Genomic DNA, 54,196 nt, shown 5'->3' on the forward strand with positions numbered 1-54,196 from the left:
ATATTTATTTATGTTCCAAGGAATCCATTTTCCTTTGGTGGAGAAGGTCTTAGAAACCAAAGTCTCAGCACTGGGGTGCCCGCTGAGACTTGGGGGTGGCAGACCAGAGGCTACTGTGGCTTTTGGGTCACTCTTGTCAGAGACAAGGCTGGAAATACTTTTTACTTTTGAGATCTTAAGTTGACAGTCAATTCTTTCAGCTTGTTGTTTTGTGAACAAAGGTTAAGGATGCTGTTGTTAATCCTGTCTTGATGGGACTAGGCCACAAGCAGGAGACAAGCTAGGGGGATCGGGGAGGGCAGGATCAGAAACAGCACGTGGAGATGACTCTTTGGACAAACCTGGTTGGAGGCGGCAGAGAACTGGAGGTAATGGGTGGATTTGGCTTTTTGTTTTCTTGTCCTTTTTATTAAAATGGGAGAGGCTCCGGGTGGAGCAGAAAGTGCTGCCATGAGAGCTATATCAATTAGGACTCTTCTGTGTTCAAGGGGAAAAGAATCCAGACCATCTGGTTAAACCAAGCTGTATAAAGGGGAAGCCAAGGGCCAATCAGACCGAGCCCTGAAGGACACAGAGGCTCCAGGGATGTTCCCCAGCCTGTGTCTAGCCTCCCTGGGGACGGGCTCTGTTCTGAGATGGGCCCTCCCTTCTTGTGGTGGCCAGGCAGCAATACAGCTCTGGTCTCTACACTCCTCCTCCAGAAGAAAGAGAGTACACCCCACACCCACACAGAAGAAAGGATACCCTTCTCTCCCCGACTTCCACAAAAATCCCGGGGGGGCCAGGCTATGCTTCTCAGGCATCACTTTATAGATGGGTAAACTGTGGCCAGCCCCCTCAAACTCCCCCAACAACTGCCCCAGCAGCCAGGCCAGCTCCGATGAGAGGAGACTTGGCCTCAGAGACCACTGAGGACCTGGGATCTGGCAAACGGAAATTCCAGTCTCTGCCCACGTTAATGTGCTCTGTGAGCTTGGGCGGGCTTCCACCTCGGCCTCAGCATTCTCATCTGTAAGATGGGGGGGTGATGATGGCATGATCTCAGAGGGCTGTTGTTCAATTAGTCAAGCTGCAAGGCGGTAGATTCCCTGGGGACATCTGAGCACAGCGCTGGAGATGGCTTCCAGGAGAAAGCCAATGCCCTCTCGATTCCGGATTTCATTTTTTTTTTAAAGTTCTCTGCTAAGGTCCAGGTCCAGAGTTGGTCTCTACTAGGTGCTGGCCTGCCTTCACCACCTTTCTATACCTTGTGAATCTCACTTTTTCACAGGAAGAGGGCAGGAAGTGGCTCAGCCCTTAGACAGGCAATGGGACCCCCAAAGCCTTAGAACAGTTTTATTCTCATCTCTACTGTTTTATTCTAGGCTAGTGATAGTGGTGCTCCACCTAGGGCAGTAATATAAAGTTTCCTTTTAAAATAAGTTTATTAGAATCAAATAGCCAACATAAGGGGCTTCCCAGGTGGCGCTAGTGGTAAAGAACTCACCTGCCAATGCAGGAGACATAACAGATGCAGCAGGTTCTGTCCCTGGTTCAGGAAGATCCCCTGGAGGAGGGCATGGCCACCCACTCCAGTATTCTTGCTTGGAGAATTACATGGACGAGGAGCCTGGCGGCTACAGTTCATAGGATTGCAGAGAGTCGGACAGGACTGAAGCGACGCAGCACACACACACACCGTCAACATAAAGGAAAAGTATTGTAATATCAGCCGCGGTGAAGGGGTACAAGCTGATCCATTCCACACACAGTTGCTGAGTTGCCCAGTTACTGGTCCAGGCACCGTTTCAGGAGGAGATCACAGCAGGGAACAAGTATAATAAATCAGCAGGACCCCCTGCTCTGTGAACACATTCTAGGGCAGGGGGTTGGCAATAAAATGAGTGGAGAGAAACATGAAACAAGTGAGACGGTGGCAATGCTGATAAGCGTGTGGGGGGGAGTGGGGAAAGGAATGCCGTGGGGAGTGCAAGATAGGTGTGTCTGGAGGTCAAGGAAGTCTCACAGAGGAGCTGAACCTGGAAGCTTGAACCTGGAGAGAAGTAGCTGCAAGGATATGTAGTCAAGGCTGTTCCAGGCAGAGAAGTGGCAATAGCAAAGGCCCTGGAGGGGGTGAGAGCCAGCAGGGAGGCAAGTATGGCTAACCCAGCCCTTGGAGAGGAAGAGGATGTGGCTAGAGGGCAGGGGTGAGGTTTTTTTCTGAGTTCAGTGGGGAGCCTGTGGTGGGCTGAGTTCAGTGGAGGGGGTGGGGCAGAGGAGGGCTGTGAGCTGGCTCTAGTTCTGCCATCATCCGTCGGCTGCTGTTTGGACAGGGGGCTGGGGGAGGCAGGGCTAAGAGTGAGAAGAGGCCCCTGCACTCGGCCTGGGGAGGGGCTGGGGGCTTGGACAAGAGGGTGGGGTGAGAAATGTCAGATTCGGGGGTGTTTTCAAGGTGGAGCCCGTGGAATTCACTGTTGGACTGGGTGTGGGGTGTGTGGTGGTGGGCAGAGCGAGGAAGCCAGGGGTTTTTTGCTGGTTGTTTTTGTTGTTCAGTTGCTCAGTCATGTCCGATTGTTCGCGACCCCATGGACTGCGTGCATCCCTATCCTTCACCATCTCCCGGAGCCGGAGTACCTAGAAAATGGGCTTCCCAGGTGGCTCAGGAGTAAAGAATCCTCCTGCCAATGCTGGAGATGTGGGTTCAATCCCTGGGTTGGGAAGATACTCTGGAGAGGGAAATGGCAACCCACTCCAGGATTCTTGCCTGGAGAATCCCATAGACGGAGGAGCCTGGCGGGCTCCAGTCCACTGGGTCACCCAAGAGTTGGACAGAACTTAGCGACTAGACAACAAACACCTAGAAAATGGAGTTTTCAGTAACTGAGAGGAAGATGCAGGATGACAACTCTGGGGAAAGAAGATAGGGACGTTGGATGGAGCGAGATAAGGGAGGTCTCCAGCACACAGATATATGAGCTTCGGAAGAGGGCCAGACTCCCGGGTGTCCTCAGCAGATAGAAGCTGCAGGCTGGGGTGACATTTAGAAGCTGGGGGCTGCTACAAAGGAGAATGGGGGTCACCGAGGAGGAGAAGGAGAACCAGGCAAGTGTGGTGTTAGGGCAGCCAAGAGAGGAGGGTGCATCGGAGAAGAGGGAGTGGGCAGCAGGGACAAATCTGGCTGGAGAGACCAGGAGGACAGAACGGAGACCTTGCACTGTATCCAGTGACTGTACATCACTGGAGCCCCAGCAGGACGGTTCTGGGGGGTCAGTGGGAAGAGGGACAAGAGCCCGATTAGGGGGGTTTTAAGAAGAATGGAAGGAGGGAGACTGAAGACAGCCTGGAGAAACAGCTCTTGGAGGGCTTTTGCGTAAAGGGAAGAGGAAATGAGACAGCAGTAGCTGGAGGAGGCAGAGGGATCCTAAGACAGTTTTTGGTGGTTTTTATCCCCCCGTCTGGTTTCGGTTTTAGGATAGGAGAAGTAACAGTGTGTGAACAGATGGGAATGATTGGACAGAAGGGAAAGAGAGCAGAATCACTTGATCGGCATCGGCTTGAAGGGTGGGATCTTGTGGACAAGTGGACAAGTGGGCTTCCCCTGGTCATCCTGAGTGAGAGGATGGGTGAGGAGAAAGTGAGGACAGCGCGGCACCTGTGCAGTGGACCAGCGAGTGAGAGGGAAAAGATCAGGGCAGGAAGGTTGTGCAGCACTGGATGGATGCAGGCAAAACGCTTAGCACCGGTCACCTGGTGATGGAGGGAGGAGGGACAGAGGCAACAGGCAGGCCTGAGTTCAAATGCCGCTACTGCTCTTGCCCAGCTGCTTGACGTGGAAGTCACTTAACCGCTCTGAGCCTCGTTCGGCCCCTCTGTTAAATGGGGGTGGGGAAGGGATCGTAAACCCAAAGACGACGCGGCAGGGAGGCACAGGGAGTGCTCCGTACCTGTGGGCCCGCGGGCTGATGGGGGACCAGCCCCGGGCGCCGCGAGCCGCGAGGACTCGCAGGACCCCCTCGGGGCGGGGCGGGGCGGGGCGGCGCTGACCCCGCCCCGGGACTTGAGGAGCCGCGCTCCGTCTGCAGGTCTCCCGGCCCTGCCCGCCCGCCGCCTGCCGCCCGCCTGCCGCCCGCCCGGCTCGCGGGGCCGCGCTGTCCGCCGCCTGGAATCGCAGGAGCCAGAGGTACGAGTGGCCGGGCTCCGGGGTACAGACCGGGGGGCGCCCCGGGCCGGGGCGAGGAGGCGCGCTCCGAGAGAAGGAAGGGGCATGGGCTGCGGAGGGCTCGGCCGCCTCCCGTCCAGACCACCTGTTCCGGAGGGTCGCTCGCGTGCGCACCGATTTTGCGCTCTGGTTCCCCGACCGCCGCCTCCGCCCCAGAGGCACCCGAAGTTGAGCGCGGCGGCTGGGCTGGGAGCCCAGCCCGAGAAGGGAGGGCGCGCCCCGCCCGGGAGCCCTCCGGGCAGCGCCGCCCGGGCGGGGGTCCCCGCGGCAGTAGCAGAGCGGCCATGGGGGCGAGAAGCCCGGGTCTGAGGGCCGGCTCCCCCGGCCCACGCTGCGCCCTTGGGCGAGCCGCGCGGCTCTGCCTGGGGGAGCGCGTAAGTCCCGGAGGCCTCGCCGCCGGCCGCGATCGCCGCTGGTGGGAGGGGTCGGGGGGAGCAGCCGTCTGCGGGAAGACTGCAGGGGGTGGGAGGCGTCCCCCTGGGTCTTTGAGGATGCTGAATCTTTGGACGGCGAAGGGGGGAAGGGTCTCTCCGGGAGAGACCGCCCGGGTCGGAACTGGGAAGTGGGGAGGGCAGGGTCTAAGCGCTGCGTCTCGGGGATCGGGATCCGCAGACCACCCCCTCTTTCCGGCATGCTTCTCTCCTCCAGATGGGAAACGTCGAGTCCCAGCGGGAGCTGTGGTGCGCTGGCAGAGGCTCTTTCCGGGGATGTCCAGCCTCAGTCCACGCCCCTTGGCGCTAGCCGAGTCCCCTGGCCTCAGTTTCCGCTTCTGACACATGGGAGGTAGAGGTTCCCACCTCCCGGCCAGACGCAGCCGACCCCCCCAGCTGTGAGAGGGTTAGGAGCCACCTCCCCTGACCTCCCGGCCCTCTCCCTGGAGTACACCCTTTTGCTCTCCGCCAAATACGGAGTGATCGGCGGCTCCGTGGTGGCCCTTTGGGGGTCTCTGGAATCGCTTTGTGCCCTCCTCCTTCAAACTCCCCGGGGCACCTGGTGTGCTACCCCTCTGGCGCCCCCTCCACCCCCACCCCAGCTGCCCAAGGAGTCCTCCTTTGTTACCACCTCCCCAAGATGGAGGAATCACCCTGCCCAGAGCGACAAAGCAGGGCCCAGGCTGGCCGCGACTGTCCCCTCCTGCTCACACCCCTGTTCCCACTGCCAGAGAGCCCGGTAGCCAAACCAGGCCCAAATAAAAAATAAAAAAGGAGAGTCAAGATGGAACTTTCTCAGGTGCTCCTTTTCCTTCCAAACCTGTTTCCTGTCCCTGCTTGTCCACTGTGGCCGCTCCATGTTAGAGGACAAACGCCGAAGTGGAAATTCTTTGACATTTTGTTTTGCTTCCCTGTACCCGTTGAAGCCCTATAGCTGCCTGGGCTAGTGGACTTGCTCCTGGTGTGTGCGGGGGTTGGCAGGATCTTTCAATGTGACTTGTACTTAGTCGCTCCGTCGTGTCCGACTCTTTGCGACCCCCATGGACTGTAGCCCGCCAGGCTCCTCTGCTCATGGGGATTCTCCAGACGAGAATACTGGAGTGGGTAGCCTGTCCCTTCTCCAGGGGAACTTCCCGACCCAGGAATTGAACCAGGGTCTCCTGCATTGCAGGCTGATTCTTTAGCAGCTGAGCTGCCCCGGGGAAGGTGATTTACTTGGAACTTAAGGAAGTGGTGACGCACCACATCATCAAGTCGGCCCCCGTCAGCCCCTTCCACAGGGCCATGGAGGGCCGTCCGGCTCTTCAGGGACCCAGGGCAGCGGAGAATGCTGTTCCCGGTGGGTCAGAGTTGGTACCAGGGCAGAGTGAGACAAGGTGGCTGCTCGGGGCGTTTGTAACCAGATGGGAGGAGGGGTGGATGAGAAAAGGGGAGCTTAATCTGTGAAAACAGCTCTTCCCCACCCCGTCCCCCCACCCTCATCCCACCAGCTGCCCCACGTCCTGGTGGGGATGGTCCCACCTTCAATCCGGCCACCCAAGCTGTACTCATTACTGCGCTGTCTGGAATGCACTTTCTCCCGGCCAGGTACCTCCAGTTGACTGATCTGCCCTGCATCCCATTGCCTTCCTCCTCCTCTCCAGATTGGAAGCTCCTGGAGGGAGGAACCTTGCCAGAAGCCTAGAGCCCAGTCTGACATAGTAGATGTTTACTGCCTTTTGCTTGAATGAATGAACTGAAAGTAGGGGATAAAACTCCATATTCACATCACTTGGAGCTATGCTGTGCTTAGTCACTCAGTCATGTCTGACTCTGTGACCCCATGGACCGGACACCCCAAGCGCCTCTGTCCATGGGGATTCTCCAGGCAAGAATACTGGAGTGGGTTGCCATGCTCTCCTCCAGGAGATCTTCCAACCCAGAGATCAAACGACCGTCTGAGCCACCAGTTATCACTTGGAGATAACTGTTGTTAAAATTTGCCAGACTTTTTAAAAAACACATTGATACATATTTGAATGGGCTTCCCTGGTAGCTCAGTGATAAAGAACCTGCCTGACAATGCAGGGGACTCAGCCTCCATCCCTAGGTTGGGAAGATCCCCTGGAGAAGGAAATGGCAACCCACTCCAGTACTTTTGCCTGGGAAATCCCATGGACAGAGGAACCTGGTGGGCTCCAGTCCACAGGGTTGCAAAGAATCAGACATAACTGCGCAACTAAACAACAACAACATATTTGGATATCTTGTTTATACAAATGTTGCAAATTCCTCATCTTTCTCAAATTCTTTTTTTATATTTTTCAATGCTTATTGTGACATCATATTTAGTTAATGAATTTCATTTGACATTTAGGTTTTGTTTGGGTTTTTTTTTTAAATATTTGGCTCTTTTAGATAGTATTACATTGAGTTCATAGATAAATTTATGCATTGCCAGATATTTTCTGCTGGAGAGGGAATTACCTGATAGTCAGTGTAGCATCAGCTGGCTCTCCAGAGGAACAAGTACCGTTGTGTACTTACTTAGGCTGTGAATGTACATTTCCTGTTATTGAAATTACTGGGGTCAAAGAGTATGAACATCTAGTATCTTTGGGTGTTTCTTATTCACTTGTTTGAGTTCATCAGTGAGACACTTGCCCCTTGTCTGGTCTCTTGGTGGCAAAGATCTTCTCCCCGGTTATGACTAGGCTATTACTACTTTTGCTGCTGACGGTGTGTGTATTTGAGCGGCACGTTTTAAATCTTTATTTTACTGTATCTGCTTTTGGATGAGGGAGGCTTGGCTGCATTTATAAGCTGATGGGAAAGAGCCAGGCAAGGGAGTGGCTGAAGTCCCTGAAGAGGGAGGGGCAGGCCGGTAGATGAAGTCCCAGAGGATGCTGGAGGCGGGAGAGGGCTGGAACTGGTCCAGAGGGGGCCTTCTGAGCTGGCGAGGACAGGAGGTGTGAGGGAGGGGCTGGGAGGGCATCTTATGAATCGGCTTTGATCTTCCCAGAGGAGAAAGTAAAAAAAGCATCATCAGCGGGTTCTGGACCTGAGGCCCCCAGCGCCCTGCGCTGTTTGCCAGCCTCATTTCCCTTGAGTCCTCCTGGTTTCCCTGGGAGGTAGGAGGTGTTATCATCCCCATCGACAGACTCCAGAGGGGAGGGAAGTGCCTTGCCCCCTGCACTCACCGCCTGCCCTTGAGAGTCCTCTCCGAGCCTCCACCTCTAGTAGCTAGCGGGAAACAGTACCCATGTTCCTGTGTCTAGCGCTTGGTGAGCGAGCATCCCTTCCTCTCCTGCCTGCCTCTGTTTGTCTTCCCTCTGGACAGACCCCAGTGTGGCCAGGGGCTTCCAGCTCCGCAGAGCTGGCCCCAGGGACTGGGAGGGCCCCTCCCTCTCAGGGCAGTGCCCACACCTTCTGTCACCCAGTGCTGCAGGGGCACACGGCCTTCTGGGTGTCACACTTGTGTGAAGTCTGAGTTGCTGGGTAGATGTGAAAGTAAAACAGAAAAGTAGTCCTTACATCCCATGAACGGCTTGATTTGAAAGTGCAGATACAGATATGGGGCCCAGAGACACCCGCCCCAACGCCTCCCCAAGTGTCTATAGTCATCAGTTGCTTTTTTCCAGCAGCTTCCAAGGCAATCTCCTGATTTGAGGGCGGGCTTCTGGCTGAGACAGGAAAGAATCCACCTTCAGTGCAGGAGACCCGGGTTTGATCTCTGTGTCCGGAAGATCCCCTGGAAAAGGGAAGGGCAACCCACTCCAGTATCCTTGCCTGACGAATTCCATGGACAGAGGATCCTGGTGGGCTACAGTCTATGGGGTCGCAAGGAGTCGGACTTGACTAACACTTTTACTTTTCTTTCCATTGATCAAGCCCCCACCTGATTCCAGAGCTTTTGTTAACCCGATCTTTTTTTAAACCCCCTCAGCCCTCCTGAGCTGTCAGCCCCACCTTACAGATGAGGAACTCAGAGTCAGCTGCCTCCTCTGGACCACAGCAAGCTCTGAGCCCCTGGCCACAGCGCAGGCCCAGTTGAATGGGACTGAGTTACAGACAGAGTTATTTCACCTGGGAGAGGGTGTTTGAATCCCAGCTGGGCCTCGGTTTCCAATTCTTAAACTGTAATTGATAATAAGAGGACCTGCTTCACGCAGCTATTGGGAAGATTAAACAAGTTACTGAAGGAAAAACCACTCCAACCAGTGGCTCTGCATGGTAAGCCCTCAGGAAATATACACCGTTGTTAGTATTAAACCACATAGCTCCATTCCTGACGGGGAGCTTTTAATAAATGCTAACTCGGCCACACCCATCTCTCTTCCGGATGAGAGGATGGAAAGGAGGACAAGCCCTGACCCTGGAGAGAACTTGGACTTTTTAAGTTCTTGAGACCAGCGATGACCTGTATGGAGAACAGATTTGTATTTCCTTTGACCTAAGCAGCTCATTTCTAGAAACAGTCCTACAGAAGTAATTAAGGATGCGTTGAGAGATGTAAGTGCTAACCACAGTGTTGTCTATAAAAGCAAAAAGATGGAAGCTACCTTTTCAGCAGTCAAAGTGAAAAGTGAAAGTCGCTTGGTTGAGTCTGACTCTGTGCAACCTCATGGACTATACAGTCCGTGGAATTCTCCAGGCAGATTACTGGAGTGGGTAGCATTTCTCTTCCCCAGGGGATCTTCCCAACCCAAAGATTGAATCCAGGTCTGTGCATTGCAGGCGGATTCTTGACCGGCTGAGCTACAAGGGTATGCCTCTCCAGCAGTCAAGGAGGGTTACCCTGGAGAGGTAGGGTGTGGAGCTGTGTCTGCTGACATAACAGAGGCACGGCATGTATTTCCAGAGTTTAATTCAGGTAGAATTTACACCGCATTGCATGCGTCCAGTTTGATGAGTTTTAGGAAATGCATCTGGTTATGTAACTACCACCGCCTGGTTTTAGGAGACAGGGGCCCCGCATATTTTTAGGTGAAAAATAAAACAAGGTGTAGAACAGTGTGGGTAAGGATCACTTTCTGTGCTCCTCCTGGACACAGCCTGTGTAAACATGCTCCGTGTGAGTGGAGGCGGCTGAAGGACTGGAAAGCATATGCCAAAATGCTGACGTGTCACATACCCTCACCTCAAACCTTCACGATAAAGAGCAAAGCAAGAACTGTTCCCTGAGGGTGGTGACTGGATGTCCCCTCCCCTGCCCCCCAGGCACGCACGCACGCACACACACACACACACACACATACACACACATCCCGCTAGAAGAACTGGGAGCCCCACCAGCCGTGATCCCACTGTTGGCTAAGTGTCTGTGTATTCGCACTGTGGAAACACAGAGGCAATACTGAAAGGAATGAAGAAAACCATGACAGTCTTTTGATGGATTCTTGGCAAATAGCAGCTCATCTTCCCCACCATGATTGAGAGGTTGCCGGGTCGGGAAGGTGGAGGGACATTTTGGGACGAAGAAAGAGTTTGTTTCAGAAACTTGGTGTTCCCAGAGCCTGGTGCCTTGAGCAACAGAGAAGAGCTGTTTTTTCTTGCAAGTTTTTAACCATCATTTTCAAAGGCATTGAGGATATATCGGGATGGCTGTCCTGTATCCCTCACCACTGTCAGTCATCACGCACTTAACGTGCACCTGCTGTATGCCAGGCCCTCCCTGATTCAATATCAGGCTGAGTGGGCAGCGTCTGGCTTGGTGCCCACTTTCCTGCTATCCCAGTTCACTCCAAGACCACATTCAACCCGGCGGTTCCCCACAGGACTTGCTCAGGGGCTCTGAAGGTCTGCCAGGGGTCTGGGCCATGGGGGAAGCACAGGGTTTGGGGTGAGTGCTGTTTGTACTCCTTTGAAAGGTAGCCACGTGCTCCTCCTGGTGTGAATGTGTACAGAAATGGGGACCCAGCCCATGGGCCACAGTAAGAGTCAATATCTGGGCAGATTCCTAGGTCAGGAGAGATGCAGGAAGGAGAGTCTGAGACTGGGGAACACATACCTGGGTGGTACCCATCCTGCCTCCCACCTTCACTAGCCCAGCAGCCCCTTTGCTCTGCACCTTAGTTTTTCATTCGTAAGAGGGGCCACCGCAGTGGACATGGAGACCCAGGATGCGTGGTGTTCAGTGGAGTGCCTGGTAGGCGGTGTATTCTGGACAGATAGTAAACTTCCTTCGTACCTTTTCTGCTCAGGAGGTTCCAGGGGAGCATGGAGAGATGTTTTTTGGGAAGAGGAAAGAGTAGGTTGCAGAAACCTGGAACTTCCAGAGCCTGGTGGCTTCAGCAATAGGGCAGACATCAGCTTGCTAGTCTGGAGGTCATGCGCCCTGAGCGGGCAAGGCTAGGGGGGCAGAGCCTGCAGGACCTCATCACTGTGGGGTCTGCGGGCTTGTGTGGGACTGCAGCGGGAGGAGGCTGGGGTGGCGCATCCCAGGCATCCCAGGACAGGGACCGAGAGATGGAGAGAGCTGCGCTGCGCTGGGGGGAGCGAAGGAGTGGTAGAGGGGAAATCTGTTTAGCGGAGCTCTCCCCCTACTTCCCTGTCTCCACTTCCCTCTCCCCAGATCATCACAATAGCCCTGTAACACATTCCTGTTGCTCCACATCCCCTGTGATTTAGACTCAAAAAGCAGCCAGGTCGTAAAGATTTCTTTAAGACATAAGTCACACTAGGGAATTCCCTGGCAGTCCCAGTGGTTAGGATTTGGGGCTCTCACTGCCAAGGTGGGGAACTAGGATTCCACAAGCCATACAGGGTGACCACCCCAAAAAAAAAGTCACGCTATAACCCTTTCCTCCTCAAAAGTGCCCAATGGCAGCCCCTGCCAATCAGCTGTCAAGTCCTCCCAGTGGCCCGCAAGCCCCCTGCCCACCCCAGCCCAGTCTCCCGTTTATCTCTCTGGCCTCTCCTGGTACTTTGGTTACTCCACGGTCAGCTCCTCAGGCACACATGCCCCAGGGCCTTTGCACTCACTGACTTTCTTCCCTGGGCACCCTTTCCCCGGAAATCCATCCAGCTGCTGCCTCACTTCCTTCTGGTGTCTGCACACGTGTCAGCTTTTCAAGAGAAGCCATCCGTAACCATTCCGCAACCCTGCCCCTGGTCCTCCCAGTCCAGGGACGCTAAGAGCAGATGTCTGGGTGTCCAGGTCCATGGTGAGTTATCACTCCCCGTGCTGAGCAGAAGGTGACTTCACCCTGATCCTGAGAGCGGAGCCCAGGCTCTACTGCAGAGTGACCTTGGGGGGCCGGGATGGCCTCAGGGAAGAAAAAAGCCTCTGAGACTTTCAGATGCAGACATACATGACAGTAGATCCTGGCACCATCCCCCCCTCGACCTCTCCCCCCCACCAGGTACTAGCTATGTAGTGTTGGGAAGGTCCCCTTTCTCTCCTGGGACAGGTGCATACTCAGGTACTTGAATATAAGGGACCATATTTTGTGCCCTTAGCTGGTGAGGCGGGACACATCAGTTACACATTCTGACAGTTGTCCTCTGCACGGGCTCAGGGTTTACCAGGTTGCAGATGCCACTCCCTTAGATTAGTTGCTCATTTGGTCCTGGCTTTCTGGACAGTTTAGGGATCATTCATTCATTCTTTCAGAAAATATGTATTAAGCACCTATGATGGGCGAGGGTCTGTGCTGTCCATGCGAGACCAGGCGATGAGTCAGAGTGACCTTGTTTCTGGCCCCCTGGGAGCAGACATTGTTTTCCAAGATATCGGTGTCACTGTGTGTTTCACCAGTCCCTTCAAGGAAGACCTTGGGTTGTTTCTAATCATTTGCGGTTGCAAACAAACCTGTGACCGGTACAGATGTCACTTATCTGTAGGATAAATTCACAGAGTGGGACGCGAGGTGAAAGGGCATGTGAATGTGTAATTCTGATAGATGTTGGTCACGCGCCCTCCACCCTGACCAGCACTGTATAGGTGCCCGTGTCCTTAGAGCCTTGCCTGAAGGATGTGTTGTTCAAAGTTTTAGATTCTTGCACATCTGATGGGTGAGAGATGCTATCTGACTGTTTTGACTTGCATTTTTCTTACTTACAAAAAGCTCCCTCATCTTGGCTTACCTGTTTAAGCATCAGTGTGTGTGTGTGTGTGTGTGTGTGTGTGTGAGATGTGACCTTGGCTCGTTTTCCTTTGGATTGTTCATTTTTTCTCCTTGATTTGTGGGATTGCTTTCTAAGTTAGAAAAATGAGACATCTGGTATCTGAGAGGAACAAAAGCCATCCCAAGATGTCACTTGTATTTTTTACTTTCTCTGTATTTGGCGAAAGGTTGCAGGGAAATTTTTCCTTTTCGTGACTTCTGGATTTCATGCATAATTAAGAAAACCTTCCCAATTCTAAGTTTATTAAGGAATTCACCCATGTTTTGTCTGAAACATTTATTATTTTACATTTGGGATTTATCCTGGGCATATTGAGATACCAGCTCATCTGGTTCTTTTTCCCCTTTCCCTGCTTGCCCAACAGTTGTATCAAAAAATCCATTTTTACTCGAGCATTTGGAGATGCTGCCTGTGTTGGATATGCAAATACCATACTCTTTCTGTGATTTGTTTCAATGCCCTGTTTATATGCAAAAACTAGGTTCTTTTAATTATTAGTGCTTCATGTGTCAATCTCTAAAAGACCAGTCCTTCTTCTTGTGTTCCTTTCCCCAGAGTTTTCCTGTAGGTTCTTGCTTATTATTATTTTTTTCATTTATTTTTATTAGTTGGAGGCTAATTACTTTACAATATTGTAGTGGTTTTTGTCATACATTGACATGAATCAGCCATGGATTTACATGTATTCCCCATCCCGATCCCCTCTCCCACCTCCCTCTCTACCCGATCCCTCTGGGTCCTCTCAGTGCACCAGGCCCGAGCACTTGTCTCATGCATCCAACCTGGGCTGGTGATCTGTTTCACGCTAGATAATATACATGTTTCGATGCTGTTCTCTCGAAACATCCCACCCTCGCTTTCTCCCACAGAGTCCAAAAGTCTGTACTGTTCTGTGTCTCTTTTTCTGTTTTGCATATAGGGTTATCATTACCATCTTTCTAAATTCCATATATATGCATTAGTATACTGTAATGGTCTTTATCTTTCTGGCTTACTTCACTCTGTATAATGGGCTCCAGTTTCATCCATCTCATTAGAACTGATTCAAATGAATTCTTTTTAATGGCTGAGTAATATTCCATGGTGTATATGTACCACAGCTTCCTTATCCATTCGTCTGCTGGTGGGCATCTAGGTTGCTTCCATGTCCTGGCAATTATAAACAGTACTGCGATGAACATTGAGGTGCACGTGTCTCTTTCAGATCTGGTTTCCTCGGTGTGTATGCCCAGCAGCGGGATTGCTGGGTCATATGGCAGTTCTATTTCCAGTTTTTTAAGGAATCTCCACACTGTTCTCCATAGTGGCTGTACTAGTTTGCATTCCCACCAACAGTGTAAGAGGGTTCCTTTTTCTCCACACCCTCTCCAGCATTTATTGCTTGTAGACTTTCTTTTTTAAATTCTATTTTATTTTATTTCTGTATTTGGCTGTGCTGAGTCCTCGTTTCTCTAGTTGCAGCGAGTGGGGGTTACTCTCTAGTTGTGGGGCTCAGACTTATTGCAGTGGCTTCTCTCGTTGCAGAGCACAGGCTCTATCTAGGTGCATGGGCTTCAGGAGTGGTGGCTCATGGGCTTAGTTGCCCTGTGGTGTGTGGAATCTTCCCTGACCGGGGATTGAACCCATGTCCCCTACATGAGCAAGCAGATCCTTTACCACTGTACCACCAGGGAAGTCCCTTGCTTATTTTTCTAGATAAACTTTAGAATCCATTTGTTGAACTGCAGAACCGAGTGCAGTTTATACATTGGCTAAGAGAAAATGGACATCTTTAAAAAGCTGAATCTTCTATCCAAAAACATAGTGCAAGTTTCCACTTGTTCAAGTGTACTTACTTTTTATTGTTGGCAGCTTTAAATTGTTGTTCACATGAATGTTGAACGTCTTTTGTTAAGTTTAACCCTAAGTATTGTGGTGGTGGTTGTAAGTAGGAGTCTTTTCATTATATCTTCTGCTTCTAGCTGCTTTTTTATATTTGTGTGTCTGTCTGTTTCCTATCACCTTATGGTATTTTTTAATTATTAGGAGTTTTTCAACAGTTTCTCATGACTTTTCTAGGTATATAGTAGTATCGTAAAAAAATAGCAGTAATTTTAGCTTTTTCTATTTGGGGGTTGGGTTGGTTTCCCCCCCGCCCCCCGCCCCTGTTTGTATCATAGCTTTGCTGGTAGCTCAGACAATAAAGAATCTGCCTGCAGTGTTGGAGACCCAGGTTCAATCCCTGGGTCAGGAAGATCTCCTAGAGAAGGGAATGGCAACCCACTCTAGTATTCTTGCCTGGAGTATTCCATGGACAGAGGAGCCTGGCAGGCTACAGTCCATGGGGTGGCAAAGAGTCAGACATGACTGAGCAATTTTCACTTTCATTCGGTTTTTATAGCTCTAATTTCTTTCTCTTGTCGAGTTGCCTTGATGAATACCTCCAGTGCCCATGAGGGTGCTGGACACTTTGTCCTTTTCCTATCTTCAGCAAGAGTTCCCTCATGTATGAAGCTGAGTGTTCATACTCCTGTATGAAGCTGGCTCTTGACTTTGATGTTGATATACATAATTTTGTTAAGGAAGTTTCCATTGATTACTAATTTATCCAGAAAGAGTGTTGGAAATCTTGTCAAATTACTTTAGCCTTTCTGGGGATAATAGTATGGTTTTTTCTCCTTAGTTCTATGAATATGGTTAATTATATTAAAGACATCCTAATATTGAACCATCCTTGCATTCCAAGAATAAACCCACTTGGTTTTGTTTTGATTTGTTGTGACATGTGGGATCTAGTTCCCTGACCAGGGATTGACCCAGGGCCCCCTGCGTTGGGAGTGTGGAGTCTTAGCCACTGGACCACCAGGGAAGTGCCAACCCACATGGTTTTGATTTTTCATTCTTTGATGTGCCGTTGAATTCTATTTGCTTTTTTTATTTAGGATTTTTACAGTAGTATTCGTAAGTGATAGTGGTCAGTAGAGTGTCTTGTGCAGTCTTTGTCAGGTTTTGATGTCCATATTATACTAATTTAAATTCTTTATACTTAACTTAGACTTCTCTGGTGGCTCAGTTAGTAAAGAATCCATCCACCTGCAATGCAGGAGACCGGGATTTGATCCCTGGGTCAGGAAGGTACCCTGGAGAAGGAAATGACAATCGACTCCAGTATTCTTGCCTGGAAAATCACGTGGATGGAGGAGCCTGGTGGGCTACAGTCCATGTGATTGCAAGAGTCCGATATGACTTAGTGACTAAACCACCATACTTAATTTTTTTTAAAGTGTTCCTTCTTATATTTTGCTATTTAACACCTTTAAAAGCATTGAGATCTTTTATATAAATTCATAAAATTCCTCTCTAAAAATATCTTGTCCTGTTGCTTTTGCTTCTTAATGATCTTGTATAATTCTATTTCTTATGTAAAAGTTTGCCTGTCTAGACTGACTGTTCTGGGAGCAGTCTTGATTTATTACATTTGTCTAGAAATTATTTTTTTCAGGTTTCAAATGTTATTTGCAAAGTACTATCTTATGATTAAAAAAAAAGTTTTCCTCTGCTTCTTTGTTTCCTTTCCCGTTTGGCATGACTTAGTTTGCACTGGATGCTCACCCCTCATCTCCTCACTCTCTTGTTTTCTTAATTAGGTTAATGGTGATTTATATATTTCATTGAATTTTTTCCAAGGAGCCAGTTTTTTGGCCTTATGTCTTAGTTCTGCTGCTTATCTGCTTCCTGACTTTTTTCTACTGTAATTTTTCTTTCCTTAGTCTTCTTGTTTATTTTCTAACATTTTAAGAAAATGTTTAGGTTCTTTTTCTACCATTTTTTGCCTGCTGCTTGCTTTCTTCTTATCGGTCCTATTTTACTTGTCACATGTATTGGAGGCTATAAATATTCTTCTGATAAATCTGCAACTGTGTCTTATAGATTCAGGTTATTGGTATTTTGAGATGGCTGTTTTCTAGAAATGCCACAAATCCCGTTTGTACTTCCCTTTTGACTTAGGAATTGTCCAAGAGAGAGGTTTTGTTTTTAAAAAAATTTCCTAACTTTTACGTTAATTTCTCCTCATACTGCTTTGTATTTATAAAATGTATTTTTTATGTTTATGGGTTTTGTTGAGGTTTTCAATTTTCATAAATGTTCCATCTGCTCTTGAAAAGAAAGTGAATTATCTATTATTAAGATCAAGAATTTGATATAGAATGGTACTTTTTGATATATTTGGTAGATCTTCTGAATTACTTTGTGTTTGATCTACTTGCTTCTTGGGCTCAGAAAGGTGAATTAAAGTCTGTTATTAGTGTGTTGCTATCTGTTTATCCTGACATCCCTGTAATTTCTTCTTCCTGAAAATTGCTGCAGTGTTTTTGATGCCTTGTGAATTATACCACTTAGCATTATAAGTGGCTTTTCTTTGGCTCATTTAGTGATGCCTGGCTTCAATTCCCATTGTCAGATACTAAGATTATGGCTTCAGCTTTGTTTTTGCTTGTATGTGTCTTTAAACCTTTGCTCATTCTTTTACTTTTAACCTTCTAGATCACTTTTTTGATGTATGTCTCTCAAATACAAGATAGAATTGGAATTTGCTTGTGATCTAAACTAAAAAAAACTTTTCCTTTGTATAGATAAGTTAAATCTGTTTATATTTATTGATATGGCTGATGTCTATGATCTTTCCAGTCATGCTGTGTGCATACTTGTGCATGCCTTTGTGCTTGTAGGGGAGCTACATTCTTTTTTATATATAATATATACACATGTGTATTTACTTGTTTGGTTGTACCGGGCCTTAGTTGCAAACATGAGAGATCCATAGTTGCAGCAGGTGGGATCTTTTGTTGTGACATGTGGGATCTAGTTCCCTAACCAGGGACTGAACCCAGTCCCCCTGCCTTGGGAGCACGGAGTCTTAGCCACTGGACCACTGGGGAAGCCCCTGGGAGGGCTATATTCTGATGAAAACAAACAAACAACCCAAAACAAAAAATAACAATCTTTCTGATGTTTGGGAAAGCTTGTATTTTTGTTCTAGTGGCTACATTTTGGTTTTTTTTATCCTTCATATAATACTCTTTTTTTTTTATTATTTTTTTTTCATATAATACTCTTAGTTCCTTCTTTCTTTAGATAGTGTCTATTGTTTCTCTTCTATGAACAACAATACATTTAACTTGTTTCTTCTCCATCCTCCCCTTTCTCTAGTCACTACTCATTTCAACTGATTCTGTACTGAGCAAGGTGTATATTGTTTCCATCCAGTGCTTCTGGAAGCTCTCAGTCAGGCGGTGTTCCTGACAGTTGCCACTTCCTGCTCATGCAGTGACATGATAACCTGAAGAGATGTCCACAGCTCAGAAAAATCCTCCCGAGGCAAGAGCGAAGCACCCTTTGAAGAGTACTGCACCATCCACAGTTGATGGAAAGTGTGAGCCAAATATTAATATGTGGTTGTCCCTTAGTATCCACACAGGGAATCCCCCACAGCTACCAAAATCCTCCCACACTCAAGTTCATGATGTAAACTGGGCTTGATGTTACCACGTAGGAAAACACAGACATCAGTGACACTGAGGTGAGCTCATTCAGAAGAATTAGGTTTTACGTGTGGTGAAATTTCAGGAACACCTTACTAAAACTTTATTTATTTCACTTATATTCTTTCCTATAAGTACACAGATGTGATAGGTGATTTAAAAATCTAACTTAAAAAAAACTCTTGCAAAAGAAAAATCCTACATAATAAGAAAGCAGAGTAGCTTTGCTTAATTGGCAGCGTTTTTATTCTTTTAGTGGTATATAACATAATGATGCATTTTAGTAAATGCACTAACATTGGGGAGTATTATCCTTCTTCGTATCACCTTTGCACTTTAAACACGCTCACACTTTTACCGCTTTAGTTTTTACCCCTGACAATTAGAGATGAGGCAACCAGTGAGTTTGTTCTACTTTCCACCTTTTTGCCCACCCTACCAAATTTTTGTTTACATTTTCACATTGTCTGACTAGATACCATTGTCATTCCACCCTGTCATCCTTATTCCTACCTTTTTGATGTGTGGAGAGGAACTGAAGTTAAATATACTCAGTCCTGTTACTAAAGCTAGTCCAGTCACCATTTGGTTTGCTGTGTTTATTCCTTATAATACATTAGTGCCCAAGTCCTTATATTTTGAAACTTGGTGTATAACCTTTATATTTAAAGAACAACTTGGCTATACACTCAACCCTCCAAATCTCTGGGTTCCACATCCACAGATTCAACAAACTGTGGGTCTAAAATATTAAAAGGAAAAAAATTCCAGAACATTCCAAAAAGGAAAACCTGAATGTGCTGCACGCTTGCAGCTATTAATGTAGCGTTTACATTGCTGAGCGGCGAACACTTTCACTTTTCACTTATATTGGGTATTGTAAATATCTAGAGATGATTTAGAGAATTTGGGAAATGTGTCTCGCTTATATGCAAATACTACACCATTTTATGTCACGGACTTGAGTATCTGGATTTTGGTGGCTGTGGGAGTCCTGGAACCACTTCCCTGCATGGATACCAAGGGATGGCGTATATTAATACTTGGCTCACACTTTCTTTCCTTGAGGATCCTGTAGGTGTTGCTCTGCTATCTGTCATTTAATGTCTGCTGAGAAATCTGATACAAGCTGACTCTGTTTCCTTCAAAGATCTTTCTGTGTGCGTGCTCAGTCACTCAATCATGTCTGACTCTTTGTGACCCTATGGACTGTAGCCCGCTAGGCTCCTCTGTCCCTGGGATTCTCCAGGCAAGAATACTGGAGTGGGTAGCCATTCCCTCCTCCAGGGGATCTTCCCAACCCAGGGATCGAACCTGGGTCTCCTGTATTGCAGGCAGATTCTTTACCATCTGAGCCACCAGTAGCTGCCCAAAGATTTATTTTTGTGTCTATAAAGTTCATTCATTTTACTAGAAAATGTCTTGGGACTTACCGTTCTGGGTCACTGATCTCCAGTACTACATGGGGTACCTTTTTGATTCATGAAATGAAATCTTCCCTTATTTCAGAAAAGTTTTTCTGAATTATAATTTTAAATATTTATTCTGGTCCACTGTTTTCATCTTTAGAAACCCTAGTTATGCATTTGTTGGATCTCCTTTACATCTTCTCTCCATCTTCTTGAATTCTTTCATCTCTTTATTTCTATTTGGTTTTGTTCCCTTTTCTCATTTTAATCTCTGTACCTCTTACTGTACTTCATATGAAGTCTACTCTCTTTGTGTTTCTTGTAGTTTGGTCTTCATTTCTGAAATGTTTTTGTCTTTTTCTTCTAGTTCTTTCCTGAGGTCTATCAGTTCTCACCTGTTGTCCTCATATCTTTTTCAAGAACTTCTCCAGTCGTTGTATTTCTGCTTTCTGGTCTTCCTTCAAGTGGGAATTACTTTTTTCTCAGCATTTTTTTTATTTTAATTGTTTTCAATTCATGATGCCATTTTGGATTAGAATTTCTGTTTGTTTTGTGGCGATATTTTTATAGTGACTCATCTTTTTACATAAGAGAACACCAGTGTTCCTTTCCCTCTTCATTCATGTAGCATCTTTGGATGGATGTTGTGTTTATGCCTTTAACAAATTTTTTTTTCCCTCTATTTGAATTAGCAGAATTTTCCTGGACCAGCAACTAACAGGAGGTTTTGATGGAAATTGGGAGAGAGGCCAGCATCTTTCGCTAGATTTCTCTACTGAAAGACTCCCTCTGTTTTTACAGGAATAGATTGTTCCTTTAATATACGGTCTTCCTCTGCAACTTCTCTTCTGTTGCCTCTCAGAACCCAACCTGATTGAAGAGGCCACCATCTCCAACCTTGAATCCTCCTGGTTCATTAAGCTGTTGACTCCTGTCTTATTCGTCTTCATTTTTTTAATTTATTTATTTTTTGGCCGCACCGCATGGTATGTGGGATCTTAGTTCTCCCCAACAGAGATCATACCCATGCCTCCTGCATTGGAAGCAGAGTCTTAACTACTGGACCAACAAGGCATCCCTCGTCTTCCTTTTAGAAGTGGTGATTGCTGTGATCTTGCACTAGTGGGTACCCCTGGTACCACACTCTTCCCCGCCCCCACTGCCTTATCTGCTGGTCTCAGGTGCCTTGTGCAACACTTAACATGTGACTTGGAGTTTATGAGTTTTTCCTGCTCCTGGTTTCTCTCCCTAATGCTGTAGCTTGTGGTTTATTTTTTTCCTTTCCCTCATTGCTCAGTCTGACATCAGTAGAAGAGGGAAGACTCAGAACTAAGAATATGCCTTATTCCTCTTGGAAACAGAGGTTTCCTCCTCCTATTTTTCTGTCTGTCATAACCCCCCGAAAGCAAGCCGCTGCCTGCTAGATTCCTGGCTTCAGGAATTTCTGTCCTCGGAACAACTTACAGGCTTTGGAGGGGGAACATTTTGTAACCTCAGCTCTGGAAACAGCCACTTATACAAGGATCATTGCCTTCTAGTATCCGTCAGTCTTACTTCTTGAGTAGAAATCATTTATGCCCTGAAAGAGTGGGGGTGGGGTCCATGGGAGGACCATACAGCAGATCCTCCAAGTGGGGTTTGGAAGCTGGAGATACTGATTTTTCACACTGAGGAGGGTCTGAATTCTAAGACCAAAAGCCCACCCCCCTCAATTTTATGAATGTGAAGGGCATGGGGGCAGGCACAGGCCCAAGGTCACAGAGCCAATCAGTGGCAGAACAGAAGCTGTCAGCAGGGACCTGCGTTTGAATTCTGTACTCCATTTCCTGGCTGGGTGACCTGCCCCGGGATCCCTCGGTGTAGAGCCTCCATATCTGCTCAGCCATTAACTTATCAAGGAGGTAGATCAGCACGGGCCCTGCGTTCCCACAGTTAGAACTTTGGGTTAGTCCGGCTCTGGCTTCCCCGCGGTGCAGAAGGAAATCTGAGGCCCAACAAAGGAAAGGGAGTTGCCTAAAGTCACAGAGCAAATCTAGCGGGGCTGGGCAGACCGGCAGGCACCCTCCAGCCCCACTGCCACTAGCACGGCCCCTTGGACAAGTCACTTACGTTTCCTGTAGGTTAAACAGGGGAGCGGGTGCTGGGGTGAGCCGGAGTAATCCTGCAGCCCTCACTGGGGATCAGGCTGAAATGAGAAACACACTGACCCCAGCCGGGGCCGGTCAGGGCCTCCTGAGCCCCATGAGATGCATCCTCCTCAAGCAGAAGGATGCAGTTGACTCTCTGATCTCTTCTTTTTTTAATTAACCATTTTATTTTATTTACTTGTGTTTTGGCCGTGCCTTTTTGTCATGTGGGATCTTGTTCCCCGACCAGAGATGGAACCCCAGCACCCTGTGATGGAAGGGCAGTCTTGAGCCCTGGACCACAAGGGAAGTCCTCCCCTATCTCTTCTGTCGCCCATGGCACCCCCCTCCCCTGCCAGGTCTCCAGCCCTAAACCTCCCGGTACTTAATGAACCCCTGTGTCTTTGACTTGATATGAGGCACAGGTGCCAACTGGGGCCTTTGTGTCCCTCGCCTGGGGAAGAGCTTCCTTGGGGCGAGGGGAGGCAGCTGCCTATCTGGGTCCTTTGAATGTGGTCAACCTGGCCTTTGGTCCCTGTCTGCCTCTCTGACCTCCCCTTGCACCCCTGCCCCTATGCAGTATCATGGGGTCAAGGACCAAAAGGGCACCCCAGGGTTGTTTGAGAGGGAAAGAGATGGAGAGAGAGACAGACCAGGTGGGGCAGCAGGGGGGAGGAATGTGTAGGAGGGACCGAAAGAGGGGCCAGGGACAGAAAGGCAGAGAGAGGAAGAGGCGAGTGGGGTTGAGGCATCGATGGATTGCTGATTGGTTGATTGGAGAAATCTTTGGAAGGTGCCATCCTTTGGCTCCGAGGCTCTTCTCTCCTCTCCGGTCAGGGTCCGCCCTCCATGTCAGAGAACAAGGTTCCGCCAGCTGCTACCTCTGCCGTCCTGGGAGTCTCCAGGAAGGAGAAGGACCCTCTGGCAGTGCCTCCCCCATCCTTCCTATGGATATCTGCCCACAGGCATTGGTTTCCAAACCCTACACTGCCCCCAACTGAGAGCAGAGCCAGCAAGGGCCACATGCAGGTAGAGAGGCAGGTAGAGATGCATGTGGTACCCAGGGCAGCCTCTGCACTCCCCTCCCACAGGTGAGGAAACTGACACCCCCGGTCTTAGGTGACCTGTCGGGGACTTCCCTGGTGGTCCAGTGGCTAAGACTCCACACTCCCGATGCAGGGGGCCCAGGTTTGATCCCTGGTCACAGAACTAGATCTCACAGGCCACAGTGAAGATCAAAGACCCCATGTGCTGTAACAGACCCAGCACAGCCAAATGAATAAATGAATAAAATAAATTAATAAAAAGAAGGGAGGACTTCCCTGGCAGTCCAGTGGTTAAGACTCCACACTTCCACTGCAGGTGGCTTGGGTCCAATCCTTGGTCAGGGAACTAAGATCCCACAGGCCATGTGGCAAGGCCAAAAAAAAATTATAAAAATTTTTAAAAATCTTTTTTTTTTTTTTTAATTAAGTGACTATCACAGAAGTTGAGGACAGGTAGTCGCTTGCATCTGCTGAGTCCAGAGCTGGGTCCTGGCTCCCAGGGCCCATGGGAGGGAAACAGTGGAGAAACTACAACCCTGACATCTAGTTGCATGTGGGCTGGCGTGAGAGTTGAGTTCTAGTCCCGCCTCGACTGTGATTCTCTGCGTGGGAATGGGCATCACTAAGCCTCCATTTCTCCCCCTCTCGTGTGAGGGGCTGGGCAAGTCGTCTCTAGCTTGGGTTGGTCGGTGGCTCCTAAACCCAGTAAGTGCCAGAGCCCTGTCCCGCGTTTACCGGGTCTTGTCCTCGTGCTCCCCAGTGAGCAGGCCACCAGCATCCCTGGCACCTCCTGGGCTCTGGGAGCAGAGACTGTGGCTGGGGAGCGCTGCACAGCCAGTACCCAGACCTGAATCCTGTGCCCACCCCCAGAGTTGGGAGTGGAGTCTGTGGGGCAGGGGCGGGTCCCCAAAGGAAATGGGGATGCGGTTATCAGAAGTGGGAATGCATGCTGGACAACCCAGACCAGCAGACGGCCACCCCGTCTCCCCTGGGGACCCCAGTTACACATGACTTATAACCCTTTTCTCTGCCATGGGCTGGACCCAGGAGCCCAGCGAGGGTCAGAGGTGGAGCCTCCCTACTGGGGGGGCAGAGCTGGGTGTAGGCCACGGTGGGGGGTGATGAGCGCCAGGTCCAGGAGCCTTTTCTAGATATGTGAGCTTGATGCCCTTGATGCCATGCTCCTGAGGTGGGATCCACGGAGCCTGTGCTGAGGGCCAGCTCAGAAGGGGACTGGTTGGACCTCTAGCCCTCTGTCTCCGCCAGCCCTGCACTTCTTACCCTTCCTTCCTCCCTGAGCTGGACCACGGCAGGTCTTGATGATGGAGAGCCACAGAAGGACAGAGCCGGGACATGACCGCAGTTAGGTGCTAACGGGGACTATCTCCCCAAGGCAGGGCTGGAGGTGGTGGCCGGGAGAGAGGAGGAGGTGGCAGGAATGCGCCAGGCTGCACTGACAAAGGCCAGGACTTGGGCTGTGAGGCTCTCCTCTCCGGGGACTGCAGAGTGCTTTGGGCCTGAGGTCACACGGCTACTGGGCCGCGGCCAGCTTCGCGTCATAAACGGTTTCCATTCCCGGGTCTTGGGCTCCGGCACCAAATACGGTGCTGCTGCTCGCGTCTGGCTCCCTCAGCCACGGCCAGCACATCCTGCCTCCTCGACAGGCACCTATCCCCATCCTGAAAAAACACCCCATAGGAGAGCCAGGACCCTCCGGGCCCCCACACAGCCCCGGCCTCACTCCATCCGCCGCCGGTCTGTGTGTGCTCAGCAGTGTGGTTCACAGAGGATTAAAAATACTCAGGACCGAAATAGCCTCTCTCCCTGTAGGGGAAAACCAGGGCCCGGGGAACACACGGTCATGGGTTGACATCAACGGCTCTGCCACTCACAACCCGGCTGGGGGATTCCAGGCAGCTCTCTTTGACACCCCCCAGTTTCCTCCCGTCATGTGCTCACTATTCCCTCACTCGTTGATTTGCTAACTCATTCATCTATTGATTCATTCATTCACTGATCATTGATTGGCCCCTTCCTTCACTCACTTGCTCCTTTACGTGTGACACACCCACATGCTGAGTCACTCACTTACTATTTATTACATACCAAGACCCAGGCACTATTCTAGGCACTGAAAAAATAAATAATAAACCTACACCAGACATACGAAAATACCTATCCTCATAGGGGTTACATTCCAAATAAATAACCAAAACAGACAAGTACAGAAACATACAGTATATTAGAATAAGTACTAGGGAGAACAGACCAGAGGAGGAGGCTGTGGAGCGGTGGGGAAGCTGGGATCTTAGAGGGGCCGGGGCGGGGAGGACGTGGGAAGATGAAGGAGCCAGCCCTGTGAACATCTACAGGAAGAGCATTCCGAGCAGAGGGAACAGCAGGTGCGGAGGCCCTGAGATGTCAGCATTGGGGGATGGGTTTGAAGAAGAACCAGGAAGCCAGGTGGTGATGGGGAGAGAAGCGGGTGTGAGGTCAGGGTAGGGGGACGTGCCACCCCTCATGAACTGGGCCTCCCACCTCACTCATCCTCTGAGCAGAGGAGCAGCCTAGCCAGACTTGTGTTTTTAAATCGTCCCCCTGGCTGTTGCCTGGAAAATCCCATGGACGGAGGAGCATGGTAGCTTATAGTCCAAGGGGTCCAAGAGTGGGACACGACTGAGCGAGTTCACTTTCTTTCTTTTCTTTCTTGGCTGTTGAGTGGGTGAATCAGGCGGTGAGTCCGTTTCCTGTTGACTGCTGTCTACCTGATGCTGAGCCAGGCCCTGGGGAGAGAGAGGTGTGCAGGTCTCCTCTGCGCTCACGGCTGACTCCCTTCTCATCAAGTGTCACCTCCTCCAGGAAGCCGCCTGCTCCCTCTCTGCTGGCCCCTTGGCTCCAGTTCTGCCATCACTGAGTTGATTGCCTCTCTCCACATGATCTCCCCTTGAAGCTGAGCACTCCTCCAGAGTGGAGCTGCACCTAACTCTTCTCTTCTCCCCAGCATGTTCCCCTTAGGGGCTGAGTTTCACTCTGTCTCTCGCCATCTTTTGCAGATGGATTTGCGGGCATGGAGAGCGTGAGGAAGGACCCAGTTCCTGCTGACAGAGAAGGCTGGCTGCTGACCCAGGGTGTGTCTCCAGGAGGCCGACCAGGCTGCCCAGTTCCCCACCTCGCCACCATGGGCTGCCCAGGCTGGTCAGTTTCCAGCCCATGCCGTGGCTGTGGTTCCCGACCTCAGCTTTGGGGAGGGACAGGCCCCAGTGGACAAGTCACAGCCTTCTGGGACCCTGCTGTGACCACAAAACCCCTCTGTCCTGGGGAAGGGTTGACCCTGGCTCCCCCAGGCTCCCTGGCTACACCCAGTGCCCCGCCCGCATGCACCCAAGCTTCCTGGCCTCGAAAGTGGAAACTATGCAACTGCACCCTGGCATTATTGAGGGCTGGGTGGATGTAGATTCAGGACAGTAAACGCTGGCCAGCGTTCTGTTAATAGTGAGTACTCTCCAGGTCAACGTGTACAGAGTCCCCAAGCGCCAGCACGTTCACACGGTTGTGCCATCTCTCTGCAGGGCAGGATGGCGCAGTGGTGAAAGCACAGACCTAGAGCCAGGTGGCCTGGCCTCAAACCCCCCGCCCTGCTACTTGCCGACCAGAGGACTCTGCATGAGTTACCGAACTTCTCTGTGCCTTGGTGTCCTCACCATGTAAAAGGAGGATGGTTCCCGCCCCACAGGATGGCTGTATTTAATGAGCTAATATGTTTGAAATGCTGAGAAGGCCCCCTGACATGTGCATGGTGGCCAGTCAGTATTCGCTGAGTGAATGAATATAATCCTTGCTCCAGTATGACCATCCTGCAGCTGGTTCAGACAGACGCAGGTCCCATGTGTCCCAGGATTCACCTGGTCCCACCACAAGCCTCTCCTGTTCCTCCCAGCCTCCTGCAAGGCACCCGGGAATGTTCCTGCTGCCGGCCAGCCACAGCCTGGGCATCAAGAGAGAGTGAGGGTCCGAGGGCAGCGGTGCTAGTCAGGTGACAGAGTGACAGCTTATATAGCACGACCTCCCGTCCCTCTCCCTCCAGGCAAGGGCTAGGGAAGCCAGGGGCCCAGGAGACTCTGTTATGTCCACCCCAAGGGCTTGGGGACCCAGCAAGCATGCCCACGTGCCTGGAGTCCACCCGTCCTGCTTCTGAGTGAGCTTGCATGCCAGCACCCAGCCCCCCAGGCCTCCTGCTGAAAGTCCCTGTGGCTGCGGGCAGCCCTTCCTCAGACCAGCTCCAGGCCCGGCTGGTGGAACCGAATGAGGCTGAGAGATGCCTGCACTGGGGACTCACATCACAGGCCACCAGGCTGGCAGTTCAGAGGGGACAGACCTTGCAGAGAGGCCAGAGCCTGCCCTGGGCCCATGTTGGCGCCGGCCCAGCCCTTGGGGAGCTCACCAGTATGTCGCAGAGTGGAAGGGACCCTGCCCAGATCTCAGCCCATGGCCTGCTGCTCCCACTTTACAGTTGAGGTCAGAGAGGGGGCCCTGAGCACCTGGCCAGCCCGTGGGGTCTGGAACCCGGCGTCAGCCACGGCTGGTGTCTGTAGGCAGTGTTCTTGGGCTGGGGAAGCCAGCAGGCTGCCTGAGTGTGGTGCTCATCTCTTACAGACCAGCTGATTCCTGCTGGAGGCTCCTGACATCTGGGGAGATGACGTCTGCGCCCCCCGACTGCCTGCTGCGGCTGCTCCGGGGCACCCTGAGGCAGCGGGTCTGCACCCTGTTCATCATCGGCTTCAAGTTCACGTTCTTTGTCTCCATCATGGTCTACTGGCACGTCGTGGGAGAGCCCGGGGGCCGAGGACAGCTCTCTAACCTGCCTGTCGACGTCCCCTGCCCCCACGTGGTCCCCCCGACCCCCCTGCCCTCTGGCACCCCGCCTCCAGGCAACATCTTCTTCCTGGAGACCTCCGACCGGACGAACCCCAACTTCCTGTTCATGTGCTCTGTGGAGTCAGCCGCCAGGGCGCACCCCGAGTCCCCGGTGGTGGTCCTGATGAAGGGACTGACTGGCGGAAATGCCTCCCGCCCGCGGCACCTGGGCCTCTCGCTCCTGGGCTGCTTCCCCAACGTCCAGATGCGCCCCCTGGACCTGGGGGAGCTCTTCCGGGACACGCCCCTGGCCGCCTGGTACGTGGCCGTGCAGCGGCGCTGGGAGCCCTATCTGCTGCCCGTGCTCTCGGACGCCTCCAGGATCGCGCTGCTGTGGAAGTTTGGCGGCATCTACCTGGACACGGACTTCATCGTCCTCAAGGACCTGAGGAACCTGACCAACGCGCTGGGCACCCAGTCCCGCTACGTCCTCAACGGCGCCTTCCTGGCCTTCGAGCGGCACCATGAGTTCATGGCGCAGTGCATGCATGACTTCGTGGCCCACTACAACGGCTGGATCTGGGGCCACCAGGGCCCGCAGCTGCTCACGCGGGTCTTCAAGAAGTGGTGCTCCATCCGCAGCCTGAGTGAGAGCCGCACCTGCCGCGGCGTCACCACCCTGCCCCCTGAGGCCTTCTACCCCATCCCCTGGCAGAACTGGAAGAAGTACTTCGAAGACATCACCCCGGAGGAGCTGACCCGGCTGCTCAATGCCACCTTCGCGGTCCATGTGTGGAACAAGAAGAGCCAGGGCACGCGCTTCGAGGCCACGTCCAGGGCCCTGCTGGCCCAGCTCCACGCCCGCTACTGCCCCACGACGCACGAGGCCATGAAGATGTACTTGTGAGGGGGCCTGCCGGCTCACCTCTCTGCACATGGCAGAGAGGGGCTCTGGGTACCTGCCTTCCTGGGGGAGGTGAGATGGGAGGGGTGGAGACGGGGAGGCTGGGTTGCTGCAGCCCCGGGATCTGGGGCAGGTGGTGGGGAGGACGGGGAATTGTTGGCCAGAGAGCTGTTACTGGAGGGCGCGCTGTGGCCCCTGGGGCCTGCTCTGGTGGGCCAGCCCCTGGGCCCACGCACCGTCACAGGGTTGAGACGACCAGTGGTGGGGGAAGCGTCTCCAGACAGAATGAGCTGGAGTGGGCTGGGTGAGCACCCCTGGGTCTTGTTCACAACAGGCAAGCCCAGCGAATATGCAAGCACCTTGCAGGGTGGCAGGCTGGGCTGAAGTGCCCATGAAGTCGGGGGTGGGGGTGGGGTGGGGGGAGCACTGAGGGGAGCATGGAGAAGCAGGTAGGAAGGAAGGGGAGGAGGCAGCTGGTGGGGGGGAGGGCCGGGCAGCAGACCCAGCTTCAGGAGCCCAAGGGGTGGGGTGCTTTCGGGGTTTTGGTTTCTTTTTCCGGGGGAGGTGGGGTGGCGGGGTGCAGCTGGCAGAGTTGGCCTGGGGAGCTCTTTGGGGAAGTCCCTGACTGCCCACCCCGTCCTTTCTCCCAGAGATGTTGCAGGAGTGACATGGGCCAGCTGCCCACTCAGGGGCAAGGGGCCTGGAGTCCTTTCGGCTCAGGAAAAGCATTTTAAAGAAAACACCCCCTACCCTGCCCGCAATAAACACAATAAAGTGACTCACCCACATCCAGCGCTTTCTGGTGGCTGAAATGCATTCATTCGCACCGCTCTTGTGAGCCCCACCCTGCAGCTGCCAGCAGGCATCTGGGCGGGTAGTGCTGGTGACTCGCCTGAGTGCACACGGCCTGCCTTGGTCAGAGGGGTCCAGGGACCTGGCCACTGGGCAGGCTCTGGGCCTGGGTGCCGGAGAGTGACTGTGGTGGGCAAGGGGAGGAGCCTGCCTTCCCACCTCATTTTTCAAGGCTCAGACAACCTCGGTTGGGTCCCCCCCAGCACCCCCACCTCCACCCCATAATCAGCCTGATTCTGTTCTGGCCTGAACAGAGCCAGATGAGGAACCCACCACCCGGGCATGTGCCTCCTAGGTTAGAGGAGGCCCAGGGAGGGAGCTGCGAGGCTTGTGGGGTCCCTCCTGGCTCACGCTGGCTGTCTGACTGAGAACCTTGGAGAGATTACAGTGCCATGCTGGCAGCCCCAGGAATGGGCCAGAGGAAAATCTCTCAGGGTGAGGCCCCAGCTGGTTTGTGTTGAGGAAGGAGGCCTCCTGTGAGAGCTGGGCCTTCCAGCAGGCTGCAGAAGCCCTCCCCGTAGGACAGAGGACTGGAGATACTGTCAGGAACTCGGGCTCAGCAGGCTGCTCTTTGGCAGTCAAGGCAGAGGTGTTTAGAGGCCTCTGGATCCTGCCAGTAGAAGATGGTGGACAGCCTGGTAAGGAGGTGAGGTCCCTGGTTCTAGGGGTAATCAAGAGCAGGTGACATTTTTTATTGAAACAATGAATGTATGAGGTAGTTCTCCAACCATAGCATCATCTCACCTGTCTTTTAAAATCTTTTGAAAATTAGTAGATTTTACTTCAATAGTACAGCCTGGGGTGAGAGCTTGCCCTCCTCATCACCTCTGGGTGCAGCACCCCCAGTCCAGAACCCTTCCTGGGGCCCTGGGCCTGGACTGGATTCCAGAGAGACCCTCTGCTTCCTTCTTCCCCCTCCCAAGTTCATCATCACCTGATGCCTGGCAGCATCAGCCCACTGACCCTGACAGAACCTTTGTTGGGCATTTGCTCTTAAATTCTCAGAAAGGAGAAGAAAGGGAGGTGGCTACTGCCCTGGCGACAGTAATCAGATCCTAGGAATCCTGTTATTTGTTTCTGGCCGACGTTTTTACAGGTTTTTTTGTCTGGGGAGATGAGATCCCATCCCTCCACTAGGGGGCAGTGTGTGGTCCAGCAGGGGCCAATGGCAGGTTTCCCGTCAATTATTTAATGAACCCCCGAAGCTGACCAGTCACACGCAAGCAAGGAGGTAGCATTTCCAGCAGCTCTGGGGTAGGGGAATAATTCCCCCTTGCTGCTGTATCAATATTCAACTTCTTGTTTAAACATTAAATTAGAATGTCCTCTATCCCGAGAAAGAAGATGGGGGATAATTTAGGACTCTGTTCCTGGAAGTCTGGTTTCATGGCTCACTTGTTCCTAAATCTCTGTCCTAAAGTGGACCAGCCAGTGCAAGGCATGCTGGGAAATCTGCTGTGGCTCAGCCAGCGCAAGGCACACTGGGAAGTCTGCTGTGGACCAGCCAGTGCAAGGCATGCTGGGAAGTCTGCTGTTAGGTGGACCTGACAATGGACAGAAGACTCAAGTGCAATCTAGGCACCATGGTGGGGTCGGGGAGGTCATCCCCTTCCCTGGGCCGGGACCAGGAGTAGGAGGGAAAGGTGGTAGGTGAGACTAAACTCGGTGGGATGTCGAGAGGAGACAACCTCAAACAGGAAGACATTCCTTGCAGACATAGTCCACTATCAACAAAAATTGGAACTCCACACCAGCCCCCACCAACTTCCGAGGAAGAAAGATCAGAGAGGAGGTCCTGGCTGCTAGAAACAACTCAGGTAGCTGAAATCAGGAGGGCACTTATTTTTTTATTTTTATTTTTACAAAGTGTTTATTGATTTATTTGTTTGGCTGCATCAGGCCTTAGTTGCAACACTAGACATCTTTGCTGTGTCACATGGGATCTTTCTCTGCAGCACACAGACTCTAGTTGTGGTATACGGGCTTAGTTGCTCCAAGGCATATGGGATCTTAGTTCCCCGACCAGGGATCAAACCCGAATGCCCTGCGTTGCAAGGTGGATTCTTAACCACTGGACCACCAGGTAAGTCCCAAGAAAGCATTTATTTTCCCACAAGATATATTGGCTAAGGTACTTGAGAAGCTACTGTAACAAAAAGACCCCAAAATAAAGTCATTTAAATAAAGTAAAAGATTGTTTCTGTCTCAAATCATTGCTCCAAGGTGAGTGTGCCAAGGCCGATGGGGCTTCCAAAAGACTACATGTGTGCTAAGTCGCTTCAGTCATGTCTGACTCTGTGACTCCATGGACTGTAGCCCACCAGGCTCTTCTGTCCATGGGATTCTTCAGGCAAGAATATTGGAGTGGGTTGCCATTTCCTCCTCCAGGAGATCTTCCCGACCCAGGGATCAAACCTGTGATTCCTGCATTGCAGGCAGATTCTTTACCACTGAGGCTCCAAGGGACTCTAGCTATTGCAATTTTCCAGCTAGTGGGAACAGGGGAAGAGAATGCCCAAGGCAAATGTCTTTTTTTTTTTTTTTTTTTTAGTATAGTTGGTTTACAATGCTGTGTTAGTTTCTGCCTGCTAGGTCTATTCAGTGGTGTCTGAGTCTTTGTGACCCTATGGACTGTAAGTTCCTCCAAGTCCATGGGATTCTCCAGGCAAGGATACTGGAGTGGGTTGCCATTTCCTCCACCAGGGGATCTTCCTGACCCAGGGATCAAACCTGCATCTCTTTTGTCTCCTGCACTGGCAGGCAGATTCTTCACCAATAGAGCCACCTAGGAAGTGTTAGTTTTACTGTACAGCAAAGTGAATGAGTTCTATACATAAACATATGAAAAGTTAAAGTGATTCTTTACTGTCTGGACCACGAGGGAAACCCACATATACATACATCCACTCTTTTTTAGATTCTTCTCTCATGTAGGTCATTACAGAATATTGAGTAGAGTACAATAGGTCCTTATCAGTTATCTATTTTATATATAGTAGTGTGAAGGCAAACATCCTTAAGGAACTAATACAGAAATTGTAAGTATCACTTGTGTTTACGTCCCATTGGCCTGGACTTAAGAGTCACATGGCCACACCCAACTGCCAAGGATGCTAGAAAGTGTGGTCTGCAACTGGGGCTCCCAGATGTCCAACTAAAACTCAACAGGGTTTATTACTAGAAGGATGACAGGAAGAATGGCCACTAGAGGACAGTTAACAGTGCCAACCATAAGCAATAAGGAGTCTGGTGATAGGGTTTCTCCAGGCTTGATTAATTTAGTAGCTCACCAATGTCTTCATGTCTTCAAGGATCCAGTATAGTCTCCGCCTTGTTCCCTCATGGCCTCAGGATGGCCACCACTACTCCAGCATCACACCCTTAGGCACTAAAGCAAAAAGGCAGAAAAGAGAATGTTTCTTCCTTGTGTCTATGAAAACTCAGAAATCCTCTTCTCCAAATGACTTCCTCTAATTCTCCTAGGCCAGAATAGCATTACCTGTCCATTCCTGCTCCAATTACTAGCCAAGGGAGTGGAATGACCAAAATCGGCTTAAGACCTGTTGAGAATCACCCTCAGGGCATGTGATATTCCTACTTCATAATCATTTCTAAGAACTTAGACACAACTTAACTAAAGGAGAAGTTGAACTGTGATGCAGTCCCTTTACAAGGCTCAGGCAACTCCCTGATACTGAGATGGACTTGCAGAGCTGTCCTGAGCGGGGGCAAGTTTCTAGGTCCTTACGGTCCACATTGATCTGTCACTGCAGACAGGCTGTCCCTGAAGAAACGACCTGGGATGAGCCAGTTTCTTCAGCCCAGGCAAATGAGCTCTTCTGGTGTTTCTGCCTCAGGAGCTTGGAGGAAGGATCCCGTTGACCCAGCCCCAGGCCTCTGAAGAGGGGCCACCAGTCAGCTGGGGCCAGAGTCTCTGAGGAGGTGGGATGCAGAGTTTGGAGAAAAATCTAGAACTGGGACTGAGTGTCACTGCTGCCTGAAGAGCCCAGAAATAAACCCTTATACTTACGGTCAATTCTTTTTACATGGGTGGCAAGACAATTCAATGGGGAAAAAATAGTTCTTTCAACATATGGTGCTAGAAAACTGGATATCCACACACAAAGGAATGAAGTTGGACCTCCCCACACACATCATATTTGAAAAGCAATTCAAAATGTATTGTCATGTAAGGGTTAAAACTATAAGACTCAGAAGAAAACATAGGATTTAATCCTTACCAGTTTGGATTAAGCAATGGTTTAAATATGACACTAAAAGCACAAGTGACTAAAGAAGAAAATAGTTGAATTGGACTTCATTATAATTAAATTTGGTTTTTTGTCTCAAAAGGACACCATCAAGGAAGGGAAAAGACCAAATTCCCTGGCGGTCCAGTGGTTAGTCAGGACTCAGCACTTTCACTGCTGAGGTCCCTGGTCAAGGAACTAAGATCCCACAAGCTGCCTGGTGCAGAAAAAAAAAAAAAAAGAGAACCCACAGAATGGAATAATTTGTTTTTTCGGGGGGGGGAGGGGGCAGTGCTTGTAGGATCCTACTGCATGTTTTGTAGGATTTTAGTTCCTTGACCAGGGATGGAACTCTGTGCCCTGTGCAGTGGAAGTGCAGCCATTGGACCACCATGGAATTCCCTGGAATCAATTATTAACTTTTATCAACTATATATCTGATAAGGGACTTGAATCTGGAATATATAAAGAATTCTCACAACAAAAAAACAACAAAAAGCAATTAAAAATGGACAATGGATTTGAAAACATTTCTCCAAGGAAGATATACAATGACCCAAAAGTAAGTAAAAGGATGTTCAACATCATTAATCATTTGGGGAATGGAACCAAAGCCACGATGAGATACCAACTTCACACCCACTAGGATGGCTATAATCAGAAAGATGAGGCAACGACCAGCATCAGAGAGATGTCTTACATGGCTGGGGGACACAAAATGGTGTAGCCGCTTTGGAAAACAGTTGGGCAACTCCTCAAAAAGCTAAGTGTGGAGTTACCTCATGACCCAGAAATTCCCTTCACCAGTGTATACCCAAGAGAACCGAAAACATGTATCCACACAAGAACACGTACTTGAATGTTCTTTTTTTTGGCTGTGCCGGATCTTGGTTGCAGCACGTGGGATGGAATTCCCCAGCCAGACATATAACCCAGGCCCCAGGCATTGGCAGCACAGAGTCTTGGCCACTGGACCACCAGGGAAGTCCCACGTACATGAGTGTATACAGCAGTGTTATCATTATAGCCAAAGGCGATAACAACCCAAATATCCACCAACTGATGAATGGATATGTCCATACAGTGGAATATTATTCCGCAATAAAACGGAAGGAAGTATTGACACATGACACATGACATAACACGGATGAACTTTGAAAATATGCGGAGTGAAAGAGGCCAGACAGAAAAGGCTTTGGAATCGTTATGAATAGATTCATACCATTCTAATAGAATCATATGATTCTATTTATATAGAATGTACCAAATAGGCAAATCCATAGAGACAGAAAACAGATCAGTGGTTGCCAGGGGCTGGAGGGAGTGAGGAAGGGAAGTGACTGCTAATAGGAACGGTGGTTCTTTTTTGAATGATGAAACTGTTCTAAAATTAGTAATGATGATTGCCTAATTCTGTAAATATACTAAAAAGGGGGGGGGGGCCAAATGTTATGGTAATAATCTATTTTAAAATGTATAATTTATATTTTATATATTATATATATTTACTTTATCTGTTCACTTTGGTCCCAGGGATAAGGAGATTAACACGGCCTTGTGGCAGTCCCAGCTTCCAACTCAGTGAAACCACTGGAAACATTGGAAACATTCCCCCTGCCAGTTTCAAGAAAAGGAAACAAAAATTCTGTAAGCAATCACTGGGTATAGTCATGATTCCTGACTGTGTGTTTTGTTACAGGATATGTTGGTCTCTGATTCACAGACAGTGTAGCCTCTAAAGTCAGGACCCCATTTTTCAGGTGTTGCTTCCCAACTAGTCATACCTTGAGTCTTCATGGTGTGGGTCATGCCCCATTCTCTTCGACCAGCTGTTTCTTTTACTTTTTTAAAAAAATTTTATTTATTTATTTTTGGCCATGCTGGGCCTTTGTTGCTGTGCTTGGGCTTTCTCTGGCTGCAGTGAGCGGGGTCCTCTTCCTGCAGAGGCTTCTCTTGCTGCAGAGCAAGGGCTCTAGAGCATGCGGGCATCAGTAGAACGTGGTCCACGGGTTTAGCTTCCCCCTGGGATGTGGGATCTTCCTGAACCAGGGATCGAACCCGTGTCTCCTGCATTGGCAGGTGTATTCTTAGCCACTGGGCCACCAGGGAAGTCCTGAACGAGCTGTTTCTGAATGGCAAACCATCTTAGAGACAATAGGCTAAGAAAGGCCCCCTCCGTCCTGGCTTGCAGATGAAGTGTGCACAGTTGTGCTCGCCCAGCTATCGAGCAGGACAGGGGCAGGGGGAGCAGCAGCTCTGACCCCAGCTTGCTTTAAAGTCATGAGTGAGACGTGATCCCCCATCCCCCACCCCACCCCAGCTGAAATGTTTAGGAAGAGTTTATTTTACTGGAAAGGAAACAAGGATTGAATAGTGATGGCTGAGAGAGAGAATTTACCATCAAGATCCTGGAAGATAATATTCAAAACGAAAATAATGACGAGCCAAAACAATGTGAAAGGACTAAAAAATTGTTGTCGTTGTTCAGTTGCTGAGACGTGTCTGACTCTTTTGCAACCCCATGGACTATCACCCACCAGGCAAGCTCCTCTGTCCTTGGGATTTTCCAGGCAAGAGTACTGAAGTGGGTTGCCATTTCCTTCTCCAAGGGATCTTCCTGACCCAGGGATTGAACCCAAATCTCCTGCATTGGCAGGTGGGTTCTTTACCACTAAGCCACCAGGGAAGCCTATACTGAACACCACTGAACTTTATACTTAAAAATGCCTGAGAGGGGACTTCCCTGTTGATCCAGTTGTCAAAACTCCATGCTTCCAATGCAGAAGACGCGGGTTCAATCCTTGGTCCAGGAACTAAGATCCCATATGCCTTGCAGCCAAAAAACAAATTATTTTTAAATGAGAGAATACATTTTATATTATGCATGTTTTACCACAATTAAGTTTTTAAAAATGAGTAAAAAGGAGATGGGAAGTGTGAGGCCAGGTCAGGAAGCACTATGGCAAACGAAGTCAGTGGCTCGAATTTGAAAGCCATCCAACAGATATGTGTCAAGGCTGACTTGTGCTTAAAAGACAGAAGTCCCAAACCAGAAGGTCCTCAAATTTCAGGGAAATTGAAACAGCTCACAATTTGCCTTTAGAAGTCAGACACGTCTTGCCTTTCCACTGTTTTTAAAGCAGCATGGAACTCTCTCATGACAAAACTTTCTTGATCTGAAAGACCACAGCTGACTCCAGTGAATAACTGTCTGTTTAAATGAGGGCGGAGGGAAGGGAGGACGATGACAATGATAATGGTGATGATTGATGATGGTGACGGCAGTGGCTGCTAACATATTCCAGCCCTTATTCTCAGCCAAGCACTGTCATGGCATGCTAAGTCACTTCAGTCGTGTCCGACTCTGTGCAATCCTATGGACTGTAGCCCGCCAGACTCCTCTGTCCATGTGCTTCTCCATGCAAGAATACCGGAGTGGGCTGCCATGCCCTCCTCCAGGGGAATCTTCCCAAGCCAGGGGTCAAACCCACGTCTCTTACGTTTCTGCACTGGCAGGCAGCTTCTTTACCACCAGCACCATCTAAGCACTTTTTATACAGTAACTCATTCACTCCGCGTTCAGCCTTTGAGGAAGGGCGTGTACTGACCCCACTTCACAAGATCTGGAAACACCTTCTAAGTCAGGATGATTCATGTGTAGTCAATGTCATTTTGACATTGGTCTTTTCACTTCCGTGTTTGGCCAGTCTGACTCCTGGGGAAGCATGCGAGGTGAGTCTCCCTGGATAAGATCAGAGAGAGGGCAGCATGGGGACTGTGCCCCTGGAACCAGTACCTGACTTCCCTGCCCTCAGACCTCTGTTCTCAGCCAATGCTGCCCTGTCACCCACTCTTCCATTTCTGCCTCTGCCTTAGCCTCACCATGCTGGGGCTCCAGGCTCCATCTCCTGGCAACCCCACCTCCCCTTTCACTTCTGCATTTGTCTCCCCCACCCCCTGAGCCTCCCCATTCTGTTCCCTGCCCCAGGCAAGTCCCCACACACCCAGAAACCTAAGAGAAGCCAAATAAACCTGAATATTTCTTCACCAGGAAACTCCACATCCTAACCATACCGGAAAAACAAGCATTTTTTTTTTCTTAATCAGAGTTCATGAAACCTCCAATTACTTCACAATGTTTTGGCAGAGAACAAAACAAACAAAACCCAGCATTTCACAAAATGGATTTCTGGCTATTGCAAAATGATCATCAACTGTCCCTACTTCCCAGAGAGGCTGAAAGAAAAATTCATTTGCAAACAGCTTCTTACTTTCCATTTGGGTTTTAAATATAGTCCGACCCCTAGTTCAGTTACAGAAGGTCAGAACTGAGGTTGAGGGAAAATATTCACACAAAGAAAAGGAAGACATGATCAGCATCCAGTCCAGAGCCAAGAAACTGCTGGAAGCCCTCAGCCCAGCCCAACCCTTTCCCATCAAAAAGCCACAGAATTTCAGGACTGAAAGTTACTGTAGACCTATTGGCCCAGCTGTTACATCCCTGGACAAGCATTTTCCCTTCCATTTGGATTGTCTGTAAATTACCATGATTTGATATGTGAAAACAAACACTGAAGTTAACAATGGCTTAAAGAGGGTAGACTCTTGAGAACCCCTTGGACAGCAAGGAGATCAAACCAGTGCATCCTAATGGAAATCAACCCTGAGTATTCATTGGAAGAACTGATGCTGAAGCAGAAGCTCCAATACTTTGGTCACCTGATGTTAAGAGCTGACTCACTGGAAAAGACCCTGATGCTGGGAAAGATTGAGGACAAGGGGACGACAGAGGATGAGATGGTTGGATGGCATCACCGACTCAATGGACATGAGTTTGAGCAAACTCTGGGAGACAGTGAAGGACAGGGAGGCCTGGCATGGTGCGGTCCACAAGGTGGCAAAGATTCAGACATGACAGCAACAAAAGAAGGGAGAATTATTTCTCTTTTCTCTTAGGTAAGAGGCCAGAGGTGGGAAGTCAGGGCTCAAGGATTTAGCCACTCCCCAAATTCATTCAAAGACCCCAGGCGTTGGCTACCCTGTCTGTCCATTCACACTCAGTTTTCATCTCATGGTCCAAAGCAGTTGCTCCAGCTCCTGCCATTGCACCCATACTCAGCCAGCAGATCTGACTCAGAGATCACTCTCATCACTTCTGCTTTCAAGGGGAACTGGGGGGAAAAAAAACGAAAACAGTTGTTAGTTGGGAAGCCAGGTGCCCAACCAAAAAAATCTGTTGCTGTATAAGATAGAGAAATGGGTATTAGGGAGGAACTGGCCATGTCTGCCACAGAGGGCTCCTATGGAAAAATGCAAGTCATTTTATGACACAAATTTCCAGAATTCATTGTGCTGAAGCATGAAGAATGTCACATTTTGTTTTATTTGGAACTCACTAGCATCTTGGGCACAGTTCCACTTTGTTCTTAATGCCAAAATCACATCTCAAGAAAAAAATGTAATGGCTCTTGGACTTGGCTGCTGGTGGACTCTGAACTGTTTAGGCTTGATTCTGGGCTCTCTTCTTACAAGGCAAATGGCTTTGGGCAAGTTACCTACCTGCCTGTGACTCAGTTTCCTCATCTGTAAAATCAGGGATGTGGTAGTCTCCAAAGATGACCCCAAACAGTCCCAGCCCCCCATATACACAGGCCCCTCCTCCATCAAGACCTGAAGCTTATGTCTAACCCTTGAGTCTGGGGTGGGACTGGGACACAGCAGATGTGCTGGGCATGCCACTCTGGGCCTGACATTTAAGAAAACAGGCGGTTTCTACTTCTTCCCTCTTGTACCTGAATGCCATGGTGTGAGGAAACCTAAGCAGCTGCCTGGACAGGCCCACATGGAAGACAGCCAGGTTCCTAGCTCATCCAACAGTCTCCACTGAGCTCCCCGCCTTGTGAGGGAGCCCTGTGGGAAGTGAATCTTCTGGGCAGTCAGCTATCCCAGTTGATGCCATGTAGAGCTGAAGGATGATCCTGCCGAGTCTATGAAATGCAAACTGTGAGCAAAGAAATGATTGTTGCTTTAAGCTGCTAACTTTGGGGATAGTTTTTAATGCAGCAACAGATGTTACTGTTTAAGCACTAAGTTGTGTCCGCCTCTTTTGTGACCCCATGGACTGCAGCCTGCCAGGCTCCTCTGTCCATGGGATATTCCAGGCAAGGATACTGAAGTGGGTTGCCATTTCCTTATCCAGGGCATCTTCCTGACCTAGGGACTGAATCCCCATCTCCTGCATTGTAGGCGGATTCTTTACCACTGAGCCACCAGTGGAACGCACAGCAATAGATGACCAGAAGGCAAATTGATAGGTACAAGTAGGATGCTGTTGAAATAAAAACTTTAAACATGGGGCACTGGTTTGGGAACCAGATGGTAGGAAGGGCCTCAAGGAAACTGTTAGTGAAGCTTAAAGAACCGTGAGGAGACTGCTATTGGATGCTGAAGAAAATAGAACCCCAAGAAAAACAAACATCATATATTAATACATACATGTGGAATCTAGAAAAATGATGTAGATCAACTTATTTGCAAAACAGAAATAGAGACATAGACATAGAGAACAAACACATGGACACCAAGAGGAAAAGGAGCGGCGGGGGCGGGGGGGGGATGAATTGGGAGACTGGGGCTGACATATATACAATCCTATGTATGAAACAATTAGTAAGAACGGGGAACTCTACCCAGGCTCTGTGTGACCTAAATGGGAAGGAAATCCAAAAAAGGGGATATATGTATACGCAGAGTTGTACGGCAGAAATGAACACATTGTAAAGCAACTATCGTCCAATAACAATAAAAATTAATTAACTGAAAATAAAATTTGAAGAAAAAACTAGGACCCCAGCAGGTAGCCAAGGTTGGATAAAAGCAGACACTTGTGAGTAGACCCTGAGTGAGCAGGTGGCCTCCATTTCCCCATCTGTGGAGTGGTGGTGATATAGACATCTTCCTCCCAGAGCGGTGGAAGGAGCGGATGAGTTAAGGTGTGTGCACAGCGTCAGGCGTATAGCGAACATTCTCCTTTCATCATCAGCCTAATCATCTGATGAACAGATGAATGGAATTCATTGCAAAACCATAAGGTAGACAGGAAATTAACTCCATTTTAGAGATGAGAAAATGGAAGCTCAGAGGTATTAAAAAGGTTGCCAGAGACAGAATGGGTACAATTATTCTCATTTTACAGATGAGGAAACTGAGGCTCAGGAGGTTAAGTAACAAACGCAAGGTCAAAGGCAGGTCCAGGCTTCCCCTCGGTCCTCAGTCACATCCCCCTCTTTAGAATTCTGCCCTAACCCAGCAGGATTTCACAGAAAGCACAGGTGGCCGTCCTCACCAATGGCCAGGACAAGTGGCCTGAGATGACGGGAGGTTCTGCAGTAGCTTGAGCCTTCCAGAATTTGCCCGGGGCCTCACCGGCTCAGGTCTCACTGGCTCGTGTTGCAGGGAGTCCCTCTGGGAAATGTTGGCTCAGGAACCCCCACCCACCTCCCAGTGGGCTCAGCACCTTCCCCTGCCTAGGAGGATGGAGGTGGGGGTGGGTGAGTGTAGGGGGGAGTGTGGGGGAGGGGGGCAGTGCGGGAGCAGAGGGGGAGGGCTGGACTTGGAGACCCTCAGGACCTCACCCCCAGCTGGCTGGTGCAGCATTATTGGGTCCTTTGGGTTTAAGGTGCTATGTGGCTGGAACTTCGTCAAGAAACAGAAGTTACCCGGGCGGGAGTGTTAAGAGTTCCTAATCGGTAGCAGACAGCAAGAGCTGGGTGTCTTTCTGGATTTTTAGTCAAAGGATGGAGTCTGTTTGGAAGGAACGGAAGTGGAAAGGCATGGAAGAAAAGTCCAGAGTGTGGAAGTCAGAGGCGGGGTGGACTGGTACCTACGGGAGGTTTTGGGGGGTGGTGAGGAGACTGCAGTTCAGAAACGCTCACGCGGATGAAGAGCGTTCTTTGTGCCGGGCTCTGAGCTCCGCGAACCCGCCAGGTGAGGACGGCCTGCGGCGAGCCGTCCACAGGTCTCGTCCCGCGGACCCTAGGGCGGCCTCCCTGCAAGCTCTTCATCCCACCGACCTCTGGAGAACCAGGGGCGCAGGAGAACTAGGGGGACCCGGCTAGACGACCTGAGCGCAGCGAGGCAATAAACGGGAGAAAGGCAGACGCGGGAAGGAGCTGGAGGGGGACAGGAGGAGGATTTTTGTCTTGAGCGCTGGGGGGTGGGGGTGGGGGGCTCGGTCCTGCCTCCTGGGAGGCAGACGTGAAGCGGGGGCGCTCAGAGGCGCCCGGGGACACCTGCCGCCTCCCGGGGAGTCTGCGGGCGCCCTCAGCGACGGCCGCAGGGCAGGGGACGCAGGTCTCGGCAGGTGGACCCCCGCCCCTCACCGGCGCCCCAGCCGGCCTCTCCCACTCTGGCTTAGGGCCCCACCCCGACCCCCAGATCTCGCAGCCTCAGGGCTGTGCCCCCGGCCTGGAACCCTTCCGCCATGCATTTAACTCCGCGTCCTCCCAGGCCTACTCCCAGGCCTCCCCAGCAGCCTCCCTCGGCCGTGCACCCCTCCCGGGGACAGTTTCCCCAGAGCCCCACAGCCCTCGGATCCAGCGTCCTCTCCCCTCCCCATCGAGGGGTCCGCAGGCTCCGACAGACAGATGCCGAATGAACTGGAAGAGCTGCAGCGGCGGGGACGCGGGGCGCGGCGGGTCAGCCCCCTCCCCGCCATGGACCCCCACGCCCGCCTCCCAGGGGCCGCCACGTGGGTGGAGGCAGAGACCGCAGGACCCGCGCGGCCGCCGGGAGCCCTTTCCCGGCCCAAGGCCGCCCCCTGGAGGCCAGAGCCTCCCAGCGGGCACGTTCCCCGGCTTGAAGCGCCCCCTAAGTCCGACCTCTGGCCGGGTGCGCCCCCGAGAGCCCCTCCCCGCGCCCCCCCCCCCCCCCCACCTCCCCACCTCTCGCCAGCGTCCACGACTGTAGGTCTCTGAATCAGACCGGGCGCCTCCTGGTGAATACAGAAGGGGCGGCCGGGAGAGCAGATCTGAATCAGCCACGACCCGGCCTTTTGTCGCAGACTCCCCCGCTCCCCTGGGTGACACGTGCACACCCTGGGCACACACGACATGCGCTCACACACATCCACCTGTGCCTGCTCGCACACGCGTCCACAGCGCCCTTTCTGGAAGTATGGTCCACCCTTCTGCCCACCTCACCTCGCCTGGGTCATCCCCAGATGGTGCTCCCCAGGCCTTACCTCCAGCCTCAATCCCTCCTGCTGCTCAGGTTCGGTGCAGGGCAGGGGTGCGCGCCTGCTCAGTCCTCTGTCCTGTCTGACCCCACGCACTGCAGCCCACCAGGCTCCTCCATCCAGGGCATTTCCCAGACAAGGATACTGGAGTGGGTTGCCAGTTCCCCCTCCAGAGGAACCTTCTTGACCCAGGGATGTAACCAGAGTCTCCTTGTCTCCTGCATTGGCAGGTTCTTCACCCCTGAGCCACCTGGGAAGCCAGGGCAGGGGTAGTATTGGTATTTCCCAGAATCCCTTAGGGATGCCCACCTTCCAGACTAGGCCCTTCCACTGCCTACTCACACGTAACCCACTCATGAGCCAGGCCCCTGGGAACAGAATACAGGATAAATTAGCACTGCTCTAAGAATGGATTTGACAATGACTAGCGTGACTGCACCTTAACTCAGCCAGAGGGGCTATGTTGGTGGAATTGTAGGTCATGTGACAGACTGTGGCGGGGGGAGATGATCTCAGTAATCTCCACCAACCTCTTTATTGACTAATTCATCATCTTTCCTCCTCGATTTGAAATGCCACCTGTATCCTTTGGTCTGTTTCTGGACTCTCAAACGGTTCCATTGATGTCCAGTCTGCATTGGTCAGGGCTTCCCAGGTGGCGCTAGTGGTAAAGAACCCACCTGCAATGCAGGAGACATAATGAGATGCAGGTTCCATCCCTGGGTTGGGAAGATCCCCTGGAGGAGGACATGGCAACCCACTCCAGTGTTCTTGCCTAAAGATTCCCAGGGATAACTTCTGGGCATACACACTGAGGAAACCAGATCTGAAAGAGACACGTGCACCCCAATGTTCATCGCAGCACTGTTTATAATAGCCAGGTCATGGAAACAACCTAGATGCCCATCAGCAGACGAATGGATAAGGAAGCTGTGGTACATATACACCATGGAATATTACTCAGCCATTAAAAAGAATTCATTTGAATCAGTTCTAATGAGATGGATGAATCTGGAGCCCATTATACAGAGTGAAGTAAGCCAGAAAGATAAAGACCAATACAGTATACTAATGCATATATATGGAATTTAGAAAGATGGTAACGATAACCCTATATGCAAAACAGAAAAAGAGACACAGAAGTACAGAACAGACTTTTGGACTCTGTGGGAGAAGGTGAGGGTGGGATGTTTCGAGAGAACAGCATCGAAACATGTATATTATCTAGGGTGAAACAGATCACCAGCCCAGGCTGGATGCATGAGACAAGTGCTCGGGCCTGGTGCACTGGGAGGACCCAGAGGAATCGGGTAGAGAGGGAGGTGGGAGGGGGGATCGGGATGGGGAATACATGTAAATCCATGGCTGATTCATGTCAATGTATGACAAAAACCACTACAATATTGTAAAGTAATTAGCCTCCAGCTAATAAAAATGAATGGGAAAAAAAAAAAAAAAAGAATCCCAGGGATAGAAGCTGGAGGGCTACAGTCCGTAGGGTTGCAAAGAGTCGGACATGACTGAGTGACTGAGTACAAATACACACACACTTTACACACAATTTACAAGAGTCCACACCTGGTGTTGCACAGTGCTGTGCGTGTGCGCTTAGACGAATGCATGTCAGGGGTCCACCATTATGAATCACACAGAATAATTTCACTGCTCTGAACATCCACTGTTCATCCTTCTCCCTACTCCCCTAGCACCCTAGGTATTGATCTTTTTACTGTCTGTATAATTTTGCCTTTTCCAGAATGTCATATAGCTGGAATCATACAGTAAATAGCCTTTCCAGACTGACCTCTTTAACTAATTGATAGTTTGAAGTTACTTGACATCTTTTTGGTGGCTTCATAGCCACATTTCATTTTAGTGCTGAATAATATTCCACTTTATGGATGTATATTTCACTATCCATTCACCTATGGAAGGATGTCATGGCTGCTTTTTAGGCTTCAGCAATTATGCAAACATTATGAAATTAATCATTTAACATTAATAATTTAATAATCATTTGATTATTGAGTGATTAATAATCATTTAATAAATTATGAAATCATAACACTGCTATAAATATCCACGTGCATGTTTTTGTGTGGACATAAGTGCTGGGGTCCAGCCTCGGCAGGATCCAGGGGATGGCGTCGGTACCCTCAGGATGAATGGCGTCGGCGAGAGATAGAAGACACGTGAGATCAGCCTTGACAGGGCCAAGTCTGCGAGGGAGAGAGAGAGACAGAGAGAGTGACCAGACGGGGGGTGCAGAGTCTGGCAGGGTCTGGCAATGCTTTTTTTTTAACCGTGGCTTTTATACCCTAAGTTAGTACATTTCTAAGGGGAAGATAGTTTAACATTACATCAGCTTGTTCTTCATGAAACCAGGGTGTTTTCTGCATACTTCTTTGTTTATGAGGGTCTTGTACATTATCTTCTGGCCTTGGGGCCTATTAACATTTTATGCAGGTCAGGTGAATGTAAACCTATTTTCTGTTTCTCTGGTGACCTTAACTGAAAGGTAGCAGTCTCATAGGGCAACAGTACAGAGTAGAAGTATAACCTTGTTAACACAAAAATTAATCCTTCTGCAGAAGTTGTCAGTTGAGTTTATCTGAGAAGTTTACCCCACACAGACTCTGCGGCTTCAGTGAGGCAGCCTCTGCCTAGCACTCCTGGCTGACAATTAACAACCATTTCATTGTTACCACACTAGGGCTAAGTTCTTATTTCTCTAGATCTTTAACTATATTAACAATGGTTTCTATAACACAACCTTAGCACATTAAGAGCAAAAACACAGCAAGCAAAACACAGCAAGCAAACGTCAACCCAATAACCACCTTTAGAATAATTTTTCTTATGTTTTCTAATAGGACTCCTTCACCCCTCAAAAATGCTCTATGTCTATTAGGGCTTTTATATGATCAGGTTCTTTATGTTATTTTATGATTAGGGTATTATAAGCAATCATGCATATTAGTACCAAGGGCATAAACGCATTTGCCAAACAAACTAAAATACCAGCAAAGGAGTTTAAATTAAAACACTCCTTTCACCCTGAATAATCTCATAAAATACCACCACCTGGGAAACTTATTGATTAAAGTTCTAAATTGATTCTTATTTGGAAAGAGATCGGGGAAGGCCTTCTGCTTGTGTCACAAAAATTAGGGAATAGTCTATTGAGGCAGGCATCAGAAAGACAGATATCATCTTTAAGGTGAGCACCGGGGGCAGCTTTTTGAAATCCCTGAAAACCTGATCTGTCTTGCCTATCAGGCTTTCTCCTCGTGACCTTGTCATGGGTAGGGTCTCGTGTGTTGGCTCCCAGCACATAAGTTTTCAAGTCCTTTGAGTAAATACCTTGGAGTGTGATTGCTGGATCATATAGTAAGGCTGTTTAGCTCTGTAAGAAACTGCCAAGCTGTCTTCCAAAGGGGCTGCTTTGCATTTCTACCAGCGATGAATGAGACTTCCTGTTGCTCCACCTCCACGTTGGTATTTGGAGCTGTGGGTTTTGTTTTGTTTTTCAGTTTTTTGGATTTGAGCCATTGGATTTTAATAGGCATGCAGTGGTATCTCACTATTTTAATCTGCAATTGCCTAATATGGATTATATTGCCATCTTTTCCTATGCTTATGTGCTATGTGTATATCTTCTTTGGTGAGGTGTCTGCCTCCATCTTTTGCCCATTTTAAACTGGGTCATTCTTTTTTTTTTTTTCTCATTGCTGAGTTAGAAGAGTTCTTTGTATATTTTGCATGTAAGTTATCAGATATGTGTTTTTCAAATATTTTCTCCCAGTGTCTGACTTGTCTGTTCATTCCCTTGATGGAGTTCTACTTTATAAAGCCCATGGTGGCTCAGTGGTACAGAATTCGCCTGTCCATGCAAGAGACACGGGTTCAATTTCTGATCTGGGAAGATTTCACATGCCATGGAGCAACTAAGCCCATATGCCACAACCATTTAGCCTGTGCTCCCGAGCCCAGGGGCTGCAACTACTGAGCCCACAGGCCCCAGAGCCCCTGCTCTACAAGAAAAGCCTCCACAATGAGAAGCCTGAGCACCTCAAAGAAGAGTAGCCCCCACTCGCCACAACTAGAGGAAACCCATGCACAGCAACAAACACCCACCACAGTAAAAAAAAAAAAATCTTAAAAAAAAAAGAAAAGAAAAACACTGAGACTTCCCTGGTGATCGAGTGGCTAAGACTCCATGCTCCCAATGCTGCCTGAGTTCAGTCCCTGACCAGGGAACTACATCCCATATCCCAAAACTAAGGCCCAGAGCAGTCAAATAAATAAATATTAAAGAAAAAAGAAGCCCACTGTTGCCCCTGCCTCTGCCTTGGCCTCTAATCCAGTTTCTATCAGTAAAATAAGGATATATTGACCCCTGACTTCCTTGTCTTCCTCTCAGTGGATCTGAACCTTTGCAGGAGAAAAGGGTCCATGTATTAAGCCCCTACTTCTGCCAAGTGTTGTCATGAAGATCAAATGCTTTAGTCTTTATAAAGCCCTTGGAACAGGGCCTGAAACATTAAGTGCTCAGTTGCTGTGGAAAATTATAATAACAAGCATCACATCTTTTAATAGCAAATAGAGTCAGTCCTTCCTCATTACTCTTCCTTTTCAGGATTTTCCTAGCTATTTTCACACATTTACTCTTCTAGGTAAGTCATTTGATTAATTTTTAAATATCCTGTTTGGATTTTTTAAATAAGTAATTCAGAAAAAAAAGGGGGGGCATTTTCATGATGTTGACTAGATTTCTCATTCAAGAATAAAGACTGTCTTTTTTTTTTTTTTTTTTTTTTTTATTTATTTATTTGACTGCATGAGGTTTTAGTTACAGCACATGGGATCTTGTTCCCTGACCAGGGTTTGAACCCGGGCCCCCTGCATTGGAAGCACAGAGTCCTAGCCACTGAACCACCAGGGAAGTCCCAAGACTGTCTTTTTATTTAAATCTTTCTTCACATAGGACTTACACAATCCTTACCTGGGGTTATTCAAGGAGGGTGGCGGCAGGGGTGTTAGAAGTCCAGCCTGCTGCAGACTTTCTGGGACCTGAAAGGTTACCTTTGCATTCCTGTTCACACCAGTGAAAACACGGCGTCAGGGAGGTGGGGAGGGATAGCCAATTAGCTGATGACCTCCTGGGACTGAATCCCACTTACAAATGACAAAGCTGAGAATTCCAGTGGCCTGCCTAAAACCCAGAACAGGTAAGAGGTGGAGACGGGATTCAGACGGGGTTGCCTGTGGCTGTCCCACCGAGGAAGGGAGGGCAATGCTGCTTTTCTCTCATTTATTTCAAGATTTCCTGTCATTCTCATATTGTCCACCTGGGGGCGCCGGATAACAAGGTTGTGAAGGGAGCCTTGCAGAGCGCTCTGGGCCCCCCTGCTCCCTATTGCTTCCGCTCACAGGCTCCTCCTCCACGCCGGCCCAGGGGCCGAGCGAGACGCCCCAGGTGACATCTTTTGCTCGCCCTCCCCATCCCTGAGTGCGAGAGGCCTGGCCTGTGCTGATCAAGGTCACACATCAAGACGCGGGCGGTCTGGCCCCATCGCTGGCCTCTCACCGGGCCAGCTAGGCCCTGGGCCCTGCCCCCTCACCTCCTTCGTCACCAGAACTCCTTTTTCTTCTCCCCTTTTCTCCTCCCTTTCCTTCTCCATCTTTGCCTTAAAGCCGAGGGCCCACGCAGGTGACCTCCCGGGGCTGCTCACAGGCTTGCGGGAGCTGCCTGTCCTTCCCTCCTCCTTGGTGCCCCCCTCTGCCATCTCCCTCTGTCACACCTGTTTCTGGGCCTGCACCCCATCCCTGCAGCTCCCGAAGGCAGGCCCGCAGGGGCCTCCCTGCAGTGTGCGGGGTGCACCAACAGCATGAGGTCCCCTGGGGTAAAGAAATGTGTCTGGACAGGACAGGGATCCGCAGGACCAACCTCAGGGGGGCTGCCCTGGGGTCCTCTGCCCCTGGCATTCCCAGCAGGAGTGGACTGTGGGACTTGACTTTCAATTAACGAGACCCTGAACAACTGACCAAGAACCCAGAGCAGCCAGGTCTTAGTTTACACAGAGGACACACCTTAGTTTACATAGAGGGACTCGCCTGAGTGTGGGCACGGCCCACTGGGGCCAGGGGGTCCTTGAGTCAAAACCTAAACTGTGTATTAAAAAGCAGAGAAATCACTTTGCTGACAAATGTCCGTATAATCAAAGCTATGGTTTTTCCAGTAGTCATGTATGGAGGTGAGAGTTGGACCATAAAGAAGGCTGAGCACCAAAAAATTGATGCTTTTGAACTGTGGTGTTGGAGAAGACTCGTGAGAGTCCCTTGGACTGCAAGGAGACCCAACCAGTCCATCCTAAAGGAAATCAGTCCTGAATATTCATTGGAAGGACTGATGCTGAAGCTGAAACTCCAGTACTTTTGCCACCTGATGCGAAGAGCCGACTCATTGGAAAAGATCCTGATGCTGGGAAAGATTGAAGGCAGGAGGAGAAGGGGACGACAGAGGATGAGATGGTTGGATGGCATCACTGACTCAATGGACATGAGTTTGAGCAAGCTCCAGGAGATGGTGAAGGACAGGGAAGCCTGGCGTGCTGCAGTCCATGGGGTCGCCAAGAGTAGGACACGACTGAGTGAACAACAACAAGTCGTGGCAGGCATTAACTGATGTGGACTGTCGTGGATAGAAAGCACCTACCTTTTCAAGTCTCTTTCCCACCTTCTGTGGAGGAGAAAGCTCAGTTCAGGGCGAGGACACCTGGCCACCTCTGAGCACCTTCTGTCCAGAGCACAGCAGGCCCCCCTCAGGCCTCTGGTCATCCCAGCGCACAGCTCAAATGTGGTCCCATAATCTCCGCCGTGCTTATCTTTATGGTTACTTTCTATTTCTGACAAGGCATCCTCATCCTCTACTTGTGATGACATAGTTTCTTTTTTTAAGGAAAAAAGCGAATCGATTTAAGGACTTAACAGAGGAGATGGGGCTAAGGGGAACAAACCTGTCACAGGCCCTGGGATGGCTGGAGTTTGGGAAATGGGAGGTGTGCTCTTCTGAGCCATGATACCATCAGGTAGGAGGTATTGTCCCCTTGCACAGATGAGGAAACTGAGGCCTGGAGCGGTGAAGTGACCATGACAGTGAAAGCCCTTTGGGTGGGAATGTGCTTCTCTCTTTTTCCCATTGCCCACACCTGGCATCCCAGAGCCTGGGCCCCTTCTCATGGGGCCAGGAGCCCACACCTTGGCTGGTACCTGGACTTGGGGGCTGGGGTGGCAAAGCCCATTCGTTTCTTTAAAACTAAGGTCAGGACTGGATGAAGCCAGAGAGGCTGTCTCCTCAGGGCCCAAAATGAAGGGGCGCCCAAAAGCAGTGATTAAGACAGCCCAGTTAACAGTCGGGGGCCTGAGCAGCAGTTCTGTCGCCAAAGCACTGGGCTCCTGAGAGGTACCCCCAGTGGAGGAGAGAGTGTAGACCCACAGGAGGGGTGTCCCACAGAGGATGCGTGTGTTGTCATTGTCTCCATGTGGCAGCGGGGGAGACTCCAGCCTGGCCACGCAGCCAGTGCATGGAGGGGCCGGGCCTTGAACCCGGGTCTGTTGGACACCAGAGAGCCCCGAATGCCAGGCCACACACCAGCCATGGGGCCGCTCCCGCCCTGCTGTGGGCATGTCATGGGCCCGGGAAACCGGGCTGTTACCTATGTCTGTAGCCCGCCCAGGGCTGCAGTGTGGGCCCAGGGACGCAGTGGGCAAGCTGAGACTGAAACCCAGCCGCCACCGAGCTCCTCTCCTCTCCCGGACCCTGGGTCTCTCCCGTCCATCTCCCCACACGGGATGACGTCACGTGGTCAGGCCCCCTCTTCTCCCTGGTGGGACGGGGACGGTCAGTTAGTGAAGGAGCTCGCGGACTCAGAGGCGCATGCGTGCCTTAAGCAGCTTGCCTTAACTGCTGTGAGTGGACATCCCCTCGGAATTTGTTGCTGAGGACCCCAGACGTCTCTGGAGGTTGGAGCTGCCCAGGAGACTGGCCCTTGCTTTTGGTGTTACCCACCCCCACCAGATCAGGCTTCCCTGGTGACTCCGTGGTCAAGAATTTGCCTGCTAGTGCAGGAGATGCGGGTTCGATCCCTGGGTCAGGAAGGTCTCCTGGAGAAGGAAATGACTACCCATTCCAGTATTCTTGCCTGGGAAATCCCATGGACAGAGGTGTCTGACGGGCTACAGTCCATGGGGTTGGAAAAGGGTCAGACACAACTGAGCAACTAAACAATAACCCCCACCAGGCAGTATCTGGGACTCCAGGCTTGGCTCCCAGGGAGAGCTCGAAATCTTCAGAGATTTAAGAAGCCATCTGAGTGCAGAATTAAGCAGTCATTTCACCCACCTAATTTGGAGGGTTTTTTTTTTTTTTTTTTTTGGCTGCACCATGCAGCATGCAGGGCTTTGTTCCCCAAGCAGGGCTCGAACCCATGCCCTCTGCAGTGAAAGCATGGAGTCTTAACCACTGGGCCAGCAGGGAATTTCCCATCCTGCAGAAACTTTTTATGCAAGTTGCCTGTATCAGACTTTTCCATGGGATTCAAGTTTGTTTTCACAGAAACCCCCACAATCCTTCTGTTAGCCCTCAGGTTTCAGCAGCTTATGTGACACTGAATTACTTGAAGGGTTACAGTGGAAAGGACTCAACAGGCACAAACCGGTTTGGGGACAGACATCCTGGAGCTGGCTCAGCTGGGGGTGACCTGCAGGCATGGAGGGACAGGGGTACCAGAGAGGCCAGCAGGTTGTGCCTGTTTTGTGCCAGCTCTTCAAGCCCAGATGCCCTGATAGTTCCCACTCCCTTTCTGTGGGCCAAGAGAGCCCTCCAGCACCTCCTCCCCACACACACTGGGGCATCCACCCCTCCCCCGGAGCTGGGACTCCTCATCCTTGTGGCTGCCCCATTCTCATCCCACATCTGGTGACCAAAACCTCTGGGAATGGATGAGATGCCCCTCACTCAAGTCCACTACCCCCCATTCTTTTCTTTAAAACTAAGGTCAGGACTGGGTGAAGCCAAAGAGGCTGTCTCCTCAGGCCCCAAATTGAAGGGGTGCCCAAAAGCAGTGATTAAGACAACCCAGTTAACAGTGGGCAATTCCCTGTAGCTCATGTGGTAAAAAATCTGCCTGCAATGCAAGAGACCCAGGTTCAGTCCCTGGGCTGGGAACATCCTCTGGAGAAGGAAATGGCAGTCCACTCCAGGATTCTTGCCTGGAGAATCCCATGGAGAGAGGAGCCTGGCGGGCTATAGTCTGTGGGGTTGCAAAGAGTCAAACACAACTGAGCAACGAACACCACCCACAGGGTCTGAATGGACATTTCTCCAAGGTACACAAAAGCCCAACAAGCATATAAAAAGAGGCCCTTGAGATCATCAGCTCTCAGGGAAATACAAGTCAATACCACATCATACCCACTAGCATGGCTATAATCGAAAAGACAGATGATAACAAGCATTGGTGAGAACATGGAGAAATTGGAACCCTCCTACACTGCTGGTGGTTATGGAAAATGCTTTAGCAAACTGGTTATGGAAAATGCTTTAGCAAACTGGTGGTTCCTCAGTAAGATAAACATAGAATTATATGACCCAGGAACTCTACTCCTAGGTATGCCACCAGGAGAAATGAAAACATGCTCGCAGAAAAATTTGTACACAAGTGCTGTTCATAGTAGCATTACTCATAATAGCCAATACGTGGAAAACAGCTTAAATATCCATAAATAGGTGGATGGATAAATAAAGTATTTATCCATACAATGGAGTATCACGCAGCCAGATCTTGGCTTCTAATGCCATTCTCCAATAAAAGGAACCTGGTCTCCTTGGAGAAATGCCTGATCATAGAACTAGGGCAGGGATTATACAGAATGTCTGGGCTTGTCTGGGCTTCCTGTGTAGCTCAGTCAGTAAAGCATCTGCCTGCAACACGGGAGACCTGGGTTCAATTTTTGGGTAGGGAATTTCCCCTGGAGAAGGAAATGGCAACCCACTTCGGTATTCTTGCCTGGAGAATCCCATGGACAGAGGAGCCTGGCAAGCCACAGTTCATGGGATCGCAAGAGCCGGGCACGACTTAGCACTATCTTTCTTCTTTCTTATACAGAATGAGCCTAGAGCACTTTGCAATGCCAGAAACTACGGAAAGACTCAAACACACACATACAAACACGTATACTGTGTTAAAGGGACACGGGCCAATTGACAGAGCTCCCAACAGGCAAAGGTTGAACAATCTGAAGAAGATAAGAAAGGAAGGAAGGGAGGGAAGAAGTTTCAGATGAGGGATTGGGTGGAGCTTGCCTTGGTCACCGGTCCTCAGAGGCTTCTGCTGGTCACCTGTCTTCACCAATCAGCATGGGGGGCTGAAACCAAGCAGCTCTTTGCTTCTTCCCCACCTCCGTGTGCCCAAGAGGCTTCTCTGGGGAGAGTGCCTGGGTCCCGGTGGCCCATGTACACCAGGAGGACCCCTGCGCTATAGCGATATAGCCCACCAGGAAGCAGGTGCAGTCAGAACCATCTTGTCTTGTTGTGCGGGAACCCAGAGGAGGTGGGAGTGGAAACCCAGCTCAACACCCAGTGTGGTCACTCACCAAGCCCTGGATCCCAGCGTGGGGCCGAGGTAGGGGACTCTCCCAGAGAGGCGCCTTTCCCTAACTCACACAAGGCATCCCTGGACCAGCACCAGTGCTGGACCCAGACCCCTCGGCTCCAGGATCTACATTCTCCCTTAGCCTCTCCCCTCTTGGTCCAGCCCTGGGTCCATCTCTCCAGGCAGGGCTGGGAGCCTTCCCTCTTCCACGTGTCCTCAGGGAGCCCTGTCCATGCCGGGAACCCTCCCTCTGACCCAGACTGCTGGCTTTCCGCTCTCCCGGACTTTCCCCTGGGGCAGTGAGCACGTGGAAAGAGAAGGAGAAAAATACAGGGGAAATTAGAGAAAGCAGAGCCCTGAACAACGACTCGGATCCAACTGCTCCACACAGGCAAAGTGCCTGGCACCAGGGGCTGGCCCCCTTCCCCCTTGGTTTGCACAAAATCACAGTGTTTTTTGGTTTTTTAATTTATTGATTGATTGTATTTGACTGTGCTGGGTCTTTGCTGTTGTGTGTGGTCGGTCTCTAGTTGTGGCAAGCAGGGGCTACTCTTCGCTGGAGTCTTCAGGCTTCTCATTCCAATGGTTTCTCTTGTTTCTGATCA

At 50.2% G+C, this 54,196-nt stretch overlaps 1 protein-coding gene and 1 non-coding gene across 2 annotated transcripts; one reads left to right on the top strand and one right to left on the bottom strand.

Annotated features, from left to right (window-relative positions):
* The first annotated feature begins 4,071 nt into the window (after positions 1-4,071).
* On the top strand, positions 4,072-28,736 carry A4GALT (alpha 1,4-galactosyltransferase (P1PK blood group)). Its single transcript, XM_061124383.1, has 4 exons — positions 4,072-4,159; positions 25,895-26,036; positions 26,411-26,874; positions 27,495-28,736. Exons 3-4 carry the CDS (start codon positions 26,687-26,689, stop codon positions 28,600-28,602), a joined length of 1,296 nt encoding a protein of 431 aa, XP_060980366.1. The 5' UTR covers positions 4,072-4,159; positions 25,895-26,036; positions 26,411-26,686; the 3' UTR covers positions 28,603-28,736.
* A 19,072-nt stretch (positions 28,737-47,808) lies between these two features.
* On the bottom strand, positions 47,809-47,881 carry TRNAG-UCC (transfer RNA glycine (anticodon UCC)). The gene has a single exon. It is a non-coding gene; the product is annotated as a tRNA-Gly (tRNA).
* Positions 47,882-54,196: the final 6,315 nt, after the last annotated feature.

This window comes from Dama dama, chromosome 22, assembly GCF_033118175.1.
Source record: "Dama dama isolate Ldn47 chromosome 22, ASM3311817v1, whole genome shotgun sequence".
Taxonomy (NCBI): Eukaryota; Metazoa; Chordata; class Mammalia; order Artiodactyla; family Cervidae; genus Dama; species Dama dama.

Bases quoted from the DNA above. Each gene is read 5' to 3' on its own strand.
- A4GALT (XM_061124383.1), top strand. From the start codon at position 26,687: ATGACCATCCTGCAGCTGGTTCAGACAGACGCAGGTCCCATGTGTCCC. The intron at 26,875-27,494 runs GTGACAGAGTGA...CATCTCTTACAG, and splicing joins AGGGCAGCGGTGCTAGTCAG to ACCAGCTGATTCCTGCTGGA.